The 71464-nt window shown below is 35.4% G+C and overlaps 5 protein-coding genes, 1 long non-coding RNA gene and 3 pseudogenes across 14 annotated transcripts in view; 3 read left to right on the forward strand and 6 right to left on the reverse strand.

Moving 5' to 3' along the window:
• Positions 1-8419: 8419 nt before the first annotated feature.
• Positions 8420-10051, reverse strand: LOC114389930 (TMV resistance protein N-like). The gene is made up of 3 exons (XM_028350630.1): positions 9954-10051; positions 9386-9472; positions 8420-9146 (listed from the first exon to the last, which is right to left on the reverse strand). Exons 1-3 carry the CDS (start codon positions 10049-10051, stop codon positions 8420-8422), a joined length of 912 nt encoding a protein of 303 aa, XP_028206431.1.
• A 2077-nt stretch (positions 10052-12128) lies between these two features.
• LOC114389395 lies at positions 12129-13012 on the forward strand. Of its 2 annotated transcripts, none has more exons than XM_028350065.1 (2): positions 12129-12654; positions 12841-12908. In XM_028350065.1, exons 1-2 carry the CDS (start codon positions 12345-12347, stop codon positions 12849-12851), a joined length of 321 nt encoding a protein of 106 aa, XP_028205866.1. In that variant the 5' UTR covers positions 12129-12344; the 3' UTR covers positions 12852-12908. The 2 variants fall into 2 exon arrangements, with proteins under 2 accessions (XP_028205866.1, XP_028205865.1); XM_028350064.1 differs by having other exon boundaries at positions 12178-12650; positions 12841-13012.
• Positions 13013-13283: 271 nt separating this feature from the next.
• LOC114389397 lies at positions 13284-14787 on the forward strand. The gene is made up of 2 exons (XR_003661764.1): positions 13284-13555; positions 14307-14787. It is a non-coding gene; the product is annotated as an uncharacterized LOC114389397 (long non-coding RNA).
• Positions 14788-16125: 1338 nt separating this feature from the next.
• On the reverse strand, positions 16126-21403 carry LOC114389396 (annotated as a pseudogene).
• A 1600-nt stretch (positions 21404-23003) lies between these two features.
• Positions 23004-28423, reverse strand: LOC114389931 (annotated as a pseudogene).
• On the reverse strand, positions 28261-30904 carry LOC114388895 (protein N-lysine methyltransferase METTL21A-like). Of its 2 annotated transcripts, none has more exons than XM_028349429.1 (5): positions 30537-30904; positions 29845-29987; positions 29153-29337; positions 28789-28902; positions 28261-28708 (listed from the first exon to the last, which is right to left on the reverse strand). In XM_028349429.1, the coding sequence occupies exons 1-5, from the start codon at positions 30780-30782 to the stop codon at positions 28581-28583; spliced, it is 816 nt and encodes a 271-aa protein (XP_028205230.1). In that variant the 5' UTR covers positions 30783-30904; the 3' UTR covers positions 28261-28580. The 2 variants fall into 2 exon arrangements, with proteins under 2 accessions (XP_028205230.1, XP_028205231.1); XM_028349430.1 differs by having other exon boundaries at positions 29845-30015; positions 30537-30767.
• Positions 30905-34333: 3429 nt separating this feature from the next.
• On the forward strand, positions 34334-40591 carry LOC114390623 (TSL-kinase interacting protein 1-like). Of its 3 annotated transcripts, none has more exons than XM_028351425.1 (14): positions 34334-34558; positions 34882-35055; positions 35167-35252; positions 35340-35387; positions 35556-35665; positions 36178-36262; positions 36350-36629; positions 36798-36932; positions 37030-37181; positions 37276-37514; positions 38365-38725; positions 39036-39440; positions 39519-39653; positions 39951-40591. In XM_028351425.1, exons 2-14 carry the CDS (start codon positions 34926-34928, stop codon positions 40179-40181), a joined length of 2397 nt encoding a protein of 798 aa, XP_028207226.1. In that variant the 5' UTR covers positions 34334-34558; positions 34882-34925; the 3' UTR covers positions 40182-40591. The 3 variants fall into 3 exon arrangements, with proteins under 3 accessions (XP_028207226.1, XP_028207225.1, XP_028207227.1); XM_028351424.1 differs by having other exon boundaries at positions 34898-35055; XM_028351426.1 differs by lacking the exon at positions 34882-35055 and having other exon boundaries at positions 35099-35252.
• A 9832-nt stretch (positions 40592-50423) lies between these two features.
• LOC114390430 lies at positions 50424-56190 on the reverse strand (annotated as a pseudogene).
• Positions 56191-58148: 1958 nt separating this feature from the next.
• LOC114390428 (calcium-dependent protein kinase 16-like) overlaps positions 58149-71464 on the reverse strand; it is a 14405-nt gene continuing 1089 nt past the window's right edge. Inside the window, exons 5-14 of one of the 5 annotated variants that reach the window (XR_003661904.1) lie at positions 70845-70956; positions 70663-70741; positions 70332-70501; positions 66312-66438; positions 65617-65732; positions 65244-65351; positions 59785-59847; positions 59403-59573; positions 58754-59169; positions 58149-58445 (exon numbers count right to left, since the gene is read on the reverse strand). Coding sequence is in view for 3 of the 5 variants with exons in the window: in XM_028351168.1 (XP_028206969.1) it covers positions 59008-59169; positions 59403-59573; positions 59785-59847; positions 65244-65351; positions 65617-65732; positions 66312-66438; positions 70332-70501; positions 70663-70741; positions 70845-70956 (1108 nt within the window). In the remaining 2 variants the exon portion in view is untranslated. Of the gene's footprint in view, positions 59170-59402; positions 59574-59784; positions 59848-65243; positions 65352-65616; positions 65733-66311; positions 66439-70331; positions 70502-70662; positions 70742-70844; positions 70957-71464 lie in introns of all 5 variants that reach the window. The other 4 variants (XR_003661903.1, XM_028351168.1, XM_028351170.1 and 1 more) reach the window with 4 other exon arrangements.

Here is a 71464-nt window from a genome sequence, read left to right on the forward strand (position 1 = left end):
TTATAATTGTAAGGGTAGAGGGTGTCACACAAATGATAGATTAGGCCAACTCAAATGAAATTTAACTCGTCATTGTGATGGTTAGCATATTAGATTTTAATTTAAAATTAATTCACAGGAAGTTGTCCAAAAAAATATGTAAGTTACATATAAAAAATTGAGGCAAGTGATCTAGACTTCCTAAATAACATGCCACACTTTCATTAAAATAGAAGTTAACAGCTTAAAAAAATCAGTCATATATATAGAAAATAATAAAAGAAAAGAACTCACAATAGATTGACTTGACTGAGTGGAGTATGAATTATATGATATAGCTGACGATGAACTTATTCGCAATATATATTTACAGAAATTTTTTGAAGGCATGGACAACATGAGTTTTTCAGAACATCCTGAGCTACAACAAGACTAGCAAGATGGTCAAGTTAATCTGCAATACAGTTGGTTTTGTAGTTTGAAAATTTTGAAGCTGAATGAATGTGAAATTCAACCATGTGCAATTCCATCTAATATTCTTCCTTATTTAAAGAGCTTAAAAGAACTGGAAGTAGGAGATTGCAAAAATGTAGAGGTAATTTTTGAGATGGATGTCACAGAGGATGCTGGAACAACACTCCAATTGCAGAAATTGTCTTTAGAAATGCTACCAAAACTTATGCAGGCGTGGAAAGGGAATGGTAGAGGAACTCATAGCTTTCAAAATCTGCAAGAAGTGTTTGTTGAAGACTGTCAAAGGCTGCAAAATGTGTTTCCCGCTGCCGTGGCCAAAAATCTTAAGAAGCTTCACTCAATTTCTATTAGCTCTTGTCAGAGGTTGTTAGAAATTGTTAGAAAGGAAGAAGACGCAGAAGCAGAAGCAGCAGCAGAGTTTGTGTTCCCTTGCATCTTTCTGACCTACCAGAACTCATTTGCTTTTACCCTGAACCATTCACTCTGGGATGCCCTGTGTTAGATCAATTACATGTGCTAGATTGCCCAAAGTTGGAGTTATTTGGAAGTGCTAACAGAAAACCTGTTTTCTCGGATCTAAAGGTATGTAACATGCAATTTGCACTCTCAATTTATTTATTTCACTTTTCACCTTGTAATTCTAATTCATAGCTCTTATAATATAAGTTAAATTTGTTATTTAGCTATTGATCTTCTGTTAATGTTATAAGATAAACTTAAATAAAATATTTTTTTTATAGAAGTACTAAAAACATACTTTTTAACATATTTTTTTTTCAATTCTTCCAACTTATACTACTCTAGGATGGATGTCCTCAAACTTTTTATAGTCAAATTTGGTTCCCTTGTCGAAGAAAGAAAACACATCATGAAGACACACTCCTTAATTTCTTGGAAAGGCAATCATAACTTACATGTTGTAAATTAATTATTTGTGAAATAAGTAAAATTGGAGAGCAGAATATTGGAAGGCTTAACAAAAATGATTATGGGAGAATTATGTGTAAAGAAACTATATAGTGGATGAGACTGAGTGTGTAAAAAAAAAAAACACTCTTCCTTTAATTAGAAACAAATTAAATTATTACATATAAGGATTAAACCAAAAAGTGACTTACGGGAGAAATTAAAATAAAATCAGGGGGTCTCGGGTAAAACTTTTTGATCTAAAAATTTGATGAAACGTTCATCATACATCTTGGGTTCAACTACTGATACTGTCTTAGGGTCAAATTGCAGCGATTTGTATGCATGCTCAATTTTCTTTCTCTGATTATAGTTATGCAATATATCAATTACCCCCATGTAGAGGACAACATCATATACCTCAAAAAGCTCTACTTCTTTTGCCTCCACCTCCTCCTCAACCTTCCGTGTAGCTTGAGGTGGCATGTTTACTCCAAGCTGCACTCGCAACCTGAGTCACAACATCATCGATCGAGCACTCACACGGTCACACGTAATAAGACTAAAATCCAAAAGATCAGGCATTTATAAAAAAAACATCTTATATAAGAATGAGAGGATTAAATTTAGACAGTCATACATGGAGGGTTAAGGATTAAGAATTAAGGTTTAATGTAAAAAAATCACTTAAGGAACCAACCTCTCTCATACACAAACTAGGGATCCAACTCCTGACCACATACTTAAGTTCAGTGGCAAGGCTATCTGAGTGCCAACCATGTCATACTATCTTGGTTGTCATAACATCTTGTTATTGATACTGATACCTCGCTAATTAGATGGAATATATTAAATATGGGGATCTGAATTACATATTATGATGGATGAAAATCCATGTAAAGGTGTAGGTTTAAGATTCTCTTGACAAATGCAAACAACCATAACATGCAGTCTACTCACTACTGCACAAGAGAAACCAGTTTGAAAGAATCATAGAATCTAACCTTGCAGTACCAGGCAGTAGAAAATCAACTTCATTATCACCCATGGAGTATGCCCTCAATGTATTCCCTCTAATGTGGGGTCCAGGTGCCGTGTTGACTATACTTGGATCGTGGGAAACTAATAGTAAGCCTTTATGAAGAATCAAGAGCTCCCCTTCTTTGAATGCATAGTGAAAGCAAAGCACGATAAAAAATACTTAATAGTGAGTCGTTTATTAAAAAGCAAGAAACTGAGGTCCAAATGTAGAAAGAAAAGAATGAGAATCAATTTATAGTGAGCTTTCTACAGTAAAAGATACAAGATTACCTATAACTGAGTACTCACAAGCAGAGATATCAGACAAGGTAAGAAATAAATTACACACTGCAGATGCTTAGCACATAAACAAGCACCTTAGTAGTCATTAATTCATTGATAAATATTTGGGAACATGGAGAAGTAGTTATTTCTTCTTTTCATTTTGTAATTTCCTTAGTATGCTCCACAAATGGTAAAGAGGATATTAGCAATAACAACAATGTTCCATTCCCTAAGGTCAATTTTATACTGCTGGGGGTATCCTAAACCTTTTATTGATCAATAAGCTAAAAAGTATAAAAGATATTGAATTCTAACTTATTGAGAACAAACTCAGCAATAAATATGAAAAATTAAGATAATATTTTGCAAATTTAAAGCAAAAATTAAGTATGCACAACAATTGTCATTATCACAATGGGTTTGTCTCATTTCCAATAGAGACATGCAGCAAGCCAAACACCACCGCCACTAATCGCCAAACGTCCTCCAGATCACGATTATGATTATGTCAAACATCAAGAAGGAGTAGTCGCCAACGAGTCAAAGGAAAGCTTATTTTTGTGTTACACCCTGGCGAATCAAGGTGGCCATAGAGGGGGAATTCCGACAAAGGAGTTGGATCTTGGGAGTTAAAGATTAGGTTAGGTTCGATGCGCAATGGAGGGGTGTTGCTCCCTAGTACAAGGCCCAAGAGTGTGTCAATGTATGTTGCACTTCTTGTGTTCCTCATGCCAGTGATCTTGATTGTTGTAACAATAATAATCTTTTCCTTTCTAATTAACCGCACAATCAAGATTAGGATTGTTATATACTTTAATAACTTCAACCAAGCATTTTCTGGTAGTTAACAATTTCCAAAAAAATAAACACCCATAAAATGAAATTAAATAATAATAAAATTTACACCATGGCATCCTTTAAAGCCATCTTTTTGACAGCAAAAACCAAAATCATTAACGAACAAAAAAGTTAGGAATTAAGATTGGTCAGTTCTTTGTTTAAAGATTAAAAGTAAAAAATATAATAATGAAAACTAAAAAATATAGTTAAAATAATTAATCTGTAAATGAAAAATGGAATGATTTTAAAATTAATGAAAAAAAACTATAATTATAAATATCCTAAAATACATTATCGTTATATATATATATATATATATATATATATATATATATATATATATATATATATATAATCAATAAAATAAAATTAAAATTTATAAAAAAATATCAAATCCTATATTTTATAATTTGATTTTTGACCAAATTGATTATTCATGTTTACTTTAAAATTTGCGCGATCAATCAAGCATGGATTACAACCGATGTATTTGGTAATGCATTCATTGTCATTAGACGTAGATCCGTGAAATAATGTATTGTATTGTTAAATTATAATTTGCAAGGTTCAATGTAATGTAACTTTTTAACTTAAGGTTAGATAAAAGTAATTTAAATGTAACTTGTTTTATGTGTACATGTTTTATTGTAAAAGTAGGTTGATCATGTAATTATTATATTAGACATCAAGTTTGAATAGAAATTAAAGTATAATATTATAATTTATTTTATTATTTTTTAATTAAAACATATTCTAGGAAAATGATTCATAGATCATTTAGTAATTAAATCTTCATGAATCTGCCCTTGGGGAGGCTAGGGGAAAGTTATATAAAAACTTGTATTTTATCTCTTTTTTTAATTCCAAAAATGGATACTTAAATTCATAATATATTATTACATCTTATTAAAAATTGCATGAACCCTAATTTGTAATTGGCAAACATCAAGGTATTCCATTTGATACAACTTCAACCACCATTTAGACACTCAGACGGAAAAACAACCAGTTTTACAATGTAAAATAGGATGAAAATGTTATAATACAACCTGAGATAAGAAGAAAAAAGTTACAGACTTTATTTGCTATGTAGCGTGGACCAAAAAGTTGGACAATATACACAACTGCTTAGCTTTAAACTTGTAGTGTCAAATAGATGGTAGACGCAAAGTTGATGGTGAAACTTATTTAACGTTAGCTCTTCCATTGCAGCATTCAGCCATTAAGCTATTTTATAAGCCCTTCCAAACACTTTTGTTACTTACATTATAATATAAGCTCATATAAGTTGTTCATAGGCTAAAATAAGACGCAAATATTTTTTTATTAAAATTTACAAACGTACGTTTAATTCACATATGCTAATGTTCATAAAATAAAATAAAAATTAAAATACAATGTTAAATAAATATGCAACAAGTAAATTACATAAATATAATTCAATTGTTTATATAGTAGAACTTGTAAGGACAAATCTAAAACTAAACAAAAAAGTAAGAAATAAATATTATATTGAGGTACTTATTTATTTAACATTTATTTATCTGTATTCTTTAATAAAAGGTTGGCAAAAGGAGGGACAAGCAGAAAAAATTGACGCAGCCTGCTGTTTCATGGATAAACCGAATTCGGCAAAGGAATCAGCAGCAGCAGTAGCACCATCCGTTACCCAAAAGAAGTATAACTGATTTGTAGCAGAGGTTAGAGCTTTCAACTCTTGACAGAGTGGGAAACAATGCAGCACCGATGTAGATGTACATGTAGATGTAGGGCATCCATCTAACACAAACTCAATAGCTATCTCAGAGCCCGATTGCACTAAAATTTTACCAAAATCATGCTGCCTTGCAATCTTGGGACTTATTGGAATGCTATCATGCCTTAGAATATCACGATATAAATCCCAAATATCATACATCCTTGCAGTCTTCATACCATGATAAATACCCCAAATTTCAGCCTCATCAATTGACCAACATTCCACAAGCTTAACCGAAAACCCAAGCACGAATCTACCAAGGTTGTCACTGAATATACCTCCGCATGCAGCAGTACCTGAAGAGGGATCATAGGCACCACTCACATTTAGCCTCAACAACCAATCCTTACTATTTTCGGGCTTCCACTTCAAGAGATTCCTCGTCATCAAATTGTGAGAAGCATGGGCTCTCATATATTCTTTATAACGCTTAAAGACAATATCAATGGTTTTACTAGGACCTATTGAATTGGCCCAAGCATTATGACCGAACATACTGTCTCTGAAAAAGATAAATTTGTTTCCAGCCACGCTGTCACATCACTATTAAAAAACTTTAGTGCTAATTTCTTAGGTAACACACTTCTCCAAAATGCAGCCACCTCTGGACAATCACGAAGAGCATGCAGACATGTCTCCTCCAAAAAGTTGCATCGCCGACAAACGGAGTCCATTGAAATTTGCCTATATCACATCTGGGCATTAGTAATTAAAGCTCCATCTGCAGCATTCCCCAGAAGATTTTTAATTCTTTCAGGGCCAACCCACCTCGATAAACTGCAAAACAACCTACTATATCTTCTGTTCAGTCACACCACTTCTAGCAACCCTCTCATGCTCACTTTATATTTATAAGATTGCTGTTTTTTACTTTATAACAATTTAATACTATAATTTTCATATATAAGATAATTATGAAATTTGCTTGTCCACATACCTAGGCTTTTTAATGAGTGGTTGTGATTCAAAACTGTTGAGTTCGTGCTTTAATTTTCCCTTGCCATTGGGATCATCATATCGAATATCATCCTGTCTGAATACATGGATTCCGGTTGCTTTAAAGAGTGAGGTCTCTATCAGACCTGCGTATGTAATTTCCACATGGTTCCATTCCTTTTCTAAAGCCACTTCAGATAGATCATCAAGCTCAAAAGCTGATTTTAGGTCAAATAGATATGTATAATCCAATTTCACCTTTTTTGCTATGACGTAATCAAAATCATAATGAAGTTTGCCATTGATGAACACCTTGGGCATGTGACAAACAATTTCATCTTGGAATTCCACACGTGCTAGAAGAAGACAAATAACATTGTCAGGGAATTCATTACGAAACCAGAAAGAACTTGAAGGTCCCCTGCTTCGGTGATTGAACCACTCTGGAATACTTCCTCTTGGAAAACAAAACATAGTTTGTCCAGCCTCATGCAATTCCTGTTAGTCATAATTCATAAAGAAGTCATAAGTTTATTAACATCAAGTGTGCAATATATTATCAAATCATATACGTTAAAAACAAGACAATACCTGATTTGACAACATGCTTGAACTCGAGGAAGACAAGGATATACATTCTCTTGCCGTGAAATCTTTTAAGTTTGGTGAAACCCCTTTAATTTCCCGAAGATGCAAGCAACCACTCACATCAAGTCTTGTTAAAAATTGCAATTCTTTGATGCATTCAGGAAGGAATGTGAAATTATTGTCCCTTAGGCTTAAAGTTTTCACATGATCAAGCTGCATGAAACCTGTTGAAAAAAAATCATCATACAGGTTGCAACCATCGACACTGAAGTCATATACATTTGAACATACTATTGAGCCCACTTTTTCTTCACGCTCTTCTGAGTTTACCCATTGCAACTTTCAGCGTACAATAAAGACAGTTTAGGCATCATGACAATGCTACTTGGTAACCAAACAATTCCACAATAACACAGGTATAAACTTTCGAGTCCAACAAGATTTTGAAATGAAACTGGCAATTCTTTTATGCGAAGGTTAATCAAGTCAAGCTTCAATAAGTTTTTCATCTCTCCTAATATTTCTGGAAAATTCTCAAGACTGGAACAATATGAAAGTTTAAGTCTTTCAAGCGAGGTCAAGTTGAGAGGTGGAAATGTGGTAAGCTTGCTGCAACGTTTAGCACTCAATATTTTAAGTTTACTTAGAAAACCAATTGAGTGGTGAACTGTAATTAAATTCCCACACCGATCAAATGAAAGTTCTTCCAAATTTGGGAGATCAGATACGTCAGGTATCTCTGTTAAAAATTCACACTCTTCAAAATTCAAAACCTTTAGATTCCAGAACTTCTGCAAAAGAAAAAATAAAGGAAAAAAGAAATAAGAACTAAATGAATAAATTTGAAGTGAATTTATTAATTAACAAGATGAACAAAATATACTCCTTAAACTTGCCTTCATTGAGCCATGTAGCACTGAATTAATTAACAAGATGAACAAAATATACTCCTTAAAGATATTTGGGCCAGAGAGAGTGGATCCGTTTCACTCTCGCAACTAAGCTTGCATGCTTTCCGCTTGTATGGATCCGTTTCACTCTCGCAACTCTGGAGGCACTCGTGGTGACTCGGCGGCTTCACCTGTAATGAGACAGAAACTGATGCTAGAAAAACAATTCCCAGCAACAGCAACGGCAACAAAGGAAACCGCGCTATCATTGTAGCAGCAATTGCTTAAAATATTGTTAAGCTACGTACTCGAATAATGTTGCGCTCGCTCTTGTGTGATGATGAAAACACGGTGTGAGATTAGAGCTATATATATATATATATATATATATATATATATATATATATATATATATATATATATATATATATAGTTACAGAAGAGAAAAAGCGACTTTGGTTAACTTGCATGAAAATTTGGCCACAGGATGGGCATGCAGAGTGACGTGTGTTGAATTGTTGAACAAAATTGGGGTGGTTGAAAAGAATACGGGTCTTATTTTAGTTATTTATTTAGGGTTGGTTCGCATTGGACTCGTGGGATGAGGTTATGAGCGATTTGAGCGGCAAGGTGGACACATTGGTGAATACGTGTTGTTGTGCATGGCATTTGGGGTCCAGTCCTTTTAGTTTTAGATATATACGTACGGATGCGGCGATCTTGAACAGTTTTTTTTTTTTTATCAAATGAATTTGGGCCAGAGCCTGGGCAATTGCCCAGGATAGCCGGGCCTTGAAACCGCCCATGCCATGTCCTGACTCAAGTCATGCATGTTAACTACACCATCCCACCAACTAACCTCTATGAGAGATTTTTCAACCAACACCCCAATATGATGTTTCATGCCGTCATCATAACGATCACGAATTATATGTTCAACCTCTGTCAATCTCCATCCTTTGAAGCAACAAGTAATGTCAAGAAAAAAAAATTTCTCTTCTTCTTCCAAAGCATCAAAGCTTACTTTAAGTATATCTAGAATTTTCTTCTTGGGAATTCTTTTATATTGTTTGATGGCAGATTCCCATCCTTCTATACTTTTTCCATTCAAGTGGGAACCTATTACTTCCAACGCCAATGGAAGACCAAAAGCATAAGTCACTGCATCATGCAAGACCTCCACATAAGTTGGATAAGCTTTTTCCTTCTTAAAAGCTTTCCATGTAAGCAACTGAAGAGCATCGTCCACATCCAATTTCTTCACCTCATAAGTTTTATTAACTTCATGAGATGTTAGCAATTGTTTGTCCCGAGTTGTGATGATGATTTTGCTACCGGGACCAAACCAATCAGGTCTTGCAGCAATTGCTTGTAATTGCTCGTGTGTGTCAACGTCATCTAGAATCAAGAGATCAAGCTTATGGGAGATGTTATCTGTGATTTCTCTAATGATCTCACGCTCATATTCTCTGACATTAAAACGAAACTAAATGCATTAAATTCATGTACAAGTTTTTCTTTACAAATATCAACTAATTTAGTGTCATTTACTTGTCGGCACACAAAAGTGACTAGGCACATACAAAAAATTTGCTTAATCAACGTTCAGTGCTGATTACCTTTTCATACTTGATATTCAATGAAAACAAAAGTCAAACAAGCATGAAACAGTAAACGGAATTGAAAGCAACAAGGAGAGGTGTATTACCCTCGTTTGTAATGCCAACCAGAGAAATCAGCTGTCTGACGCAAAGCCAACCTCCATTTCTGTAGCTTCTCAATATCATCTTTGAATCTTCCACATGTGTGCATTGCAAATGCTTCTTCATAACTCCATTTTCAATGAGGCACGTGTGATGAATCTATATCATAAAGCACTGCCAAAATCTCCATCTTCTGCTGTGTATAACACTCATGGATTTGGACAAATTCATTCAAACAATATGTTGAGGAGGCATAATTTTTGGAGAAAATAAGGCTTAAATATGTTTTTACATCTGATCCCTAATAAAAATTTTCTTCAAATCAAGTTTCTAATATTTTAAAAGTTATTTCAAATTGGGTTCCTAATGTTTTAAAAGTTATGTTCGAGATTCCTACCATTAGTCAGATCTGTTAATTACTCGTGTGACTGTTATTTCCAACGTATTTATGTGAATTTATTTTTTTTTAAAGTAATACCACATCGTTTGGATTTAGGTTAAAAGAAAAAAAAGCTAACTTCAAATCGAAAGAATCAAGCTTCTCTCATTTCATTTCTCACTTCCAGTGGTCACTCATTAACTCGACCACTATGCTTCTTCTTCTTCTTCTCCCTCTCCCAACTTCGCATTCCACCATTGCCCCCAACTCCACATTCCTCCCCCGTCCCCATTCTCCCCTCTTCCCCTCGAAAACCCTAACCCCCAAAAAACCCATACTCAAACCCCTAAACGCAAAAGTGCAAAACAAATTTGTTATTCTATTTCCTTCTTCATCATTTCTGTTGTGCCCTCTAAAATTGTTCATATATTTCCTCCTTTGAAGGTTGGTGGCAGTGCGTCGAGGTTGGTGACAGTGGTGATGCGGTTGCGATGTCAATGGGGCCGATTAGGTGGCATGGCAATAGTTTGTGGTGGTTCAAGGAGGCGACAATGGTGTTTGGGTTGGGATGTTTGGTAGAACCGTGGTTGTGGAGGTGAGGTAGTTAGGTTGGGATGATTTTCCAGCAGAAAGAGAAAGAGAAAGGAGATGGGCGTGTGACATTTTCTCTCTCTCACACACACACTCTTTCTTTTTCTTTCTCTTGCATACACCTGGACAGTGGTGATCAAATCACCAAACTCTGGTCCCATCGAACAACCGAGATTGAAATAGAAGGAGACTGCAGGACCTCCATCCCGAAGAGTGAGTCCTCTGCCGCCGCTCGCATTGAGAAGCAGAGGGAGGTCGTGCTCATAGAGCTCCTCCACACCACGCCCCACCGGACCCCGACCTCTCTGCCTCGCGCTCAAATCCCTATGGAGGAAAATGGACGTAGTGGTGTCGCTGCAGTTCGTAGTGTTGAAGCAGAAGGAGTCAGCATCGCTGTGGGCGGAGATAGCGGCAGCGATGAAGGAGGCAATAAACCTGACACGGCTAGTGGTAGAAGCAGTGGAGGAGTTCCTGAAGAGCAAGGTGGTGGAGTTCTGTACCTGTTGATGGTTGTAGTTATTGCGCAAAACGACGTCGTTAATGCTTTTTAAATTTTTTTTAACAAAATTACAGTTATACAAATATTACACCTTACATGCCTAGATGTTTGGTTAATGGTTAAGCATATAACAGATTCTGATGATAAAAATCTTAGACAAAATTTTTCAAATATTAAAAATTGATGTAAAAATTTATTAGAGACCAAATAACAAAAACGACGAATATATATCCAGGATCATATTTAAGTCAGAAAATAATAATGGAGAAGTGTGATCTTTTCACCTTTTCAGAGAGCATCATCATCAAAGAAGGTAAAGATTCCCCTTCGACTCAAAGCACTATAGAGATGATGAGTGAAACCAAAACGGGTATCTTCACCAGGAAAACTAAAAAATACACCGTAAGTGTATGTGTTGCTAAAAGGAGAAGAATATGCCACCAGTTGTCCCATGACAGTCGATAAACAAATGATGGATAAGGTTATGTGAAGAAGATGGAGGATTTGACAAACTAGTTATAAAGAGAAGGGTGCATAGCTATAGCTATTAGCTTGACCAGTTCATGCCATTCACACCATATTATTTCTATTGCTTGACAAGTCGTCTTGGTGAAATACAGAAAGAAAATCTTGAAGCCGTGGAAATGATATACCTACTTAATCATACTGTTCCATCTCCAAACATTACAATTTTTCTTCACTATAAGAAATGGGAAATTGGAGGAAATAGGTTTGCAATTAAAGAACAAAAGTCGATTCCTTGGAAGCAAAACAGAATGGGGGAGGAACAGAGGGTTGCACAAGTGGAATTGGCGAAGCAGAGGTGCAAGTGCGTCATTGATGCCATTAACAGTTTACCTTGTTCCACCAACATCACTGTCTCGTGCAGGCGAACCCTCCTCAAGTTGGCACGTGCCGAGCTCGCTTTCCTCTCTTACCCCTCTTCTTCTTCCGTGCCCCTCAGGTCACTCTTGTTCAAATTTGTGACATGTTTGTGTTTATAATCATGTTTTTGATTGGTGGGTATTCCTGTTATGTGTCACTCTTTTGAGTTGTCAGATAAGGTTAACTATGACCTACTTAATGTATTTGGATCCTCTGATGATGTTGAGTAACATGATATAATCATAGTTATATTGGAGACAGAAAGACAGTTTTTTTTTCTTATTGAGGATGAACTTATCATGATTAATTATAGGACCCGATAATTATATTTAATAAAAATTGTGTTTTTCTCCTTTTAAAGTGAACTGTGAACATATTATGTTACTTAACAACATGAGGCGATCCAAATTCCAATTTTGAACTTAGATTGCGGTCAAGGTTTCCGGTCTTAAAAAATCTTAGCATTGAAAAGTGGACAAATGTGGCGGATGTAGCCACACTTGTGATTGTGATGTGTATCAGAGACCCCAAAAACCTTGAACATTGCAGCAGCAATTAGGCCTTGATTTTAAAATTTTGGCCCTTGCTAAGATCATCCGTTTAGAATGTCATGCATTCAGTAGATGAGGCCGAAACTCAAGCACAGCCTACAGAAGAGAATATCAGAACAAACTTGGGGGTTATCTTCTGTTCCATTCTTATGGGAATGAAACTAAGTTCAATGGAGAATAAAGCTTGTGAATCTTCTAATCCTGGGAATCTTTTAGGTGAGACTGATCTGGTGAATTTTGATACAACAGCTTTGATAGCTCTTGTATCAGGAATTAGTAATGGTGGAACAGAGAAACTTTTGGCCACTCCAGAGAGTGGAATGAGGCAGCGGTTTAAGGGAAACTACGATGTTGTGATTGGTCAAGTAAGTAAGTTCTCTTATTTGGACTTTTGCCTCTTGTTTTGTGTGTCTAACCTTTTGCATGCATACACTCATTTGGTGGTAAAACATTTGATGAACAAGAACAACAATAATTTTATGTAGTTTTCATAAATTATTCTGATTGTTATCAGCATCAACCAAACTGATTAAAGCTTTCCTCTATTTTTCGTAGATAACGTCTGAAATTCAAAACCCAATCCATATGGAATTTGATAGGATCCTACGTGGGAAGACTGGCCTAATTTGTGAGAGTGTTCTTATGGAATTTAAGGAGTTAGTATCAATGTGTGGAGGGCCCAATGAGAAACTGAGAGCTGACAGGTTAATAAATTGCCTCAGGTGAGTTAAATCTATGTTTATCTGCCAAAAAAATAGAAAGAACGAAAGAAAAATCACAAAAGAAAATTATTTTGATATTGCTAGTTTGTTAACTATGCTAAATAATCAGTTTTAGGAAATTAATTGGAGAATGTTTCAATAAACTCATGCAGTTGCATTTCATGATTTCTTTTACCTAATCTTGTATTTTTATAGTTCACTCTTGAATCAAGTGTCTTTGTTGATGCTATTTTTTGTTGTGCTGACAATGCCTAAAGTACTATTTGCAACATTTTGCACTGACAAGCTGGAGTATCATCACAGGGTTGTTCCTGATACTCCCTCAGAACGCTTGATGGGCCTCCCATCAACTAGGAAGCTGGCATTGAAAAACAAGGTTGTCTTTGGCACTGGTGACCATTGGCATGCCCCAACTTTAACGGCAAATATGGCATTTGTTAGAGCTGTTTCACAGACGCGTTTCTACTATCGAACATAGACCAAGGGCTTTAACTGGTGATTAAGCTACATACATGCATGAAAACAAGTTTTGAGGCATTCAAAATCAGGTACTAGAATCTATTTTCTATTAAACGTGCTTGTAATAGATCTGCTACCGAACGAATACGTTTATTTTTCAAATGATTTATATCGTCAAGTATACCCATTCCAAATTTCATTCCAATCAAATGATCCGCAGCTGTCAATATATCTCGTTTGCCACATCTAGTCATAAAAAATTTATTGCATAAACAAATAAGCAAATCTGCTTGGTGGCTGTTGAGTGTCTGCTTTGTTGAATAAAGGTGAATGGTAGTAATTTGTAAAAGATGAATATTATTCCCGGTAGTCAATAGAGTAACTGCATGTTTCTGATTATGTACAAGGGTCCTTGTATTAGATGATGTTTCTCTCTTTCTGATTAGTATTTATTAAAGTATTATACTCCAATGCTAGATGGAAATATTAAATTGTTAACTTGTTAATGGTTATATTACCATACATAGAAGTTTGTGTCATCAATGAGCTACTTCACTTGAGTGTCACTGTGTTCGGTTTGCATATTCTGAACTTTTTCATAATTCATAATCTGGCCACTATGATATTTATTGGAATGATGATCTGATAATGTATGCTATGTGGAAGGTTCAAATCATATGGGCTACAACTTTTTTTATTTGTTGCTTCAATCATCATATCTTTTTACCTTAGTTTTAGCAGTGTCAGTGTCAATGTAACTTGCTAGATGGACTCTTCATATATAATCCAGGATGCAACCAAGTTTAATAGAATTCCTCCTCTCAAATCACTTATCCTCAGGCTGTCAATTAAATAATTGGGCTGAGTGTTCAACACATGGCGCTTGCAAATGCAGCCTTCTTGGGGGTGTTGAGTGTATTGCTAGCATAACATGTAGTAATGCAGGATGGTAATGCACCTGAACTACCCTTTTCTGATCTTGAGAGCTACCATTGGTAATCTTTGGCGGCAGTGGTGCTTCCACCTCTACAGCGTGTATCCGAAGTCTCTGATGATCTGCCATGAATACAGTAAGAGAGTGCTCTTACTATCTCATCTTTTGTGATGGCTACACCCTGTGTTTTTGTTCAAGTGACAATAATGTAATGTCCCTGCTCCAAGTACAGATTCTTTAATTGACTTGTTAAGTGTGGAAATAATTTTATGGGAGGTGGACTGAGTGATCTCACAAAAGATACTTTGGTGAGGTTACCTTCCTCATTTATGAAAACATGATATTAATATTGATGAGAGCTCCTTTTTATTTTGTTGAGGCTCGGAAGATTGTGTTTCACTAGGGAAGCCTTAACTTTATGAATGGCATATGTGCACTTGTTAAAGTTCATTCTTTTCTACTTTTATAGGGAGGTACCAAAATTGCTTATTTAGGTGTTTCAGCATTCTTTTAGAGAACTTACTTATCTTAAAAAAAATTAATTAAAAATGCACTTTTTTTTATTAAAAAAACAAACAAACAAACAAATTGAACCCAACTCTCGTAAGCAGATTGACTGATCCATAAAGCAAACTCAGAAATTGGAATTCAAGACGAGTTACATTTATAATACGTGCACAAGTTCAAGATGTGTGAATATTTGTAAGTAATACAGAAGGGAAATGCTTGCTCATTGACACTAGTGTTCAAGGCGGGTAATGTAACGTAGCAGTGTTCTCAAGTTCAGCCAAAGAGTTCTGTAACTAATTAATAGGAAAAAGAAACAAGAGTAACGTAGTATTTATTATAAACTGAATTATTGTAGGATGGAAGGAAAATAAACGGTGGCAACCAAAAAGCACTAAAAATATTTTTGAACCTTAAATCAAATGGCTTACAAAGGAAGGACAAAGACTCTTGGAGGAGATTGCTAACTTTGCTCATCATTTATTGTTTCACCTCGACTATCTAATTCTTCAAAGTTATAATCATCATCAGATAATCTCATCTTAACAGCATCTTTCTTATCAATGATCTTGTGTTTATTAAATTTCAGTGAATCAGTTTCTGGTTTTTTCACTTATGTGCATATATGATATCAGCACTGGATTGGGTACCTTCTTTGGTTGTCTACCTGTTTTTTGCTTGATCTCATAGTATCCTTGCCTTCCCTATCTCTTGCCATTTTCTCCTCTGCATTTCATTCATAAATTGTGTGGTCTGTCATTGCCATTCTCTCCTCTGCATTTCTCATAGTATCCTTGTTTATTTCTTAGGCTTCTAACCCTTAATATTTGTATACTGTCATTGCCTCCATTATTGGACTCACCTATATTTTTACCCTACTAGGTTGGTAGTAAGTCCATCACAACATAGAATTACAAAGTTAATCATAACACGGAAAAATAAATGTCACAGATTCATTATCCACATCACTAGTTAATATCAAAACCCAAGCTTGTCAAATTTTGAAATTCGGAATCTCGGCATACTATAAGAGAAGTTAGACGAAACAATTGCCTTCATTACTAATACCCGTTTTCCTACTTCTTCAAACAATTTCACAGCCTATTGGGATTATTATTAAGCTAGATACACTTTCAAATTATGAAATCATAATAATTTACTAACATACTACATAAAGCAAAATTTATGATAGTAGTTTCTTACTACTAGTAATTCACGGTTAATGACATTCATTCAGTTTCTCTAACATTAATTTACCTTTGACAATAATTGTGCCCCTTCTATACTTCGAATCCATTAAATTTAATCCAACTTCACAGTATCATACAATTTCCACTGCCCAGCACAGTGGATGTGATCATAAAACTATACATTGTTGCTGTTGCACAAATACTGTCTATGAAAGTTCCATATCCACAAACCTGCCCTCTTTTAGCAACTGGTGGTTTGAGATTCCAAACTTTCTAGATCATCGTCTGATTTTCTCTTGCTATAAAAGGATCAGTAAATCGAACATCCTCCATGGCATATTCCTGTTTAAATATATGGATTCCCATTTTAACAGGGTGGATATAGGTATCTATACAACGTGGACATGTAACATTCACATGGTTCCATCCATTTTCGAAAGGCATCTCATACGGACTATTTCTGGATTTTATCTCTTGTAGATCACAAAGATATGCATGGTGCATTCCTGTCCGGAAATGGCAACTATAAGGGGAACATTGGTTGCCATTGATGAACACCATGGGACGAAAAAATTTGTCTTGAATAGGTGCAACAATAAGACAAAGAACCATGTCAGGGAACTTATTACGAAATCAGAAAGAAATTGAAGGTCCCCTGCTTTGCTGATCGAACCACTCAGGAATCCTATCTCTTGGCAAACAAAACACAGTGTTTCCAGCTTCATGCAGTTCCTGTTAGCCATAAAGAATTCATGAGTTTACCAAAGTTAAGTACACTATATATTATCAAATAAAATACATTTCAAACAAGATAAAACCTGATTTAGGAACTTGCTTATACTTGAGGAAGTCAATGATTTACAGTTTATTGCAAAGAAATGCTTTAAGTTTGGTGGAATCCCTCTAAATTCCCGAAGATGCTTGCAGTAACATACATCAAGTATCCTTAAAAATTGACATTCTTTGATGCATTCAGGAAGGATTGTGAAATTATTCTCGGATAGACATAATTTCTTCATATGTGCAAACCAAGTAAAATCTATTGAAAAAAATTCATCACAGAGGTTGCAACTTGAGACAGTAAGCCTTTCTACCTTTGAAGATACTGTTGACCCCGTTTTTTCTTCACCCTCTTCCTGTTTTAGCCATTACCATTTCTAATAATAAGCGTTTTGAGGTTTTTCATCTTCTTGAAAGCCTTTGTATTTAATTCTACTATTTCTTCTTTGCCAAAGCTGGGGAAGTCTAGACATATGATTTCAATTTGACTAGTTCCCTGTTAATCCAAAAGCCACGAATCAACCACAACCACAATGCAAGTGAACGCATATTTACAGAAATTTACATATTATGAAGAAAAACAACAAATATGATTTGAACATATGATAGTCAGGAAACATAAACCAAGATATGAAATCAAATCATTCATTAGTGCCACTCACCTTGTTGTCTTCCAAAACTTGAATTATATCTTCCAGTAACCACAGTCTACTGCGCTTCTCTGGCTCTTTCGGTGATTCTTGCCTGACAATTTCTTTACCCATGTCCTCAATCAAGTCATGCATTGTAACTCTAGGTAATCTGCCATACCAACTAAACTTTTTTATAAGAGATTTTTCAACCAACACTCCAATATGATATTTCATGCAATCACCATAATGAGTGCGAAGTATATCTATAACCTCTGTCAAAGCATATCTATTGAAGCAACAGGCAATGTCAAGGAAAACATTCTTTTGTTCTTCCTCCAAAGCATCAAAGCTTACTTTAAGTATCTCTAGGATTTGAATGCTAGGAATTCTTTTATATTGTTTGATAGCAGATTTCCATTCTTCTATGCTTTTCCCAAACAAGTTGGAACCTATCACTTCCAAGGCTAATGGAAGGCCAGAAGCATAAATTACTACATCATTCAAGACCTCCTTATAACTTGGATCAACCTTTTCTGTTTTAAAAGATTTCCATGTAAGCAATTGAAGAGCATTGTTCTCATTCAATAGTTTCACTTCATATGTTCTTTTAACCCCATGAGATGCTAGCAGTTGTTTGTCCCGAGTGGTGATGATGACTCTACTGCCTGGACCAAACCAACAAGGTCGTCCAACAATAGCCTGTAATTGTTCATGCTTGTCAACATCATCTAGAATCAAGAGAACCTTCTTCCGCTGAAGCCTATGTTGTATAATTGAAGCTCCTTGTTCAACACTTGCTAGGTTGATTTCCTTCTCTCCAAGTATTTCCCAAAGAAAGGATGATCTAGAGGTATTGTAACTCCTGTTTGTTTGATTTTTCTCTCAAATCTTACTGTTTGTTTGATTTTTCTCTCAAATCTTTAAGAAAACATGAACCATCAAAATGACAAGCAATCAAATTGTAAACGGCTATAGCAAGTGTTGTTTTTCCAATCCCGCCAATTCCATGGATCCCTATCATGTAGACACCATCATCAGATTCAACATCCAAAAGCTTTGTTACTTCTAGTAATCTTGACTCTAGTCCAACCGGGTAATCCGCAACAGGCAAAGGAGCATGATTAATCTTGATGGAGACCAACTCAACAATCCTCCCAATAAACTCGTATTCATACCCTTCTCTGTTTCAAACATAAAAGTCTTACATTATGTTTGGATGGGTACTTTTAATAAAATAATATATTTTAAATGAGACATTGAATATCTATCATACCTTCGCATAGCGAAGTGCCTCTGGACAATGGAGTACGTAGTTTTATTGAATATCTATCATTTTAAATTTAGTGTTTGGATAATAATTTAAAGGGAAATTGAATATATGACATTTTAACAAGAAATTTTAATCAACAAAAAATGAATAATTTCAAATTCTCTTAAAAATTAAAGAATTTCAATTCCTCCACAAGAGAGTCATTCCTCCCACTCTCAGTCTTTCTTCTTTACAAACACTGCTCACTCCTCTTGAGTCACACGCTCTCGCTCTCTTGGGATTTCGAGAACCTTGCTCTCTCCGGGTGGTGACAATTCTCACATGGGGTCTTTTTACCTAGAGTTTTTCACAAAACTCACAGAAACAGATAAGAATCGTGCAAACAAGTAATTGAAAAACGAATGAATAAGGAGAGGAACAGACTCGTCTTGGAAGTTTCGGCCATGGAGGTGTGAGAAGAGAAGGAAGTAGTGAGAGAGAGAGAGGCGTGTGGAGTATTGTTCTTTGAGAAGATGTTAGAGTAAGAACCCTAAAGCTGACTTCGAGGGCAGCAAACCTCCAGCAAGAAGAAGAAGACACAGAGGTAAGAAAAGGGAAATATCATTTTCTCATTCATGCCCCTTGCTTGTTATTTACATGGATATATATAGCATTCCTCTTAACAAATCTGTGCTATTCTGCTCAAGGAATATTACATCATAACAGAATTTGTTATGCACGAATCAAGCAAGATTTTCCTAATTACTGTATTGCCCATACTGCCCTCTGCTTCAAACAAAATCACGAAGGTATGATGGCCCTGCTATCCTTCTCTTGGACCTTTCTTTTTACACCTCTGGTTTGCTGATTGTTACCATTGCCTTCTCTGTTCCAGCTTCCTTGTTGCCTATTTCTGGTATCCTATCAGAAGAGGAGAAGGAAGGACGTGAAGGAGAGTAAGGCAGAGTCAAAGAAGAGGTGAGGTTCCTTTTAAACAAGTGTTGGCTCAGAGTAACACCATCTAGGAGGACTGCGCCATTTGTTCCTTTATTAATTACTTATCCCCGGTTCATCTGTTTAACATATACATTTATTTTATATGTAATTAATCAAATCAAAGGTGAAATATTTTGCATTAAAATATTTTGTATTAAATTATTGTGATATTAGATAATTGAATTTTTTTTAACAAAAAATTAGATTGAACAAGAAATTATATATCATTCATATTTAATTTTACAGTATTGTTTAATCCAAGTTTTTGTGTGTGTTAATACAAAAATATTATGTAAGACTCAAAATTGTTTAACATTAAAATTATTTTGATTATTTAATTATTAAATATTGTTTAGTATTAAATTTATTTTGAATATTTTACTAATTAAAAATGACTAATATTTATTTTTATTCAATATTAAAATTTTAATTTTTAAATAAATATTTAAAAATAAAAATTTAAATTCAAGAAATTAAATTGTTACATCCAAACAAAATATTTATAAAATAAAAAATATTTAAATCAAAACAGTTAAAATGTTGTGTATTTAAATTTTCTAAAAAAAATTAAATCCTCCATCTAAACTAAAAAATTTTACATCCTCCATCCAAACATGGGTTAAAGAAGTCAAAATAGCCCTATCCAGGTTTGATACCAAAGTTGTAACAAGCATTTCTTTTCTCTTTAAATTTTACAATCAAATCATTAGACAATCGACACCTAACCCAACAAAAATTATGAAGTAAAAGATTGGTAAGGTGTGGTACCCGTGTTTGAAATGAAAGCCAGACAAGTTAGCTACTTGATGCAGAGCCTTCTTCCAATACTCCAACTTCTCCATGTTGTGGTTGAACCTTTCCTCATGCTTAGCCAATGCTTCTCCATAACTACCTTCCTGGTGTCTGACATCAGAAGGATCCACCTTATAAAAAACTGGCACAACCAACAGATTTTTGCTCTTAAAGCACTCAAGAATGTGAGCAAGTTCATCTAAGCAAAACCAGGAAGAAGCTTAATTTATAGAGAGCACAGTGATGGCAATCCTGGAATCTTGAATTGCCTTCAGAAGTGCTGGTGTTATTTCCTCTCCACTCTGAAGCTCCTCATCATCAATGAAAGTGTAGATTCCCCTGTCATCAAGAGCTTTGTAAAGATTTCCGGTAAAACCATGACGTGTGTCTGCGCCTCTGAAGCTGAGGAAAACATCATAGTTGAAGGAAGAGGAACATGATCCCAAAGCCATGTGAACTGAGAAGAAAGTCTACTATGATTGTGGATGGAATGTTGCGTCTCCAAAACTTGGATGAAGGTTCATATGTTTATTTTTTCTGGCCTGCATAAAATAAAACAATTAAAAAATTAAGACTATGATCATTAGTGTTAGAAGATGAAGTGTGTGAGTTAATATGCATTAAGAGACTTTATTTTTGTGTAACCACTAAGTATTTGAAGGGTTATTGACATTAAGCACGTTTTTTGTGTTAATTGAAGAGTCATTTAATGGCTATAGATTGCTCTCAAGTCTCCTCTCTATTTTTCTAACACCCTCCAAGTGGAATGTATTTGCGTTTTGGATCCACTGACAATTTTGTTAAGTAAATTACATTGCAACAGTGGATGATATGCTGTGTATCTTCTTCAGTTTAATATATATAAAGCAAAGCACTTTCATTTTTGAGTTTTTGAAATTAAACGAATTAGATTTGTTGTTTTTATCACTAGCATATCCAGAAAACCTTCCACGAAGTTTCATAAAATAATTAATCTCCTTGATATTAGTTGTGCTTCTAACATGATTTTTTTTATCATGATTTTATAATTTTGAATAAACTTTAATCAATGATAAAATGTGTCTAAAAAGTATGTTATTTGCACTTTTCATATCCATTTTTATACTATAAAATAAAATTATCAATTTAGAAAACACTCCTTTCTTTCCATCGGTTAGACATTTTCAACACTCTTTTTCTTTTCTATCTGAAAGATGCATTTCACATTCTATTTTTGTAATGAGCAAAAAAAAAAAAACGTATCTCTCAACCATTTCAAATTAAATTTCTTTGTTTTTCAAATGTATACTTTGATTATCTTAATTAACTAATTTTTTATTTTTTATTTAAATTATTTATTCAATTTATTTATGTATTAAAAAATATTATTATTATCAATTTTAATTATATAAAAATAAATATTTATTACGTGTTATGCAAGAATATAAAATATTAGTTTATTTTATTAAACTAGTATCAGCAAGTTTAATAATAATACTTTTTGAATTAAACCAATGGGTTTATTGTATTCGCATCAGCATACATACAGCTAACAACTCAAGCTTGGCATAGCACAAATGTGACGAGAGATTGTTGCCTTCAATCATTAATTATGCCAATTTTTCTGAAGGAATAGAGTGAATTGCTCGGTATCTAGAAATCGATGGGCACAGCTACAACGTCAGATTCTTTAGCATATATATGAGACTTTTTATATATAGTTGAGCGAATACAAAAAATACAACAACAACAACAACAACGCCTTATCCCACTAGGTGGGGTCGGCTACATGGATCAACTTCCGCCATAATGTTCTATCAAGTACCATACTTCTATCCAAACCATTAATTTCGAGATCCTTTTTTATAACCTCTCTTATAGTCTTTTTGGGTCTTCCTCTGCCTCGAATTGTTTGTCTTCTCTCCATCTGGTCTACTCTCCTCACTACAGAGTCTACCGGTCTTCTCTCTACATGCCCAAACCACCTAAGTCTATTTTCCACCATCTTCTCTACAATAGGCGCTACTCCAACCCTCTCTCTAATAGCTTCGTTTCTAATTTTATCCTGTCGAGTCTTACCACACATCCACCGCAACATCCTCATCTCCGCTACACCTACTTTATTCTCATGTTGGCTCTTGACCGCCCAACATTCTGTTCCGTACAAAATCGCCGGTCTTACCGCAGTCCGATAAAACTTTCCCTTTAGCTTGATCGGTACCTTTGCATCACATAACACCCCCGATGCTTTTCTCCATTTCATCCATCCTGCTTGAATGCGATGATTCACATCCCCGTCAATTTCCCCATCATCCTGTATTACAGACCCAAGATATTTAAATCGTGTGACTTGAGGGATAATATGGTCTCCTATTTTCACCTCTGAGTTAGAAACCCTCCTTCTTTTGTTGAACTTACATTCCATATACTCCGATTTGCTTCTGCTTAGGCGAAAGCCATGTGTTTCTAGAGCTCGTCTCCAAGTTTCCAACCTCTCATTCAGCTCCTCCCTCGACTCTCCAAGGAGGATTATGTCATCTGCAAAAAATAGCATAGCATATTATTATTAGCATAATCAATATTGTCCTTTAAAAGATGCAACTCTCACCAATGTTCAATGATAACTTGGCAAAGTAGTTTCTATATTCTCCCGGCCATTGATTTCTTCAATAACTTTCTCTTTTTTACAAAAAAAAAAAACCCATGAAGGCGCAGGAATTATCTTGGCATGTGGATAACACATCTCTGACACTTTCCTTCCTTCATGAGATTGAAAGCTTTGTTAATGTCATCAAATGGCAAATTGTGTGTTATGTAGTCATCAATCTGGATTTCCTGCATATTAATCATAATATTAGTACATATTTTTTTGCTAAAATAGCTGCTTGAAAGAAAAAAAGCATATCAAGCAAGAAAATAGCTCTGATAAGCATTTGAAGTTGCATTCTCAATTCCTCCCTCCCTCCCCCCTTCAAAAATATCTCTTTCACAGACATTTGGTACACTTTATAATGAAAAACAAGATTAGGTCACAAATACCAGCTATATATAGACAAGTAGTACATCACAAATAAACGATAATGATAACATGAAATTGTCCTCCGCTTCATCATAAATAAACGATACAAGTGCAGCAGATGGAAGTAAGAAAAAAAGGGCATACAGCAGGTAAATCAACATACACTTTGACATTCATAGTCAAAAACATATACAAGTAGAATGAGAGAGAGAGACAGAGAGAATTTTTTCAGGGTAATGCTGCTATAAGAACTTTACCTTTGCAAAAACTCATTTTTGAACCATAGATTTACCTTTGTATCTCTGGTGTCAGTTCAAATTTCAAAACATTAAGCATATTTTCTGCACAAATCAACATGAAATCTAATGGTTCTTCACATTTGTTGTCTTCTCTCCTTAAGAGTTTGTTCATGTAACATTACTAAATTTCTATCTTCTCTGTAGAGTTATTCTAATCACTGGTCAATGAACTTAATTATCTATGCAAGAAAATTACCTTTTTCAAATAGTCATAGAGAACCATTTATGCAGAAGGTAGACATTGCCGTGTTTCAGCTTAGAGTGAAAACGTATAAAGTAGTCAGGTTCAGATGAGAGGAATCCGGGTATACTGTTTCGGTTACCTTGTTGAGATACTTCTTTACTAATGAAGGCAGATCAGATTTTGGTTTCCATCCCCAAAATAGAGATCCTTTCAATGTTCTTCCCATTAGGAGTAGTCCATAACGAGCTGACATCTCAAGCTTCACCTTTGGCACACCAAGTGTTACAGTCAAACCCCATCCCTATGCAACCAAGGAAAGATAGAATGAATTCAAGTATAATGAATAAAAGCTTTTAAATGTCAATTGCCAAAACAAAAATTTTGGGTTTATAGAGTATTACATCACAGCATGACTACAATGCAGTGGTTATCATATCAGTGTCACCTACACATTCGAACGAGAAATCTGCCCTTCCATCAGTAATGCACTTAATAACCTGGAAATTTTCAACACATAAATGGTTGTTATGACTTCCAAACTTTTTCTTTGTGTGCATACTTATAGTTTTTGTGCCGAAGTAAAATTATATTCAACCAAAATCAAATTCACAATAAATAAATTTGTATGGATCAAACATATGTAATATTTGATCTAGCGGGATACTTTTGATAGCCATCAATTACAGTTACATACAATTTTCTCCACAAAATAAAGTATGAAAAGTTAAATCAGATGTTTTGTAATGAGAAGATCAAGCCGCCTGAGCAATAGGTTCTTTATAGGAATTCGGGAAACAACTTCAGTAACCCCAAAAGCTTTAGTTGTGGCAACAAACAACAATAAGTAAATAAAGGGAAATATTAAATATAAATTTCAGAGTAACTTGAGGAATTGAATATAGTACCATTTTCACACTTCTGTGGATTATTGTCCACACCAATTATTCGAGATGCACCTCTTAGTTTGGAAGCTTGAGCAACCTAATTGATCAAAGGAAAATTAATTACAATTTGGAAAATATTGTTGCTTATCTGTTGAGAAGTTAAGATCGATACAATTGAATTATCAATGTACTTACAGATAGGCCAACAGTTCCAAGACCAAAAATCACCACAGTTGATCCTGTTGACACGTCAGCAACATTCCATGCTGCGCCCAGACCTAATGTTTTAAAAAAATGAGTCCCATAATCAACAAAAAAATAATAATTTATCAATGACATTAACAACACTTATTGGGATCTATGGCTCTGACAGTGTCTAGTAGCAAAAGTTCATAGTATATTATTTGTGAGGTATAAGAAAGAGGAGGAAAATAAGTCCAGCATTTGTATTTTGCCTACAAATTCATCCAATGCCACTTGGAACTAACAATTCCTTCAATTTCATCCAATCTTTACCTATGCCAGTTACAATGCCTCTGGCATCATCAAATCCAATAATAAGACGTTTTACACTATCTTGTGTTTCCTTACCAATCATTTGTGGAGCTGCTTTGGTTAATAATCCGAAAATCCAGTACTGCGTTTTGGATCATTACACATTGAGTTATAATCAAATTAGTTTCAAGTTTTTCTGGAAGTCCAGAAGCAGTAACAAGTCATCAATAGACAACGCTAAACATGCAATTAAAAATAATTTTTTCGACACTTATATGCCCAATGTGGCAAGCAAATAATGTGTTTAGGGCATATAAGTCATTCATTAACAAACTACAAGATATTAAAGCAAATAATGCAAAACAAAAATATATGAGGACATTTTGCAGGGTAAACCTATGTGGCAAGCATCTATGAGGCAGGTGATGGAACTCTTATATGCCCTAAAATCAATTTAAACTGTAAAAAACAGTGACCTTTGACAATCAATCAGTCTCAAATACGCAACAGGTTTTGTCAAAATGCAAAACAACAAAAAAGAAAGTCATTATCTTTCTAAGTTTTAACTAATTTAAGAGAAAATCAGACCAATTCACTTGATGACCTCCAGCTGAGAGGATCACCTGTGATGATTTTACAATTATATATATTGCCTTTGTTTATTTTCCAAGGCCATACTGTTCCTTTGACATTCAAACTGATGAACACACAGACAGAAGTCATGCCTCCTCTAACCATTTATAGGAAATAACAAGAAAAAAGAATCAGACAGCTTAATGGCTATTAACCTGTTACTATTTCAAGTAATTTAAGTACACGGTTTTAAGTTTACAATGTTGATTACTGAAACTCCATTAATCTATTCCCTAATTTTAGAACTAATAATAAACAGCTGAAACATTTACTTGCAGCAACCCCACAGCTCAGAAGACATATTTTCTCAAGAGGTGCAAGGGGACTGAGTTTCACTGCACATCCAGAATGGACTACTGTGTATTCACTGAAACTTGAAACAGCACAATAATCATAAACAGGTTCCCCTTTTACTGAGAAGCGCGTCTTCTGGTCACTATGCATTAAACCCATCCTTTCCAATCCCAAAACGACAAGTGTTGCTTTTTCCAGATGTGCACTGCCTGCATGATATGCATTCTCCAATGAATACTGTTAGCACATGGTCCCCCTCTTTGAATTCAGTCACTCCTTGTCCCACACTCTCAACAATGCTGCAAAAATATACCAAATATTAAATATCTACTGAGAAGACTACACCTTTTTGCAATGATTTAGCTAAAGTAATGTCCTTGATGCAACAATGTATCACATTCCCATGCATAGTGTAATACTTCACTCTCAGCTGATCGTTGTCACTCTAACTCAACTTGGCATATCAGTATTTGATCAAATTCTCATACTACCCAATTGGGTAACTCTTAAAAATACAAAATTTCTTCTTATGAAATTCAACAAAAATAACCTAAGGAACACTAGTGACTCAATGTTGTCTTAATCCAAACGTAGAAATAAGAGTAGATTACCCTGATGCTTCATGGCCAAATATTCGAGGAAATATGGCCTGCAAAAAAGCACCTGGCGTTAAACGCTTAACTACATCCATTCATAAATTTTTAACAGAAATCATGACAAAGAAATATTCATTAGTAGACTAATCGATCACACCACCAGCCATCGGTAGCTTTTAAAAAAGAACAGGAGGCATACTCTTGAGAACGCAACATTTAATTCAAGATTTATCAGTAAAACAATAATCAATCACATTAAACATCAAATGTTGATAGGCATGCATTGGCTAATATGTTATTGAATTACATCTCATGAGTTGAATTTTAATAAATTCTGTCAAATCAAAAATTACTTCAAGTATGACTTTTAAATACACGATTCAATGATGATGTAAAAGATCCTTACAATGTCAATTTATTCCAATTCAATTTGAAGTTTCACACTCCAAAAGAACCATGCGAAGTTTTATGAAACAAATTTTCCATTAAAGGCAAGATAACAACCAGACTTACATGAGATTCCCAAGCGGAGAGATCACTGCGACAGAGAGAAGTGGAGACAACCTTAATCCTAATCTCCATTGGTTGAGGAGGACTCACTTCCACTTCCTCTATCACCAATGCTTCCCCAGCTCCCCATGCCACTGCAGCTGTTCCATGTTCCACATACCATTAACAAAAGCCACACGAATTAATATCCCATGTTGATCATAAAACAATGCACAGACAGAGATATCAAAACAAGAAAATGAAAAAGGAAAAGGGTGGCTGACTTTACCTTTGCAGGTAATGACTTGAGGTGTTGACATGTTGGTGAGTGAAGAACTATTACAAAGTGGGAAAGAAAAAGGGTGGAAGAGAACTTGAAATAGCAGTTGGTGGTGGTAGGTAGTCTGTCTAAGACACGGAGTTAGTTGGTATATTGTAGTAGGATTTAGAATGTTGTAGTAATTATGTGGCTACTGTCAATTTTCAAGTTTTATTCAAACTAATGAAATTTAAGAAAATATTTAATAATTTTATTTAAAAACAAGAACAAATTATAAAAATGTTCGTTTTTGAAAAAGTTGGTATTTCAAAATTGTTTGGATGTATGTGAGAGTCTAATTATGACCAAGGAAAGGCGGAAACTTTCTTTTACTGTGCCTTCAAGACATCTATTAAAAAATATACTAGTTGCCTAACAATTAATAGTATAATTGTTAATAATTCTTCAAAATAAAATAAAGATATTGTCAGGAAAATTTAGCAATAATAAATAAATAAAAAGTTTGCGAAATTTATTCAACTTCAATGAAGTTTTACCATATTATGGCATATGAGCATATCCCTTGGTGTTAACATTTTTCTATTATCAAATACAAAAAAAGAGGCAGTAAGTGCATTATTTAAATATTGGTTTTAACACAGCTTAGCTAAGTCTTGGTGTACAGAGTTCCAATTCGCAGCTAAATCTTCAGCATTCCGTCCCATTAAAATGTCACAATATGGCATTGTTTGGAACTCATCAAACCAAACCAAACTCACAAGGACAGAAAATAACAAAATACTTGAGGGCTAACAAAGAAAATATGGTTAAATTCTTGATTCACAATATGGACATCATGTTCCTAGCGTTAAAGAAGACAACTAAACATCATATTCTCAACAATCATTTCTTCACTAGAACATAAATAACAACACGATTGCTGCAATAATCAGGGTGCCAGAGCGTTTGTTCCACGCGGCCAATAGTGAAATTATCCATTGCAGCTTCTAAGAAGTACTCAAGAATGGCATCTGAAATCAGAAAACACTACTGAGCAGTATGCTATAAATTGTGCTCCCAAAAGAAAAGAAAAAGGAATGGTATTCTTTACCATTTCGGAGTTCTCCAGCCAAAAATATTGTTGTATTAGGTCCAGAGAGCTGCATAAGTGTTTCTAGAAGATCCACAACTGCCCCCTCACTGTACACTACATCAGATCCTATCACTGAAAACAAGAAGTCAAGTATTGAATCGATAAGGAATGCTAGCAAAATATCACATGAGATGCAGGTAATTCAAATATTTGACAAGGCATGCAAGTCAAAGGAAGAAAAAGATAAAATTAACTACAAAGCTATGATTAGAATGATGACAATAATCACAATTCACAGCAAAACGTCAAAAGTTTCTGATGCCAGTAATTGAATGTTGTTTGCTCCTTGTCACTTGAAGGAGTTGAGGGAGAATTATCATACCAAAATCGGGTTTGGGGTCAATGAGTTCTGGGTCAGGATCTTCTCCCCATGTGAGCTCAGTTGCTGTTACAGAACCCCGTAGAGAAACATGTTTCATGTTGGTCTCAATATTCTTTCTCAGTAGCCTCAGCCTATCTGGCAGATCAGTGACAATGACCTCACTACCCAAAAGGGTTGCAATGCAACTAAGGAAGAAAAAAATAAGAAAGGTGTATCATAGAATGAGTAAGAACAAACTTAAAAATAATTCCTCGTCATTTTTTAGAAAACTTAGAGATAGTTTGGATAAAATTTTGAACAACCAAAAAGAAAATAAGAAGAATTAAGGAGGTAAAATGAATCAAACTTCTCCCATAAGATAAAATCAACTTATACACAACTAATGGAGTAGAAAGATGAGAGTTCATAGCAAAATTTAGGTGGAAAAGTAGATTTTAACCTGTGGGAGGAGAAATTTGATTGTTATTAACTTCTTAATTCATTATATTTTCTTCTCCAAAAAGGACCTATTGAGAAGCTTATTCAAACGGTCTCTTGTTCGTAAAAAAAGACAATGCAAAAGCTCAAAGCTCTATTTTCCTAGTTCAGTAAATCCTTGTGGAAAAAGACAAAAGCTAATCAAGAAACTATGGACAAACTGTAGCCATTTAGCATGAACAGGTCAAATAGGATGAGATTGCAATTGAACTTACCCAACCAATCCACAACCAGAACCCAATTCAACAATCTTCTTTCCCTGAAGGACAAGCATCCCTGAGTCAACAGCATGCTCTAGAAACTTTCCCAGTACAACTCCACTGTCCCACATCACTGCTCCAGTTACTCCAGGCGTTCCCTTGAAACAAAAGTCCAAAATCTCAAAACTGTTTAAAACTAAAAACCAATCATTAGAAAAGGCACAAGCCAAAGCAGAAGCCATCTGAGCACTAATGTGAATTATCCATGTCAACAGAACCATTACACATAAGTAATAAAAAAAAACAAGCACGAATCACATGCCTCTATCCCTCAACCACCAAAACATGCCCAAACAAATTAGTCACTAATTTAAGTTAGTTTATTCTGTTAGTTAAGTTCCGCTCCTAAAAAACAAGTGTACAGCATCCAAGACACTCCAGACACTATATATATATTAATGATTACTCAAAAATAAGTTAAATGGTTCATTTTCTCAAATTCAGATCTTCGATAACACATGTCATCAACAGGGGCTATAGCAAGCTAATAACTTTAAGCAAAAACAATCAGCATCATGGTATTTTATGAAATGGGTAATCACGTTCGGGCAAAAAACAAAACCGGGTGATCAAGTTAGAACCCAAAACAAGATCAAAATCAAAGCTTTAATCAATAACCTTTAACCAGAGCATTGAGAGAGATATACCAGTGAGGAAGGGGATTGAAGAATGGAGAGAGAGTGGCCACAAGAGTCGAGGGAGAGTTGCAAGGAAGCTTGAGAGACGAAGGCATTGGGTTTGGAAAGTGTGGGCTGCTGAATACCCCACAGCAGCATGGTCTCCTCCGCAGCGGATTCCTCCCCACCAACCACCAACCGAACCTCACCACCGTAAGAACCCAACTTCACCATTGGCGCCACTGCTTCCTCTTCCTCTTCGTTGTTGTTGGCCATGGTGTCCTCGCTCTCTCTGTTTCGGATTGAATTGGGTTTTAATTTGTGGCCTTTTTAGGTATGGGCGTTGAAAGGAGGAGGGCTTTTGCTTCCTGCACCCCATAAAAAAGTGAAAAATCATGTACCCCATCGAAAGTAGGCCAACCGAGCTCCAAGGCACCTCATGCATCCCCTCTGTCAGAGATAAAGGCAAGTTTTGGGAAACGTCAGCTTTGCTTTGCAGAGCTTTCTATGTTGCTTGCCATTTGTTTATTTAGTATGTTTTATCTGTTCTTGGTTAATGTATGTTTCATCTTAGATAAATGGTAACTTCTGTGTAACCACCTACGATACACATCCAGAGATTTCAGGATAACCATTACAGCAGTTAATTGTACATAAATTAGCGCTTGACCTAAGGAGACGGAGATTACACTTTCACATTTGAGTCAGAACCTTAGACGTGATCTAATTATAGGGACACACCCAAATGGACAAGATTAGCCTAACCTCATTAGACACCCAATCACTTGTCGACCCTAGCTATTTTTTCTAAGAATAATATAGATATATATATATATATATATATATATATATATATATGAGTCCCAAATTTAAAGAGATCAATTTCTCCGTACCATATTTTGTTTCATTACTAGTGGTATTTATGCAATTTTGTTGAAACTATATGCTTTAATTTGGGATATATAGATAAACCTATGTCTATTATAGTATGTGATAAGAGTTAGAGACTATGTTGTTATATCCTTAATATTTGCTAAGTATAGGTCTGGTGTACTTCTGTTGCATGTAACTAAATCTTTCACTTAAGTGTGTAGATATTGTTTATAATTGTAGCACTTGAGTTTATGATTTGAGTGAGTAATTGAAAATTTGCAAATGATCACATTCTCTATTTTAAAATTAGGGTTTTTTTATCTCACTTAGAATTATATTGTTTACGTGATTCTTTTGAGGGTTAATATATTTTTAGGATTAACATGTGGTTAGCTATGAAACCCTTTTATAAAACTCTGCAATTGATAGATGAATTGTGTATTTGGTTTCATATTCTCGTTTCTAACCACTCCTCTCTAATACTTAATTCTTTGAGAGAAGAAATAATATGTTCTATTTACATTGAGTATTATCTTATAGAACTATGATCCTACTATCATTAGAATATTTTAATACTAGTGAACTCCAATGAGAATCATAATCTTATTTTGGATTAGTGGGAGTATATAATCTTGTGTTATGTATCGAGATTTATCAATATTGTATTGTCATATACTCTTGTGTATATTTAATGATCATATGACATACTCCAAAAGGCCTTTGTTATTTATTCTTTTCCTATTGAGTTGAGATACATAAAATCCTTTGTATCTTAGTAAGCATCTTTAACATATGTCAATGCCATTTTGTTAAGAATTGCCCAATAGTCTTTTGAAAACCAATTATCTTGTGCATCTCTTTTACCCAAAACTTCACATTTTATTTGGTCGAAATTTATAATTATATTGTAAATATATCGAGTATTATTCTCTACATTGGTGCTTGTTATCATAGTATTCCTATCGATTACAATTTTGCGTCATTGAGATACTTATAAATTTTATGTTTGGAACAATAATCTAAGTTTGTGCTCATGATTAACATTTTGTGGTCGTACTAATTTAGAGTATCGTTTTATTTAATCTAGGTGTCTATGTCACCCAAGTAGGAAGCTAATGGATTTCACGTTTGCATAGTTAGTTATTTTGTGAAACTCAAATTAATTGAGTGTCAATTATTGTAAGGACATTTATTGCTTTAGCCCATATTTGATCATTTTTGTTATTGGACTATCATGAACACTTAGATGCTTGTGAATTATGTTCCGGCCTTTATAACTTTTTTAGACTTAAAATGATATGATGTTGAAAGAAAACATTTGAAGATTCAATGACCAAAGAATTAACTATTGAGCTTTGAGAATTTTGTTAATCATTTGTGTTTGGTTAAGTCTTTTGGTGTTTTGGGTTAGTGGGAGTCGAAAAACTTTTTCATGATATTATATATATATATATATAGTCTTGGTAACATATCTTGTAGCATTTTAGATGCTTGGATCATTGTTATATAGCGTATTTTGACTATTAGACTATATTATTTCATACATTATTTTTGTGTGAGAGATATGTATATATGATGCAATAGATATGTATCCTTATCAAATATTATTTTCTAGCGTTAAATATTTTAGATTTCTTATATTATTGACATATGATTAAGATTGTCGTTCTAGCTTTGATGATTATTTTCATTGGTTAATACTATCTAGGAGAGAGAATGTTAAAATATTTATTATGGATTAATATTAATCAATAATTATTATATTATCTTTTATCATCAATCAACAATTTGAGATAAGATAAATATCATATGTAATTATAGATATTTTAGATGAGATTATAGATAAAAGTGACCTTGTGATGGGTTGAGTCAATTATTGAGTAAATAACTCATTGAGAGGTCCCTTATCAATTGGGAGAGGATTATAAATTTGTTATTTCATTAAACAAATTGACATTTTGAGTGTCTTTCTCTTAGTAAGATTCTCTTAAACAATCTTCTACAATGTGACAAAAATCCTCTCAAGAATAATTAAAGATTTCATCGTCATGGCAACTCATGGTATAATTTAGGTATGTTTTTTACACCCTTTTAGATTTTATTGTTATACTTATATATTATAATTTGTATTTATGAGATCATTTGTGTTATCTACCATTAGAGAATAATATGAACATATATTATCTATAATTGATTATATACTTTTTTGATTAGTTGATTGATTGATTATTTACTTATCTATAATTGATTGTATATTTTGATTAAACTCATTGAAGTAAAGGTAAAAATACTTTGGCGAGTTCAAGGTGAAATTAGTTTTGTGAAGGTTAAATTAAAACTTTTTTTGGATAGTTGAGAAAAAACATTTTAAAAGTAGTTATAATTCTTTAATTTTTAAAAATAATTTTACAAATATATTAGATATCCATTTATATAAAAAAATATTAATAGATGGATTGGATTGATTTTATAAAATAAATTATGAATGAATTGAATAGTTTTAATAAATATAAATAAATTAGTAGATAATTTCCATTCTAATCCAAATCAAAATATATTAAATTTATCAATTTCTCCCCAAGTTGGATTGACCTAATTAGAGCGAACAAATTCAACATGATGCAACCCAAATATTTTTTATTGGGTAGGGTGTAAATTTTTCTCAACCCTGATCCATCTCTAACCGTGTTTACTTTTATAGTAAGTAAGTATTAAATAACTTATAGTTTTTTTTTGCTGACTTTTAATTTAGAATTATTTAATACCTACTAATGCTTATTAAAAAAACTTAAATATTAAATACTTTTATAGTAAATAAATATTAAATAATTTGGAGTAGTACTTTTTTTTTCGGTGAGCTATTTAATGCTTATTAAAAAAAACATAAATATTTCAAAATTCTTATTAAAGGACCCAAGTGTAATACAAAAGGAATAAAGGACTATTGCTAATTTTAAAAAAATAAAAATTGTAAAGACTGGAAACGAAGCGTTTAGATTTAGAAGAACAGAAGATGCAGCTTCGTCGATCTTGCTTCTTCTTTCATCATTTTGCATCGCGTTAGGGTTTGCAGATTTTCAATTCCCCTTCTTTACGCTACCTTTCTCGCATAGAATCTCGCAATTCCTCCGTTGTTCCGTTTCCGCAACTCATCAATTCGAAAGTTATTGCTTCACAAGGTAAAAAAAAATTCGTTCCCTGAGCTACAATTTGATGGTGTTCCTTGTCTTACATCCTCGATTCCTCTTCATCAGTTTCATCGAAATTCGAATAAAACAATTTCCATGCATTATTTAAATGTTTTCGAATATTATCTGTGTGGAAAACTAATTGGAGTGTGAATTAATTTTTCTGTGCCTGTAACCTACATTGTGCGTTGTAGCATGTACCTGTATTAAACAATTGTGATCCCTGTTCTTCATAACTTATGATCCTGTGTTGCAGCTGAGGCATGATTTTTAGTACTCTAATAATTGTAATTCTCAATGAAACTGAACCTTAGGTGAATTTGAATTTAGGAGGTAGAGCATGTAATAAAGGAAAAAAATGGAGGTCGAGGTGCCAATCTCGCTTGATTTGAATAATCAACTTCAGCCAGAGACTGTAGTTTCAGTTCAAAATGGGGATCCTGGTGTTTCCTCTTCTGTTGCAAATGGTGTTAACCCGCAGCAGCCAGGTCAGTTTTCGAGCTTCATTCCTAATTTTTATTTGGTGTGCAGTTAGGCTTTGACACGTGTCATCGTTGGGATGAGAAGTCAAAGGTTTAATTGCTTGATGTCGTATATAGCTACAAAAAAACCGACCAGGCAGTGGGCTGCATGGACTCGACAAGAGGAGGAAAGTTTCTTCACCGCGTTACGACAAGTTGGGAAGGTACATTTATCTTTGGTGTTGTTACCTTTCTGTGTTTGTTTCTTATGGTATCATAATGATTTCTGATCGAAATATTCTTGAATGTAGAATTTTGAGAAAATCACTTCCCGTGTACAAAGTAAAAACAAGGATCAGGTATCCACTAAAACTTCACGTGGCTTTTTAACCCTTTGCATTTTCCCATTCATCCACCACCCCCCCCCCCCCAAAAAAAAAATGATTATGTTTTAGTTTTATTGCAAATAATATCATGTCTTGTTTTAGTTTTCTTACGCACTTTTTTGTGTGGGGGCTGACTTGCAGGTCAGGCATTATTACTACCGACTTGTGAGACGGATGAACAAACTTCTTGGTCCAGGATTATGTTTGGATGCCAAAAACTCTAAAGATACTAATGCTGCAATGCTTCGCTGGTAACAATTTATTCAGAGTGGTTGTTAAAATGGGTTTATATACATGTAGATGCGCACTTGACTGCATGTGTGTAAGATGTAGACTATCTTTTTGTTCACCAAGTTAAAAAATGTTATTTCTATGATGGTGCATTGGTTAACTGAAATTTAGTCTATTTTATTGTATACACGTAAGGAAAATCATGGAAAGAACAGGTTGATGATGGGAGGAAAACATGTAGACCATAAGCGTAATCATCTTTGGTAGTAAGAAAACATTAAGGGCTGAAATTCCTAACTAATATTCTTAAAGTACACAACATCCCCTGTTTAAATACCGTTTTTTAATTTGAGGATAGACTGGACTGTTTAGTGACTTGGTAAATGACATTCGATTTTGAGACTGAGATTGACAGTGGATTTTATAATTTTATCATATTATAGTAATTTCTTGAATAAGAATAGGGGTATATTATGGGAGTTTTTTGCATTGAAAGTTTCTCACTAGTTTCTCACTTTTACCTGAGACACAGGTGGTCTTTATTAGAAAAGTATAGCTGCAAAGCCTCAAAGCTTCACCTGAAGCCCCGGAGATTTAAAATTTTTTTAGAAGCCTTGGTTAGTAAAGGCTATTTACAGTTATTTGGGATTTTTTTTAATATCTTCTGTATGTGCTGGAGCTGATCTACATTTTTTGTCGCAAAGGAGCACCAATTATTGAAGGATCGGAAGAAGAATGTGAGGAAGCGACCCTTACAGGGGGGGAATTGTCTTCCTGCTGCACCTACCGCAGTCTCAAATCAAAGTAGAGCATCAGGAAATGATGCCCGTGCAGTTAAACTGGTACTTGTTGACAATCAAAATATTTTAAAATTGGGACCTTCTAAACCATCAACGAAGCGCACTGTAAACATGGGTGTTAACCATAGTAACACCAAGGGAGATTCAAATACCATGAAACCAACAAGGCAACGAAAGAAATCTGGTGATCTTTTTCAATTCCCTTCAAGATCTCATTTACCAGTTTTCTGCTTTGAACTAGTTTTTCCTTCATGATAATTGGATAATATATATTTAAAATTTAAAGTAAATTTGCATTAGTCAATTTTTTTTCTTACTTTACAGTAATAACTAGGTTCTCTTTATTTCTCAGGTACGATTTCAACGGCTGCTTATAAAAAATGGGAGAAGGCTGCAATTGCTGGTGTTTCTTTAGTTGCAGATGCTGCTGAGCATTTGGAGCGAGCTGCAACTGTTAAAGAAATTGAACAAGACCAGGAGAATCCAGGTAGCTACCACACTTGGAGTTTTATCCTATCCTTGCTTCCACGAGGGCTTTCTTGGATCTTCTGTAACTTCAATCAATTTTTCTATGTTCGTTCCAGGAGAAAGATGTTCTGATCCCGCTGATTATGTCCTGGCCTCTTTAGCCAAATGTCCACAAAAGCAATTTGTTGATAACAATGTGAACAATAGTATGAAACTTAAGCTCCAGTTATTTCCAATTGATGAACCTACTCGAAGAGCATTGGAAATGGTGAGTATAAAAGAAAACCAACAAGAATCTTACTTTAGCAATGTAAAAGTGCTTTTGGAAACTATCATATCTTTTTCTTTTTTTCCCCTCTTAGGATAAGCATAATCCACACCTGGAGCTTACACTTAGTACTCGAAAGAAGATATCATCAATTTTAGAACATCTAAACCGTAAATGGGGTAATTCAAGCATAGCAGCTGGAGAAGTAATGCTTTTTCCTTATGGTATTCAAAGGGAAAATTTAGTTAATTATCCGAGATGGACCCAGGAATCTACTCTTAGTGCAGCTGATATATATGCAATGATTGGAAGTCCACCCATCTTCCGTTTAAGGTACCTCTTTTATCTTGCCATCTTGGTTTATTGTTATATTTGAAGTAACTAGACAGTGGCATGTAAGAAAACTATTCAATTGTGATGCTCTTAATAATTGCTTAGATAAAAGAACCTGTGAAAATTCATTCACTTCATCGCTGATTAATTGGTTAATTTATAATCATGCTTTCTGTGAAATGTTGAATTGATGAGGGAAAAGTAAACAAAATGATTTTGATACTGAGTTATAAAAAACAGCAAAATGTTTCAGGGATTCTATACACACAAGAAATGCTTTAAATGGAAAGCCATCTGGGCTACTTTACCTTCTTTATTGTTATATTTGAAGTAATTAGACAGTGACATGTAAGAAAACTATTTAATTGCGATGTTCTTAATAATTGCTTATATAAAAGAACATGAGAAAATTAATTCACTTCGTCACTGGTTAATTTGTTAATTCATAAACATGCTTTCTGTGAAATGTTGAATTGATTAGGGAAAAGTAAACAAAATGGTTTTGGGATACTGAGTTATATAAACCAGCAAAATGTTTCAGGGATTCTATACATACAAGAAATGCTTTAAATGGAAAGCCATGTGGGCCGCTTTACCTTCTTTATTGAAGATATTTTTAAGTATGAGTGTTTGTCCTTAATTGCCGGTTATACGAAGTAGTAAATTAACTCTGATGGAATTTGGAGAACATACTCAAGAAAAGTAAACAGCATGAGGGCTTGTGTATGTAGAGTGAGGTGGTCTATTTAATTAAGAGACAAGGGATAGATTAGGAATAATAAATATGGAGTAGAATTTCATTTTTACTATATGTACTTTGTAATGATCATATTTGCTGATCTTTGTGAAGGTATGGTTGGTTCTCCAATACTGAGTTTGGGTTATTAAATATGCAAGTGCCTGAAGCATCTGGCTCCATGCTCAGACAATACAAAAGTAGTGTGGACAATGCTAAGGATCCGATTGTGAATTCAGTTTCATTTCCTACACCATTGACTAATACTCTTTCCATGGAGCTCTCTGAAGATTGCAGAACATCCATGAACAGAAACCATACTCTTATGACTGCTTCAACTGATTTGTCTAATGCTAGAGGAAACAATGTTTACCTGAATACAAGCACTGTGGAATCTCGTGATCCTACAGCCAATACACCATGGCATGGAAAAGATGTTAGGGATGGAGCTGTGACTACACAGTTGGAAGACATGGTAATTGCCATCCTCTCTATTTTTGTTGCTTTTATTAGCCCTATAGTGTTACTTTAGGCTTTCATCTAGTGTCATAGGATCTTTAAGTGTTACCTTATTGTACTTTGTTAGTTCATGATATAAATTTTCTCGTTCTTGGGATCTTGGGCATATCTTCCCTCCTTTTTTAGATTGTTATGTTCCAAATTCCAATTACGTACTACATGGTTTGAGTGGTATACATTAACCAGACTTTTTTATTTGGATAGTTAAGTTGCATCTTGTATCATTATCAGCATCCATAACTTTTAAGTTCTATGTATGTATTCAGGATGAGTTGAAATTAAGCAGTGGAGCAGGACTGTCAGCTGGAGAGTGGGCTGACAGCCTTACCAACATTAGTGTGGGGGACCTACTTTCAGGAGTGTCCCAGGATCTTGATAACTGCATCAATCCTCCTATTGCAGAGAGTTGTTATGATGTTCAGCAAATTCCTTTTAGTAGTGATTCTTTTGATGCTGCTATTGCTGCTCACATATCTAGACACCAAGACAGGATGGGACGATCCTCTCTGGCATCCCATATGTCTTCCATCTGGGATGCTGAAGAAACTTGTGATGCCTTTTTATTTAAAAAAGATCCTATTCTTCAAGAATATCGTCCTTGTTTATCTCCAGTTGCTTCTTTAGAGTCTGAGAAAAAGGTTACTAAAAGAAGCTTTGACAAATTGGATGAGGTAGTATATCTTAATTGTAATCACTAGGCATTGCTTGTGAAGTGAAGCAAGGTTTAATTTTCAGAGTATTTATTGCAGCTGTCACCTGAAAGAGAGAGGCTTGTGGATGATTGTGCTCAAACAGACCCTATGCCTATGGACAGTTCCGAGTCTGATGCAGATGTCCAGGAGCATTTAGGAAAGGATTTTAGTGCGCTGGCAGATATGTATTGGGTATTTTTTTTTCTATACTCCAATTTTTCCCATCAGAATCCATGGCTTCTTTATAGCTGTTTAGGTTCACTTACGGCGAACACAATTAGTAGGATGCTTATTACAAGAAGCCATTACAAACATGTTTACATTCTGTCACTCTGAACTATCCAACAAAATAATAAATCCGAGCTTCAAAAACATTTTGAACTGTTGAATTCATAAGATTGATCTATTATTTTTTATTATGTAATATATATACACACACAATGCATCTGACTTGATTTCCTACTGTCTTTCAATTCTATCATGTTGCAGCCTGATTCCTTGGGACCTTTGGATTTGGAAATACCATCATCAACTAAATACCATAGCGAAGATCTAATTTTTAGTGATAGTCTTAGTGGACTGAATCGCTTGATAGCCAGCAGCCTGGATGCATTCCAGAATTGCTCCTTTTTTGGGTTTGACAAGAAGGAAGCACCATCAACAGTTGAGGCTCGAGAATCTGCCACTCTTTCAGATTTTAAAATTGGAAGTGGCATCTGAGACTCGTCATGATTGGATCTTGGTAATGGTTTTCCATTTCTGGCACGAACACAATTGGAGTTTGTTAAGATTTAACATTTTTTCTTATACTGACTGGAGGTGTGCATGCTAAAGAATTGGATTGAGCCACTTCCAACTCTTCCTGTATATGTTTCTCTAATCTGCGTCTCTTTCCTTTTGTACAAAAAAAAAATGATCATGGAAGGATCAGTCTCCTGTAGAAATATTCCTTTTTTAGGTGAACATATATCTTTTTTATTCTCTGCTTCTGGATGTTGTATTTTAAGAAGACCGTCTTGCAACTCCGTGGCATGGACTTGTTTTCTAAGCTAATGGACTCCTCCCCTCTCTTTCTATTATGCAAGCTAAATATCTAATGGACAAAAACTCAGTTATATGATTATCTTTTATCATATTCTTTCTTTTAAAGTGATAACTTGTAGGAGAGATAACTTGGTCCAGATAACCAATGTTTTTATCGGAAGCTGAATCATTTAGATAATACTCGAGTTTGATTGTTGATGGAAACAATTTTGTGAGGTTTTCCTTATTTTCCGGTTAAATTATGGATTAGGGAGGATCTTTTTCCTTTGATGAATGAGGTTTAAGAAGAAAAAAAAAGTAATACAAAAGCAGTCAATTCTCTTTTGGATGAAATGACCTAACGGGATGCTGCATGTTTGGTTCATATAAAAGCAGTCAATTCCCTATTGGAACACAAATATTTTTATACATATGCAATTTTAGTGCAGTATTTTGACTTTTACCACTAATATGCAAATGTTTTACTAGGATTTATGGAGTCTTAACCTTTTTTTCAGAGGAATGAAGTGTAACCTGACCAAACACATTTCTAATCCTAATTGCTAGTTAGAAATTAATACGCTTCAATGTAAATTTTCTATTCACATGTCATAGAATATTTATCCATATATAATTACATTTTAACATGATATTGCCCGATTATATAAATATTAATATATATTTTTATGTGAAGAATGAAATAGAAAAGAAAAAAGAAGAGGGATATTAAAAGGAAATAAATTGGAAAGGATGTTATTTTGATGAATAAAACTAGGAAGAAAAATACAAAAAAAAAAACTTCATTTGTTTGGATGAATGAAAAGAATAGTAAAAGTATTAAAATAATTTCAAAAAATCAAAAGAATAGTAAAGGTATTTTCATTTTTTATATTACTAAAATTATTTTATTTTTAGAAAAATATTTTTAATAGAAGTCGAATTAATTATGATAATAATTTGTCATAATTTATTTTGATTACAATTAAAAAGGATAAATTGTCATTAATTTAAATTTTAATTAAAAGTAATTTAATAGCAATTAATTCGTCATTAAGATAATTTATATCATAATTAATTCTATTACTATTAAAAAGTTAATTTGTATTGTAATCAGATGATTTAAAGGAGAAAAAAAAAGTATAATAAAAAAAGTGATTCATCTGAGTTTTATTTACAAATCACTTGTCAATCTAAAAGTAAAAACAAAAAATGTTTATATGACTTTTTTTTTATATGGAAATCAGGTAAAAAAACCAGTTATAAATCAATGAAGACCCACATGGGAACTGTACGCTAATTACATCCACCAAAAGCGGCAAGGAAATAAAATCTGGAACACTATAAAAAAAACCCTAACGCTATTATTCAGTTAAACCAAACTTCGACAAAACATCCGCCACTTGATTGGCTTCGCGGAGCATTTGCTTCCAAGCATATGTACCACCTTTGAGGGTAAAGGATATTATCCGTTGGATCGGCGGGGAACAAATATGCGTTGCAGGACATCCTTTGGTAACTAGCAGGTCGATAGTTGTTGGGAATCATATTAGAGTTAGTTAAAGTAGTAGTAAAAGTAGTTATTTCAGTTAGTTTGTTAAAAGTGAGTTAATTTCAAGCTAGATAGTGGTATGATTATGTTTACTCTAGAAGTCAATTCTATTCCTAATGATCTATTTTGCTCTAGAAGTTAATTCTATTTCTAATGGTCTATTTATATCTACTCTACTAAGTTGTAGTTGGATCATTGACTCTCATATTAGATGAGAGAATAGAAAATGAATTCATTAAAAAATTAGTAAATGATTACACAATGATTGCTATATATATATATATCAACTTGGAACTAACTAACTTCTATCAAACTCTAACTTAACTACTTTTACCATTACTTTAACTTAGTCTAATAAATCAGACTCAAACGGAAGTTAGTAAAGCCTTTTTCCAAGGCTGTCTGAGTGTATACCAAGGAAAATGGCCAACAGTTCAGACATAGTAATTGAGCATCGACCAAGATTAAACCCATTAGGTGAAGCATATCTTTAGGTGCCTCCCTACATTTTGGGCACGCATTGTCAACAGACATACCTCTTTGGCATCTTTGGACATTTGTTAGCAAGGCATTCTTTGCAACTTTCCACAAGTGAACTCCATTTTCTTCTGGATCTTGCCACTTCCAAATGTTGGAGAACAAAATATTCTTCGACACAAATCTGTCCAGAGACACACAACATAGCTAAAGCATCATCATCTGAAATATCTGGCGGGACTAAGGCCTTGATCACAAAACAAACACATCTGGAGGCAAAACCTGAGCTAGTTTAGCATAATTCCAATCGCCATATGTCCCCATAAACTCCCGACTTTAGTTTGCAATTCATTGTCATCCGGAGTGATTAGTGCTTTGTCAATAAGCTTCCCTTATGAGGGACATCAAACATCCAATTCCAACCAGAACTAGGTTGATTTACCATTCGCCACACCTTCCAAAAAAGGTGTTGATCCACCTTATCCCAACTATTACATATTACCTTCCAAAAGCCTCTTCTTTAGAACCGGAACTGTACTTAGCTCGAACAGTAGATGCCCATAACATGTTTTTCCTAGTGCAAAGTCGTCAACCCATTTTCATCATGAAAGCCCTGTCGCCAATCCATTTTCATCGGTGATCAAGTGTAAATTGTGAAGATTCTTCTTAGATGCATGTTAGGAGTGATCAACCTAGCTTTTAGTGGTTTGGATTGTTTGGAAGCATGTTCATATCCTACATTTGAATTGAAATTGTGCAAAGATTTGGTTTTAGCAATGAAATCATGTTCTTGCATTGTAGAGATTCATTGTTTAAGTTCTGAGTTTTAGGTTAAATCACCTAAGGAATTAGGGATTGGACTTAGAACTCAAAGATTAATCACTTAAGGAATTAGGAATAATCATTTAAGTTGAATCTTAGTTGTATTGAACCGAGAGATTGATTAAGATCGAGTTACATATGTAGAATCCTATAGATTTCATCTCATCAACGTTTTTCCACTTTTGAATTTGATTTCTCTCCAAAAATTCTTTCAAAAAATTAGAAACAGTTTATTTTCGCTATAGCGAATCCTTGTTTTGCTAGAGTGAAATCCTTTCTTAAAAAAAAATAAAATTTTGAGACATTCGCCACAATGAATTGACACCTCGTTGCATTGAATGCTTCTATAAATCTTTCTGTTTTAGATAACTTTATTGTTGATTTCCTAGATGTTGCATTAAGTCTCTATGGATACGATAACTCAATACTCATTGTTTCTTACAACAAATAGACTATGTTCACTTGCTTATCTCGAGAGTACAACAAACATATTGTTAAAGAAATATATTCTTGACTTCTAAAAGTTAATTTTCTTATCAGAACTATCTCAAAACAACCTAAGCATTGAGTTAATTATCTCCACTTGATGATTGTTGGCTTCTGCAAACAATAGTAGATCATCAGGAAACACTAAGTATTTGTCGCAACCTACCCTCCGGCGGGGTGCGAAAAGGCCTCTCGAATGGACCAAAGGTGCGTCTTCCAATGAAGGAAAACACGAGGAGTCGCCACCAACGTTTATTTGAAGAAAACGCTAGAAAAAAAAAGATGATGGTTTGCGTATTTTGAAAATGAGGGTTCGAGAGTTGTTTGCGCATGAGAAAGGTATTAGCACCCCACACGCTCGTCACAAGGGACGACAACCTCTAATCGAGTGTGCAAGACATGACTTCAAAATTATGTATTTTCTCTTCTTATGTTTTTTTTATGTATTTCACCTTTTTATCTTTTTGGGGTCAACACGTATCCTTGAGTGTGATGAGGAAATCATATATATTTAGTTTTTAAAGTCTGAAATTTTGTTGGTTAAATTATTTTTATCTTTTTTGAAAGATTGATTTTAATTGAACAAAAGTCGTTTAAGGCGTTGGACCTCGAAACGATCTTTTGATTTTTGAAAAGAGAAGAGAGTCATTAAGGCATTGGACCTTTGAACGATCTATTGATTTTTTTGAAAGGAGAGAACCATTAAGGCGTTGAACCTTTGAATGATCTCTTGATTTTTTTGATGAAATAAAGAAGTTTATGAGTTGGTTTTATTTGGTTTTGGCTCATTAATCTTCAATCCTTTTTTAGAGATAACTTGCAGCGTTAATGACTGGTTAAAACTTATTTTACATTGATGAAAAAAGTTTACGACACAAACGATCGGTTGAAACTTATTTAAAAAGTGATTAACTGAGATTACAACACAAACAATCGATTGAAATTCATTTAAACAATGATTAAGTGAGATTGCAACACAAATGATTGGTTGAATTTTATTTTAGCGGTGATTAAATGAGATTACGGTATGAACGATCGGTTGAAACTCGCTTTAAACAAAGAAAAAAATCACTGATGATCGAAGAAGGAGATGAAGATGCACAAACAATAAAGGGGACCCCTATGGGTCCATAAATCAAATTTAAATCCTTAAAGCAAGCACTAACCATACGAAAAATGAAGAACAAACGATGAACGAACGAAGAATGATCGAGGAACGAACGACGAACGGTGTAGGAATCGACCACGAATGCGATTCGAAAGCGTTTCAGCCTTGTTTTCTCTTCTTTCTTCTTCTTTTCTCTTATTTCTTCTTCTTTCTAGACCTCTGGACTTCAAGGAATTCAGGGACCCTTTCCTTTAGCCTTCCCACACTTATTTATAGCAAAACATGCCACTTGGGATGAAGGTAGCTTGCCCAGGCAAGTTGATAACTTCATCCTGAAGTAACTTGCTCGCCCAGGTGAGCTGAGCTCTCCTAGGCAAGCTGATTACTTCATCATGAAGTTATCTAGGTGGCTCAGGGGTTGAAAATTTCCCCGAAAGTGACCCCTTTTCCCTCCTTTTGATTTTATTTTCCACATTTCCTTCCGAAACGTCAAAAAACCTTACAGAATGTGTGCAATTGGTGTTAATCAGCTCAATTCGGCTGACAAGAATCCAAATGTTTGCAAGTGATCGTCCCCAGATGAAATTAGGGTATGATAGTATCAAATAGGGGTGTTATCTCTTGAAATGTTGATGAGCTTCCACAACTTTTAATTGACCGCCTCATTTATCATATAGAAGAGTCTTTCAATGCATAAGACAAATAGTAGCGGCGGGATGAGATCCCTTTGCCGAATCCCTTTTTGAGGTAAGAAACTTTCCAATGTCTCTCAATTCCACAACATCTACATTTTTGAGGTTGAGATACAATACTAGACAAATTCCACAAATCTGTCCAAATAGCCTACATCTTGGAGAGTTTCTTTAACAAATTCCCATTGGAGGCGATCATAAGTATTTTCTAAGTCAATCTTTATTGCCATCCAATCCTTAGCTCATTTTTTACCTCTCATAGAGTGAAAAATCTCTTGATCTACGACAATGTTATTTGCGTCACGCCTGTTCGAAATAAAGTTGCACAGACACGGATGAATTGACTTTTTCATTACCAATTGAAGTTTATCGACCAATATTTTGGTACCAATCTTGTAAGAAACATTGCATAAACTTATTAGGTGAAAATTCTTGAGCCAAACAACATTATCTAATTTGGGGATAAGTGTAATTAGCGTAGCATTTAATTCATCCACACAACTTGGCTGCTCAAAAATAGAGAAAACAAGATTGCATATATTTTGTTGCACAAACTTCCACTATGTTTGATAGAAAATGGCTTGTAAGCCATCTAGGCCTGGAACCCACCCATATGCTTAATGATGCCATGTATTTCCTCTATTGAAATCATCTTTCTTAAGGGTGTCCACTTTAAAAGTTTCCAACTTAAAGAAAGCACTAGAAAGGCATAGAGGGACATATGGGGTATCCATAAAGAATAAATTTTTGTAATATCCTATGACAATGTTCTAGCTTATCATATTGGGAGATCCACATGCCATCCTTATCTTGCAACATATCAACCCTATTTCTCTTTCATCGAAAAGCTACAATGCCATGGAAGTAACATGAATTCCTATCACCAAAGGTGATTCATTTATATTGAGACTTTTGGTAGAGAAGGACTTCCTCACAACTAACACCTGTTGGTATTCAATCCATAAATCCTTATGATTTTAAGCCAACAAAGGGGTGTAATGTGCAACCAATTAAGCCTTCATTTGTTGTAACTTCTTCAACATATATTTCTTCATATGGAAGATGTTTCCAAAGACGTGCTTATTCCAATACCTCAAATAAGAAGTAAAGCGTTGGATACCTTGAGACCACGACATACTCTTACCCCAAAGACTTACTCATAAGATGATCAAAATCACGGAAGAAGAGGAATGGGGAAATAAATTAAAAGTTCTTATGTTTCTTTTTCGCTGCACAGGCTTACTAAAGTGAACTAAGAGAAGCTTGTGATATGATTTAAAAGCAAGGAGATGAGAAGAAAAATAGTAGCATTAGGGTAAAAGGTATGCCAATGCATATTCATGAGGAGCATATCTAACTACTTAACAATTCCATCTCTATTCCTAGTATTAGGACTACCTAGGGACCCTGCATCCACCAATTCACAAGCATCAACAACATCCTAAAAGCCCTTAATACTTTTGCTAGCCCCATAAGACAATTCCTTATCACATTAATAGCATTGAGATCTTCCATTATTGCCCATGACTCATGAATATCACTTGCTAGCTCCACTAAAGAACTCCACAATTCTTGGCAACGAGCATAGTGTGGGCTCCTAAAGATAGTAGTATGCATCCAAGGAGGACTATTCTTCCTCTGCACGCTCATAAGAATGAATTGGTGATCATGAGCCCTGACATTGACTCTCCATTCATCATCCATCCAAAGAATCCAAATTCCTCCAGATTGTCCAACTATGTATTGAATAAAGACATTATCAAAATCACATTGATTACTAATTCGACGAGCCACATCCTACTAGTATGAGTCTCCATGAGATAGAGAAAAAAGGACTTAATAGTCATGCTTCAAATCTTAAACGAGTTTAGTAAAACCCCTTCTAGTAGTCCCCCTGCAATTCTAACACAATAAAGTCATTGAAAAATATTTAGACGGGTGGACCCATCATGGCCCTTACCATCCTGAGGCACAACAGAAACTGCCTCTGCTTCCATGGCGCTAACGTCCATTGGCTCTACATGTCCTCCACCATCGTTGAAACATGCATGTCATCATTTTTGGCAGGTTCAACGAGTGCACCTTGTAGGCTCATCATCCTCAGGATCTCTTCCTTCAAAATGGTGATTGTAGTTCTCTTGACATCAGCCAAAGGCTATTCTTGAAGAGTAACACCCTCTATAGCAGCAATGGCCTTACCAATTTTACCTCCAATGGGTCCTAGATCATTGGTATTTCCTATATTTAGGGGGGACAAAAGTGAGTTTCCCTTTGGCATTTTGATTCTTCGTAGGAAACTTATGATTGGAATTTGTTGCATAATTTTTTTTGTTAGCCCATGTTTTTATGGCTTTTAGGGGATTTTTTTCTACTTCCCACACTACAAGCCTTGATCCCCGATGACCCACTAACCTCAGAGCTACTTTTATTACCCGTAAAGATGACCCTATCTTTAAAGACACCTTTCTCTTTCCTAAATAGGATACTATCACATTTTTCTGGAGAACTTTAAATCTAGACCCCATACAGCCCCCACTTGTGTCCTTGATTTTAGGGTCATTCCCTTTTTGGAAGGGTTAGACCCTTTCTTAGTACCCTTTTTTAATCCCCTTCCTCTATGATTACATGGATGATTCCCTTTTCTAACAAGCATCTAGGGGCTAAACTGAGAAATGGTCTTTTTATTCATTTTGTTTCCTCCTGTATTGGATTGCTGGCCCATTAATGTCACCCTTGTGTCAACCCTATTCTGTAGAGGGATGAGATTGGTTATGTCATCATTGATTTTTATTTCCTGATGAACACAATCGTTGTCCTCAAATTATCCATTCTCCCCCTACACCGTTGGGGGTTCCACCTTCTTTTCTGAGCAAAACACCTCTCGATGGCCATATTTCCCACAACACAAGCAAATTGCAAGAAGTCCTTTGTATTCCAAAGGGAGCTCTTTACCTCTATCAATGATCTTGGGCACAAAGAGTTTATCCAGATCCAATTCGACAAAAAAATATGTGAATTGTCCCCAAGAGTGAATGGAAGTCACCTTATTGATCTTCAACATAGTGACAAGAGTGTTCCCAACCCAACGCAAAAACTTTGTTGTATAGTTCCATGGTTAAGTGCAACATCTTGATCCATGCTGCAACCTTTCTTTTGATATCAAGATTCGAATATAACCCAATTCTCCACCTCTGAACTAAGCATTAATGGTCCACTATCATCTAAAGACCCAAAAAAAGTGTATGTTTATAGTCATCAACATGTTTAATTGAATTATAAAAAAGTCATTTGGGAGATTAATGATTTTGATCCTTCCTTTCACAACCCACTCACGATTTAGGAGATTTTCAATAATCTTAAAGTTAACCTTCTTTCCTATCACCTTGACCAAAAACACCCATTTCCATGGCATACACTACTTAACAAACTCCTCAACTATGACTTGGATCTTTGGAAACTTCCCCTTATCCTCTTCTGTAATAATAGATCCAACAACACTTGCCCCATTTACTAGGTCCCTCAACCACCTAGCATCTTCTTCCACCCCTAAACAATTAAAACCCTTATTTTTCACCCTCCGAGGTCAAAAGTTTCTCTTTATAGGGAGGTTTTGAAAAATAATCTCCTTCGACAGATTTCCAAAAAGAGTCACCCATTTGGCAATCTCCATTAGCTTTGTGTTTCCCTTTTTCCTGTTTCTGAGCAACAAATCTACCTCTTGCTTTGAAACCTCCTCCAAAACCCTAGGAGAGCTTTCTAGAGACATACATACAACTCTTTAGTTACATGTGCATCAAAATTTTCTATGGCATTTAGGAAAATAGAAAAATAAGTAGAGGACAAGAGTTTCTTTTTGTTTGTAATTTTAAAAAGGAATGGGAAGAGTATTGATGATAGTAAAAATACCAATCCCCTTATCAAAGTTTGTAAATGTAGGATTTTGTATTGGCATTAATATTTTGAAAATACAAACTTCACTCAATGATCAAATTTTTTGGTATAACCAGGAGGTGTAATCCTCCCCCCACCAGATCAATCTATTTTTGGGGTAAAGTGATACATCCAATTGTTACTCCGTACCCAAATCGAAGATCAAACTTCAAACCTTGGTTAAGAAATAGGCTTAACTATTTTTGTTAATTAATTTATATGTTTTATCTTTTAAAAGTTGTGTGTGTGTGGGTACACACAATTTTACCCAATAATCCTTGATTTTTAATCAGTAAACAAGATTGGGATTAACCAAATAAAAAAAAAAGCCCAATCCTATCATAAAATCATGCTAAAGACCGAGTAAATATCATTGGTAGCAACAAAAACTAAAATTAAACCAACATAAAAGGTAGTGTGTGGCACAGTAATAATGTGACTATTTTCTTCATATGTGGCATTTACCACCTATGTCACTTCATATGGCTATTTTCACCTTAAGGTATTTAAGCTCTTAGCCAAAGAAAATATGGGGACAAGGGAACTTAAGTTCACCCTAAGCACAACCCTGATGGAACACATCTCAAACCAAACATAAGGCAGGGACATGATGTTATCCAATTCGTGAGTCTACCCTTTAATTATTCTTCTCTATGGAGAAACATGTCTACTATTTTACGTACAAAAATGTTAACACACTTTTTAACAAAATTTTCTACTTTCTACTATTGGTCAAAATTTGTTAAAAAAACATAAAATTATGTAGATTCAACTTATTTAATAAACCTCACTCGTGATTTTATAGTTCTCGTTCAATTTTGATCAATAAAAGAGTGTGTTGCTAGCACTCTTCTTTTACATATGATAACAGCTGATTGCGCCAAACTAAAAATTCACAATTGTAGCAGGAAGCTACAAGGATTATTTGATAAAAAGGTGGACAGACAAGGGAATTAGTAATGCAAAACTGGTATTTCAGCTCCATATTGTTATTATGAAAGAAACTTGGATGAGAAGGACAAATGAATCATTCTTTGATTATAACATCATTCTCCCATTATTTATTCTTGGACTTTGAAGAAGCCCATTTAAAGTAACCGCAGTTTGCTTCAAGATTAGATGCAGGGCCCTGAAAGTGGAAAAACACGTTAATCTTCTGGATAGGGAGGTGATGCACAAATTTTGAAATGACAAAGGAAGACAAGATGTAAAACAGAATACGATCCAACCTATCAGAACTGGTGGCTATAACCATAATATAACTCAAGCAGACGCATGACAAGCTCTAGGATAGCTTATTAAAACCCAAGAAGAGTGCTAGCAATACACTCCTTTAAACATGTTTTTTCTAATTGGTTAGAATTGATTGATAAAACCATAAAATCAGGAATGAGAATCATTAAATATGATGTGAGATCCACAAAATTATCATTTTAAATAAATTTTTGTCAATCAAAAGAGTGTGTCAGAGAATGTTTCTAGTATTTCTCAAAATGCAATCCCTCCCTTAAAACATGTTGCTTATTACTTTTCTTCTGCGTTATAATAGATGGTGCAAGTTTGCTAGTTCTTACAAGACAATCCTTATTTTGGTCCTCAAAAGAAAGACTATCAATTTAGCACCTACAACTAAATTGCCATATAGTGGTAGTTTACAAATCAGATTTATCAACCCTTAATGAACATTCATAAACTTCCGAGTTTGACAACCTTATAAAACTAGAGATCAACATTACTCTAGTTTTAATAAGCGATTGAATTTCTTTGATGGACAGATGGATCGAGTCCTCACAAAACTATAGTGTGTGTTTGATTTAAAGCAAATAAATAGGGTAAATAGAAATAAAAGAGATAATTTGAAAAAAAAAAAGTAGAAATAAAATGATATGTTATGTTGTTTGGTTTAAGAGAAATATGTGGCAAATAATTTTTTCTTTCTTTCTAAAATCCAAAGAAAATCGATTTTACTGCAATTGGGAAGAGAGAAATTTGTAATTTTACTCTCTCCAAAAGCGCACGAACCAAACGCACCCACCCCATTTCCGTCTTCGGTAACTTCCTCTCTTTGGAACCAAACACAGCCATGGTGTAGTGCAGAAGAATAATTTTAAAAAGTTACCTAGAAGCACAAGGCCTTTAAAAAGGTAGAACCACAATGCCCAAAACCACTCAATGGAAACAGATTACCTCAGCGTGGGCACAAACATAGAATCTGCGGCCAAAATTAGGTCCTTGTTTCTTCACCACCCGAGCAATACAAGGTTCCTTATAGCCCTTGCAAATAGGTATACTGTTCTGCATCAACTGTTGTATTCGTTGCCACTCTAGTGAAGCCACATTACTCATTTCTTCTTTTGTGGAACTACCATTTGGTCCAGCTAAATCCTGATCACATGTATCAGTATCCAACCCATATTTCTTGGGACTGCTACTATGAGCAAATACTGTTGGAGTTTCCTGTAAACGAGGGCTTGGTTGAGAGGGTTCTGCCTGATTATTTGAGTAATCAGTACATGAGTCATTGACTACTTTTACAGAACTACCATTGTCAAGATTTGCACTTTTCTGGAAAAATGACCGAAGTGAGAGCTGGGACCATTGACTACTTTTAGCTTTTTGTTGGATTTGTTACATTGCCTGGTTGTTGATGTTTCATTTTCACTTCCTGATTTAGAAACAGACTCCTGAGAGGAACCTCCAGAAAGTTTGTTGGTTTCAAAATGCTACTACCTTCAATCCTGGCTTGGAGGAAAATGGCATTCATTTGGACTTGTGGATGAACCAGCTCTGTTCACTGGTTCTTTTCTCTCACAAGTACTATCCATTGCAATGTCTTCTTGTGCCATCTCAAATGATTTCATTTTTTTAGAAACTTGTCTTTTCATCAACACTGACACTGCAAGAAAAGGTTTAGAAACAAATACACATTAACAATGACATCATATGAACAGAGAATCTCATCCAAAGAAGAAACAATGTTTTGCAGCTACAGTTTGCTGTATGCCATGAACCATGGGAACATATCTAGCAGATAAGGGAGGAGTACTGTGCAGAGAGACATCAGGAATTTCATGTAAAGACATAAAAACTGGAGCATGATCAGATCCTTCCAGTTTAACGCTACGCCCTCCCTTCCACCTATGGGCACTGAGCTGATCAGGAATTCAGTTAGAACTTATATACTTAACCCCAAGGAAGACATGCAGCATTTAACCATTAGACACAGTAGTGGTGAAGAACCACACTAGGAGTGGAAAAGCAACAATTTCTGAAAGTAGGGAGACGATTTTTGCCAATTTCCTGTGCAATGCAAAATGATATAATCCAAAACATAGAGCATGTTACAGTATCACCGAGTATCTAAAATTTACATCTAAAAATAAAAAATTAACCGTTTAGTTTCAAAGACAAAATGGCTTAGGATTTCACATGTTTGTATCTTACCTCAGTGTGCTTTCTGGTTTACACCGTTTATACTGTGTCAGAATATCACATTCCTTGACAAGGCATCTTATAAAACTATGGCATTGCAGGTCCAATTCATGTTAGCATGAACCAGCAAACAGAATATGATCAATTCTACTTCCGAAGTTAAATACTTCAGCACCTGTATTTTGTGACCAACTGGTGTAGGCTTCCCTTCTGCATACAATCTCAAAATAGACAAATACGATTTATCAAGATTAATACTGATCATATTGAAGGTGTGACCACAAAATATGGAAAACACAACGTAAAATTAGAAGAGACAGGAAGAAGGGAAAATATGGATGATGCATATATTACTAGCCAGTAGTCACATGCACAGAGAAATGAGTCTGGCATACAAAGAATAAGATTTAAAATTAAATATAAAGTTCATTATATTCAAACAAAACATTTTTATAATCTGAATTTCGAAAATTGAAAAGGTGACTTCAATTTGAAAGCAACATAATCCTATATAAACAATAAAGATAAAAGATATATTATACATGAAAAAAAAACATAAAACAGATGACAAGATAAAAAAGATAAAAAGATTTATAAAGAAGATAGAATAAAAACATTCTCCAATCTCCATTTTCAGACAAGGCAATGTTCATCAGGTATCAAAATCAGGAATTAAATCTCCAATTGGAAACTACACATCAATATCTGATATTTAACAAAACTGGTAACTCCAAGATCCATACCTATCAGGATGTTTTGCTCTGAAGACATCAGAAAATTGGCCCCAATTTTCAATTAACATTGATTTGAACCATTAAACCTACACATAAATTCAGGAAAAAAGTTAGGATAATTATCAGCATATCAGATTAGACATTAAAAATACCTCATAGAATTCTGGCAGTAAGCTCACTCGTTTTTTTCAAAATCAGGTCCTATATCACATCGATCAATTGCAAATGGCGCAATATTGAGATCAACAACAACAAATATTCTCCTTCCTTGATGCAAGAGGGACCCCCATCTTTTCTATTAAAGAGACTATCAACATCAATCAAACAGAAAACAAAAGAAAAATGAAAATTTTGAGTTCTATACAAAAACAGTCAGAAAAAAACAAGCACTGCACATAGACTACGATATTCATGTCCCATTTTTAAAAAGTATAGTTTCCTTTTTAGACAGGGTAATGTTCATTGAATCATACAAATTTACAGGTAACACAAAAGAAATAGTAACAAATACTAATTTTGAAAACTAGCTCTAGAGTTTCTTAAACTCTACGTATTCAGATGGGCAAGCAGTATTCAGGTCCCATTTTCTTAGCAATGATACAATTGGATGAACCAATTCAAACATAATCAACATTAACAAGTTTGGAGAATCTCAAACTGTAGCTCCAAATTATCAACTCGTCTTATAATTAGTATAATTATCCAATAACACATAATTGAAGCATAAAATACTACCAAAGTCCACATAAAAACAAAATCCACCGTTTGAAATATGGAAAAAATTCTGCAAAGCAATGACTTTTCGATTTAGTCATATCATTCACTGATTCCATTGACAAATAAACATTTCAAATACCTGTAATATCCTGTAAAAAATTTGCTTAAACTGATTCCATTTCACCAAAGTGAGTGTGATCTGTGATTATGCATCGCCCCTCACTATCAAGACTTAGAAGCTCATCTTTTGTAAATTCCTAAAGATCTCCCATCAAGAATGGCAATTTATTGTTGCTAGTTTGAAAGTTTCCCAAAAGACCAGTAAACCCTTCCTTTTCTGCCAGCTGCAACACCACTTCATTACTCAAAAATGCAGACTTCACACGACAAAATATAATAACACCTGGACACTCAACACAATTTATTGCCTAAGAAGTATAGTTGAGACACTCTCTAACACATTTTGTAAACACTTTTTTTATTATTGACTAAATTTATTAGAAAAGTTTATAAAGTTTCACTTTTGTCCCTTAAAGTGATTCTGTTTAGACCAAGTTGATTCTTCCATTAGTTTATCACACTAATTTAATCAGTGACACGTTACGTGCAGCGGCTTGTTGCTGACTTCGAGGGTCAGCACCTCCAGAAACAAAGAGGAAGAAGGAGAAGATAAACTGGATTCGAGGCCAGTACCTCCAGAAACAAAGAAAGGCAGGAAACAGAAGCTTTGATATTTCACACCTTTGCTTGAATTACAATTGCCTTATTTATACTAGTTTTCCTACTAACAGCTTTTGTCATCTTGTGCCAAGGAATATCCTGAGGCAATCATTGGTGCTCAAATATGGTTATGCTGTCTCCTCATTACCAACAATTCCTCCCTAGCAATACCAGTATCCAAGCCACGTCAGCTTCCTCTCAACAAAGCTTCTCTATACGTAGTCACTAAGGTAAGAGGGCCTTGTGATGGTCCTCTTCTCCTTTGCTGCTATCTGCACCCCTTTGTCCTGTGTCTGCACCTTTGTTTCTTTCTCCTTGAATATGTCTTCTGCTGCTATCTTTCATTCCCTATCACACGTGGTAAACTTACGGGGATGCCTGAAGGAAGAACCAATTTGGTCTAACAAGTGAAACTTTTTAAACTCAGAGACCAAAGTTAAACTAAAAATTAAAATGAGGAAACAATTTTTTTAAAAACTTTTCCAAAGGTCAGTTAATTTGTTAATGGGAAAGATTCAAATCCCCCACTTCTCTTTCTCATTTTTTTCTCTTCACCATCAAGGCAACCTTATGACTCCGAGAAGACAAAAAAAAAATGTTAGGCTTTTAGCCTATGATATTGATAAACAACATTTGACATCTAAAACACAAACAATACCGTGTATTTGTTTACATTCCATTTAGATGATGAAAGAGAGGGGTTACCGGAATAGCCAGTTCGACCCTTCTGGGAGGTGCGGGTGCAGGAAAAGAACGATTCGTATCCGCCGGCCATGACCAAATCCGCTGTGACTTCCTGCCTCCGCAGTTTCGTCTCCTGAAGGAAGCAGCATTTGTGAATAGAATGAGAGAAATTTGAGAATAAAAAAAACGATGAATTGGGAAGCACCTGAAAACAAACGATGTCGGCGTCGAATGAATTTAGCAGATTCCGGAGAGACCCGAACTGCGCTATGCGCTGCCTCAGAGCGTTCACGTTGTAACTCACTATCTTCATTCTCTCACGCATTCTTCGCTCCTTGTAACTTGGAACCCTCCTCTCGTCTCCTTCAAGTTCAACGTGTTCTTGTCATAGCTTATAATTAAGTATTCCCGCTCCAGTTGAAACAAATTGCAGAAGCAGTTTAATTACAAATAGGCTAAAAGAAATTTTGGTCCAGTAAAATTTACAAAGTTTTGCCGGGGTAATAAAATCATAATTGTAGGTTCGGAAACAACTAATCTTTTAAAATTGTGGAGAATGAAATTTAAACTTTGTCAATTTCACGAAAAAAAATATATTTTAATCTTTATATTTCCTTTTTTAGGATAGATAGTTGGATACTATGTTCTCTTTGGTAGTCCATAAGTAAAAGGGAATTTTTATAAATTAAAGTGATTTTAATATAAATATAAATAATAATCTTATTTCTTGATCTGTAGTATTTAAAAAGGATGGAGTGAGTATTAATTTTTTTATAATGACTGAGGAAAGAAAATAAATTATAATTAGTTAGTATAATAATTCCATAATTTAAATTAAAATAATTGAAGAAATTAAAACAAGGATTATGTTTAATTGTAAATATTTTTTTAATCTTTGTTATCATGTTTTAGTCAAGAAATATATTTTTAAAAAATGGCTATATATTAACTACATTATTAGCAAAGTAAAGCTTGTAAAATAAATATCAATAAAACCATACAAAATATGTCGTTTGTGAAAATTTATGGAACTCTAGAAATGGTTTATAAAAAAACGACCAAAAAAAAACATTTAAAAACATCTTGAAAAATCAAACACAACAATTCTGAAATTATTAAGCCACCGCTTACATTTCCGTTGGGTTTCATTTTTGGAGAAGAAAAGGAGAAGGAAATAGAGCAAAATCACTATCGAGTAGTTATCCTCATTTACAACATTTTTTAGTGTCTTCCTGAAACAAAGAAATTTCAAAGGAATCGATACAGTATTTTCAACTCTACATATTGTGTTGCAGCACAGGTACGGGGAAGCTCATTTGCTTGTTTGGATACTTCTATTTTGGGCTAAAAATTGGCTGTGTTGGGATCGTTATTGTGTGGAAAATTAAGAGTTTGATTCATTCTTAAGCAACAAATATTGTATGGGATGTTGCTTGTTTTTTTATAAAATGCCTCTATCATGCAGACAATTATACGTGTGGAAATAAATTACGAGAAATGCTGTTTGTAAGATAAAATGTATAATAAATTATGGCTTCAGATTGTCTTTGGTGACATTTTTATTTCATGATATCTTAGCTATTAAAATTATTTTTAAAAAATAAAAATACTATAAATTCACTTGCAAACGACTCAATTGGTCAACTGGAATCTACACTCACGACACTCAAACCATAATCTTCTTCAGGCTCCTTTTATTTTATTTTTAATATTTCTAGTTAAAATCAAATTTTGGTACATGAAGAGAACAAAAGGAAAAAGAAAAAGAAGCACAGGACTACGAATGAGTATCATTTCACAATATGTTGCAATTTCTAAAGCAAAATTATCAATGTTACAGATGCTCTCCTGACAACATAAAATAATCGGCCTTTAATAATAAAGGCATCATATAAACTCTTGTAGTGCTAGTGCAGTCACATTATCTTGACTAGTTAAAAATGAACACAAGCAGTGGCGGACCCAAGATCCTAGATCAGTGAGGCCAAATTATAAAAAATAAAATCAATGGATTCAACTATATGTATATGATATAAAATACAAAAATATAAGATTTTATTTATAATTTTTAATTTAAAAGAAAATTTATTAGTGAATTTTAAAAAATGAAGGGGTGCAAGTGCACACCCTCACCATAGTGTAGGTCCGCCACTGAACACAAGTATGCAAAGACTCGTCATGCTGGTTTATGGGATCTATTAATTATACTAAAAAACTAATAATGTCTTTATCTTTCTAATATGACGATCCTGTTATTCAATTTCGTGAGAAAATTCAAGTTCGTGACTAACATAGTTACCTTAATGCATATACTTTTCAGAAATCAATTTCCCATAATAAGAAAGCCTTGATGTACTGTATACGAGGCTAGAACAGAATATGATTCAACAAACGATGCATGAAAAATGCATCATTCGTCCTAGCCACTTCTCGCTTCAATTGCTATTACAAATAAAAACCTGTCATATCATTCATAATAATAGAAACACAGCAAGAGCACATACCCACAAGTGACCTCCAATGCAAGTCATCAGAGACATCAACCACTCCCTTAAGTCATCAATCCACAATCACATTGTTGCCCCCCCACTAATTCTTCAGAGAAGAGAACTATATATAAATAAATATAAACATAAATACATTTCAGACTCAAACTAGTACACCAAATTTATGCAATCATTTCATTAGTATCTACTAAGAACAGCAGGATGTAATCGCTTTTTCTGCAGAGGAATAAAATAAGAATGAGATGGAAATATAGTGAGAACAGAATTTGATCCACGTATTTCATTTCATGTTTATTTATATTTTTTTTTTCATTTTTGGCTAGAAGATTTTATTTGTAGTTACACATTACTTGCATGCCACAACCAAGAAAACTCCGACACATAAATGATACTGCTGAAACTGCAATATACCTGAAGCCAGTCCATGAATCGTCTACATAAACTCTACCAAACACTTCTTGATGTAGTCCTCGTGACATTGTGGACATAATCCCCGCGCAGGGGATTACCACAGTCCAAAACTGGAGTTTTGAGTATCATAGATTGTCAATCTGCATGATAGAAGATAGTCTTAAGAGACTCAGCACAATCACACAATAAGTTACTTAGAGGAACTCCACCACTCGTTTCTCCAAACTTATCTCAGCCTCTGAAGCACCTCTAATCTAGAACCTCTGCCGCCGATGAACAGATGGGCTTGAAACATTTTGAGAACCCATGCTTGCAGTTCTAAGAAGTCTCCGAAACTCTGGTAGGCTTATTTTTCCATCTTTGTCAATATCAGCTTCCTCTAGCAAAGGATCAACGGAGCCTCTCAAGCATGTATGCTGAAAAGCCAAAAAGGAATATTAGCTGCAGCAACTATGTATGTAAATTATTTTTAACTTTTATTTTTACAGATATGCACGGCTCAAACTAAGCAGATCTTCTAACTGTTCCCCTAAATGGTAAACTTATACGGATGCTAATATAGGTAAGTAAACTACAAGAGAACAATTTCTAATCTTTTAGAGAATTTTTCATAATGTGTTTAGAGCTTGACAAATGATGTGAGACCAACCATTCTAAGTTCTTCCGGAGTAATATAGCCATCTTTATCTAGGTCAAATTTCTCAAAAGCAGCCTGTGACAGTTGCTGCCACTTGTCAGAGTCTTCCTCCAATTGATGCACGTGTAATGTAGCCGCTACAAACTCCCGGAAATCCACTAGACCATCAGTGTTGTTGTCTATCTGCAAATAAATACTCAAGATTATTTTTGCAAGCCAAATAGTAGAACAAAGCAACATTAGTGGAAAAGAGTGATTTTGGGAGGCCACATAAATTGTCGTAGAAGTGAAAGTAATATTAATCACCAAATTTCATGCCTAACAAATTTTAGACATGCTGAGAAGCAGCAAACAAAACAATGTGTGTTTCTTGTAAAAGATCAAACATACTAACCGCTTGCAATATCTCTAGTACACGTGATTCTTTCAATTTCCAAGGAAGATCTTTGGCAAGAGCCTGCACAAAATCTTCCCTTTAGACTAAAGTAGGGAAAAGATATTTAAGGGAATAATTTGCTCGCAAACAAGTGATAGGACTCAATCTGATATCCAGAAGTAAATAAACAGTAAAATAACAATTTTAAGATGAAAATGGGAGATATTATTGATGTAAATCAAGTTAGAGTTCAAATGGGATCTAACTTGTGAATTACAATGGATGAACAATGGAAATGAAAATTGCAGAAAACAGGCTAAGCATTTCGAGCTGCTTAGAAAACTCCCATGCAGTTTCTAACTGAATCCATACATGCCCCCACTACTGATTATTCCCTCAGCATATAACGTTACAGCCCTCCTTTCTCTCTCTGCCACCTGTCCCATCACACATTCCCCACTAAGTTAGTTACTCCTCTAGTGGGATGATCCCCTACACTTCCCTTACCATGTTTCCTCGTGTATACTATCTGTTGCTTATCAATTCCCCCGCCTTCAAAACTCTTCTTGCCCTCAAGAAGAAATCCAGGAAATTCTGATCTGAGCTTTTCCACTGGCTCCCAGGAATTTTCAAAGTCTGGAAGGTCTTTCCATTTCACCAAGACTTCCACTACTCCCTGTTCATTCTTCCTTGTGTCTACAGCTTCCTCTGGCTCAGGCTCTAATTGCCAGTTTTCATTCATGCAAGCTGGTAAGGGCTGAGGCTCAACATTAGGTGCTAGAGCTTTCTTCAACAATGAAGCATGAAACACTGGATGGACTCTGCTGTCAGCTGGCAACTTCAATTTATATGCTACTTCACCTATCTTTTGCTCTACTTCATAAGGGCCATAGTATCTTGGGCTCAATTTTTGATTGAACCTGTTTGCTAGTTTCTTCAACTTGTAAGGTTGAATTTTTAGATATACCATGTCACCAATCTGATAAACAACCTCCCTTCTGTGCTTATTAGCTTGAGTTCTCATAACATCTTGTGCCCTCAATAGTTGTTCCTGCATTTCCTTTAACATCGCATTCCTCTCAGCTGTGAGTTTGTTAACCTCTTCCACTGCAGATAGACTGACATCACCCTTGACTAGCATAGGTGGCTCTCTCCCGTATAGTGCCTCAAATGGAGTAGTTTTGAGTGAAGCATGGTAGTTGGTATTGTACCAATATTCTGCCCAGGCTAACCACTTAGGCCACTGCTTTGGTTGCCTTCCAGTTAAACACCTCAAGTAAGTTTCCACGCACCTATTCACCACCTCCGTTTGTCCATCAGACTGAGGGTGATATGCACTACTATACTTCAATTTAGTGCCTGCCTGCTTAAACAATTCTGACCAGAAATTACTAAGAAAGACCTTGTCCCGGTCAGAAACTATGGAAGTAGGAAATCCATGTAATCTGACTATTTCTTTAATGAATAAACTAGCTATATCCTTAGCTGTGTAAGGGTGACTAACAGGTAAAAAATGAGCATATTTAGTTAACCTGTCCACCACCACCATAATGGTATCAGTACCTTGCACCTTAGGTAGCCCACCTATGAAATCCATTGAGATGTCAGCCCATATTTGTTTAGGGATTGGCAGGGGTTGGAGTAACCCTCCAGGTTTCAATGTCTGGTACTTATTCTGCTGACACACCTCACAGGCCTGTACATACTCCTTGATCTGCTTTCTCATGCCTTCCCAATAGACTAATCCAGAAATTTTTTTTATAAGTTCTGAGGTACCCAGAATGACCTCCCACAGCAGTAGCATGGAATTCATGTAACAACCAAGCAATTCTGGGTGAATTCTTGGGAATCACTACTCTTCCTTCATGATACAACCTCCCTCCCTTCAACTGGTACCCTGGGTGACTGAGAGGATCACCAACTAAGGCTTGCACCAGAACCTTCAGCTTCTCATCATTCTGCACTTCATCTTCCAGACCCTCCCATACTTCACATTGCACAGTGGTGATAGTGGCATAAGTCATTTGTCTTGACAATGCATCAGCTGCATTGTTCTCCTTTCCGGGTTTGTACTTAACTTCAAAATCATACCCTATTAATTTAGCAATCCACTTTTGTTGATCTTCCCCCATGACTCTTTGCTCAGTGAGAAATTTCAAGCTTTTCTGGTCTGTATGCACTTGAAAATGTCTCCCTAACAAATATGGCCTCCATTTCTGAATGGCTATGACAATTGCCATTAATTCTCTCTCATAAACAGATTTACCTTGAGCCCTGTCAGATAAGGTTTGGCTCATGTATGCCACTGGTCTTCCTTCTTGCATAAGTACTGCACCTATACCCTTCCCTGAAGCATCAGTTTCTATCACAAACTCCTTGTCAAAATCTGGCATAGCTAGCACAGGAACAGTAGTCATTGCTTGTTTCAATTGGTCAAATGCTTGTTGAGCTTCATCATTCCACAAGAAACTATCCTTCTTCAGTAACTGGGTGAGTGGCCACGCTATTTTACTGTAATTCTTTACAAATTTCCTGTAGTACCCAGTCAATCCTAAGAATCCTCTCAAGCCCTTGAGTTCCTTAGGATGTGGCCATTTGAGCATGTCTTCTATCTTCTTGGGGTCGGCTGACACCCCCTTATCAGATATCAGATGGCCAAGATATTCCACTTCCTTCTGGGCAAAGGAACACTTCTTCTTGTTAGCATATAACTGATTCCTTCTCAACACTTGCAGTATTTCCCTCAAATGCAACTTGTGTTCTTCTTCACTCTTGCTGTAAATAAGGATGTCATCAAAAAATACCAACACAAACCTCCTCAGATATGGTCTCAACACTTCATTCATTAGAGCCTGGAATGTTGAAGGAGCATTAGTTAAGCCAAATGGCATAACTAAGTACTCATAATGGCCCTCATGGGTCCTGAAGGCAGTTTTAGCAATATCTTCCTCCTTCATTCTAATTTGATGATAGCCAGATTTCAAATCAAGTTTGGAAAAAATAACTGAGCCCCCTAATTCATCTAATAATTCATCAATTACTGGTATAGGGAATTTGTTGGGAATTGTCACCTTGTTGAGAGCTCTGTAGTCAGTGCAGAATCTCCATCCTCCATCCTTCTTTTTAACCAATAAAACTGGACTTGAATAAGGACTGGTACTGTGCCTTATTATTCCAGCTTGCATCATTTCCTTCACAATCTTCTCAATCTCATTTTTCTGATAATAGGGATATCTATAAGGCCTGATATTAGGAATGACAGCCCCAGGTTTGAGCATTATAGGATGATCATGCTCTCTGATGGGTGGTAAACCTGTTGGCATGTCAAAAACTGCTGCAAATTCTCCCAGTATCTGCTGCCACTGATTGAACCCTTCTGCTTCCCTTACTTCTTCCAACTCTGCCTCCATAAACTGTATGTAAAAGCCTACCCCTGCATCAGCTAGAGCCTTCATCATAGCCTTCCAAGATGATTGCCTATTACACATAGTTGGGTCACCTTGAATGCTATACTTCTTCCCTTCAGCCTCCCACCTTAGGCACAAATTTCCAAAATTAGCTTCAATATTGCCTAAGCTAGCCAACCAATCCATTCCTAACACCATCTCTGACCCTCCTAACTCCATCAAAAAGAAATGTTGTTTGAATTCCACACCTTGAATTTGGAACTGCAGGTCTTCACATACCCCCTGATTTCTTACCTTTTCACCATTGCCTACTTCAATGACATAACTAGGTGTCTCTGTCAGTTCTAATCCCAATTCCTCCACTAACTTTGAAGCTATAAAATTACTGGTAGCTCCAGAGTCAATCAAGGTAAGTACCTGCCTCTCCTTAATGGTCACCCAGACTTTAAATGATTTATTAGAAGTGAAACCTTCCTTGCTTTGTAATGACAATTGCAAGGTTTTCAACTCCCCAACAACATCTGTTTCACTGTCTACCTTCTCTATCTCCTCTTCCATCTCTTCTTCCTCACTACCTCCTTCACACAGCCTCAAGCTCATATGTTTGAACTTGCAGATGTGCTCTCTATTCCACTTGTCCCCACATTTAAAACACAGTCCCTTCTTACTTCTCTCCTCTAACTCTGCAGGATTCAGTCTCCTACCTCTCACACCTTCCACCCCTTTTCCTTCCACCTTCTCACTTACTCCACTTACTTTAGGTATTTCCCTTCTGTCCTTACCAAAATCACCAGGATTTCGAAACTTGGACCCTCCACCTTTATCCTTCCATTCTGTTCTATCTCTCCCAGTAATTCCCCTCCTCCTCAGAGCTTCATTTTTTTCTTCTAGTAACAATGCACGATCCATCATGTCAGCAAGATCATGATAGTCATACAACTTCATTTCTGCCTGCAACTCCTCCTTCAATCCATTGAGGAAAATGCTATCAAGCATTCCCCTCTCCTCCCTTCTCAATGGGGCTACCAACATCTCAAATTTTTCTCTATACTCCATGACGGTGCTATCTTGTTTCAGACTCAATAAAGGTCCTAAGGGATTGTGGAGTATTCCCGGTTGAAACCTTCGAATCACTGCCTCCTTAAACTCTTCCCAACTCCTCAATGGTGTTTGATCCTCCCACCATTGGAACCAATTCAACGCTCTGTCCTCCATCGCAATCATCACTGCATCCACCTTATCATGTTCACGTACTTCATTCAGCCTGAAGTACCGTTCAACACGAACTAACCACCCGTAAGCATCATCACCCTTAAAAACAGGGATCTCCAACTTCCTTCTCCCGCCAAAATACCTCCGTTCGTTACCACCACCGTGCCGTCGTGGTCGGAAACGTGATCCATGTGATAACGTGCTACTATCACTCCCGTCGTCGTCATTGTTACGTGGATCTCCCCGACCTAGAGGTCTTCCCTGTCTCCGGCGAGGTCTCTCGTTCTGTTCCAGCAGCAGTTGACGGATCTCTGCCACCGTCGCTTCCACGTTCCCCAATCGCTCTTCCATCGTATCGATTCTGTTCTCCATGATGTGTCTCGTAACCACCATCCACCGTTTAGATCGAAACCGAGGCTCTTGATACCAAATTGATAGGACTCAATCTGATATCCAGAAGTAAATAAACAGTAAAATAACAATTTTAAGATGAAAATGGGAGATATTATTGATGTAAATCAAGTTAGAGTTCAAATGGGATCTAACTTGTGAATTACAATGGATGAACAATGGAAATGAAAATTGCAGAAAACAGGCTAAGCATTTCGAGCTGCTTAGAAAACTCCCATGCAGTTTCTAACTGAATCCATACATGCCCCCACTACTGATTATTCCCTCAGCATATAACGTTACAGCCCTCCTTTCTCTCTCTGCCACCTGTCCCATCACACATTCCCCACTAAGTTAGTTACTCCTCTAGTGGGATGATCCCCTACACTTCCCTTACCATGTTTCCTCGTGTATACTATCTGTTGCTTATCAACAAGTTAGTCACAAAGCCAGTAAATTAAATGCTACCTGTCTCATCTCTTCCAGGCTAATCGAACCATTTTTGTCTACATCTATAGCATCAAATTGATCTTTTATATCAGCCAACTCTTCTTCATTAAGTGTGCTAGCCAATGCCTGCAGGGTAATTGTTGACATTATATGTTTGATATGTTCATAAAACTTGTATTGTAGCAATAACCTTAATTACACTAAGATGAAGAAATATGGTAACTAATCCCAAGAGATAAAGAAGAAATAGGGAAATTAATTCTAAAGGATAATATAAGGATATGGCAAGATATTTCCATATATTCCAACAGTAATCAATTATAAAAAAAGCTGGACATCAAACAGGTTCCATGCCTTCTGACCTGAAAAGGCTAGAATTAATTTCTCTTACCCTCAGTGCAAATTGTTTGAATCGACTATATTTCACAAACTGCCGCATGTTGCTCAGGACAGATATATCAATAGGAATCTCCAATGCTTCTCCTCCTTCTCTAACCCATGGATGTGCTGAAATATTAGGTTTAATCAAAACATTCAACATAATGCAACACAATTACACATAAAAGCACTTTTAGTTACATATAAAAGAAGACAATAAGTGTAACTTAAATTATTACAAATAATTGAGTAATTACTTGCCATTAAAAGACAAATTGATCTCAGCAAGAAAAGGTTAAAAGCAAAATTTTAAATGTAGTCACATGATAGAACTGAAAAATGAGGCTATAGCAATGTCTCTGACTTCAATATTTGGAATCATTAAAACTTTATATAATTGCATAAATACAAAGTTAAAAAATATTCTTAGTTCTAACAACAAATTTAGCATTTAAACTGGGATGTATGTCGAATTCAATAAATTCAATGCCTAAAATTTAGGTGCCATATAGCACAAGCCTAAATTTGATTCGATGACAACAACCTTAAATTATTTTATTATAATTACTATTATTTATTAATATTATTATCAACATCATCATCGTTATTATTATCATCATCATTACTATTTTTATTAACAGTCAAATATCACTTAAAGGCTCAAATAACATAAACGGTTTTTTCAATGTAAGAAAACATGATACATACATAAAGCTTGAGCAGCAGTTAATCTCGCCCGAGGATCCTTTACTAGTAATTTTTTCACAAAATCTTTTGCAGCATTACTAATAGTTGGCCATGGTTTCCGACGAAAATCGGGCTTCTTACGTAAGACCTGCATATATCAGATCAGATCATTAATTATACACAACAACAAAAAACATTACAAATTCCTTAGTAAAAACCAGTGTTGTTAAATGGCGGCCATGGCGGCGCCATGGCGGTTTTCCATGGCGGGTTTGCGAAAAAACGCCACCGAATAGCGGTGGCGTGGCGGGTTTGGGATGGCGGCGCCATGGCGGCCGCCATAGCCATGGCGGTCGTGGCGGGATGGCGGAAATGGCGGGAATCTTCGGCTTTTGTCCGCGGTAGGAGTTGGGCCGACCCGACCCAACCCTACCCGGTTATTCATTAAATTAAAAACCCTCCACAGCTTGCGTTCAGAACACCTAGCCGTCCCTCCAACAGCTTCCATTCCCTCCCGAACCTGCCTGCGTCCCTCCCGAACCCCGCCGCTCCCAGCCGCCGCCGCGACACCACCCCCTCCCCGCCGCACCCAGCCGCCGCCGCGACGAGGCCCGCAACGCACGAACGGCGCCGACGACCTCCGACGACGAGCCCCGACAACGCGCGACACCCCCCATTTTTCTGTCTCGAGAAAGAAGAAGACGAAGAAGAGGAAGGAAGAAGACGCGGGTCAGCTGATCTGTTTCTTTTTTTTTTTTTTTGGGCTTTTTGCTGTTTGACACCCCCCATTTTTCTGTCTACAGCTTTTTTTTTCCTTTTGCTATTTGACACCCCCCATTTTTCTGTCTACAGTTTTTTTTTCCTTTTGCTATTTGACACCCCTTTTTACTGTTAGCAGTCCCTTTTTTTTTTTTTTCCTATTTGACACCATGATTTTTTTTTTCTGTTCAGTCCTCTTTTAAATGACTGAACCATCATCCGATGCTGCTACTGCAAGTGCAACGAGGAAAAATAAGGCAGACCCAGGCTGGAAATATTGCCATTCACTAGTGGAAGGAGATACAAACACCATTGTTTGTAATTTTTGTGGAAAAATCACTAAGGGAGGAATAACCCGAGCCAAACAACACCTGATTGGGAAGTCGGGCAACGTTGCAGCTTGCAAGAAAACTCCCCCAAATGTAATCGAAGAGTTGAAGGAATATATGGCTACAAAAAAAAGTGGGACCACTTACAGTACTTCTGGCAGTGGTAATATGGCAAATATAAGAGATTTTGAATTTGGTGAACCGATTGGATGTGATGGAAGTGAAGAAGATGAGTTTGCGGACTCTTGTAATGCTGCTGCAAGTGCAAAGACAAAGTGTGGGACTAAAAAAGGACCAATGGACAAATTCTGTAAGAATCCAGAAAATGCAATCAATCGGAGAAAAATGGAGATGCTGAGGCAAATGAACATAAGAGAGTCAATGGATAAGAATGAAGTATTGAAGGTGCATCAACATATTGCTCGCTTTTGGTACCAAGCAGGTTTGTCATTCAACCTCATTAAATTGAAAAGCTTTGAGAACATGGTTGCAGCCATTGGTCAATATGGGGCACATTTGCCCATTCCTAGCTATCATGACATCAGAGTTCCACACTTGAAGAAGGAAGTTGAATATACTGAAAATTTGATGAAAGGCCATAGGGAGCAATGGGTCAAGTATGGTTGTACTATTATGTCCGATGCATGGACTGATCGGAAACAAAGATGCATCATTAATTTTTTGATTAACTCTCAAGCTGGTACCATGTTTTTGAAGTCTGTTGATGGCTCTGGTTTTGTGAAGACAGGTGAAAAGCTTTTTGAGTTGCTTGATGCCATTGTGGAGGAAGTTGGAGAAGAGAATGTTGTTCAAGTTGTAACCGATAATGGGAGCAACTATGTTTTAGCGGGTAAGTTGTTGGAGGAGAAAAGGAAACATATTTATTGGACTCCTTGTGCAGCTCATTGTATTGATTTGATGCTTGAAGATATTGGGAAGCTTCCCTTGATAAGGAAGACCATTAGAAGGGCAATTAATCTAGTTGGGTTTATCTATGCCCATTCTAGTACCTTAAGTTTGTTGAGAAATTTTACAAACAAGAGGGAATTGGTGAGACATGCTATTACTAGATTTGCCACTTCTTATCTAACCTTGGAAAGGCTTCACAAAGAGAAAGCCAATATTAGAAAAATGTTTACTTCTGATGAATGGACCTTGAACAAGCTATCTAAGGAGCCTAAGGGAAAAGAAGCTGCAAAGGTAGTGCTCATGCCTTCTTTTTGGAATAGTGTGGTTTACACTCTTAAAGTCATGGCTCCACTTGTGAAAGTGCTTCGTCTTGTGGATGGTGAAAGGAAACCAGCCATGGGCTATATTTATGAAGCAATGGACAAGGCAAAAGAAACAATTATGAAGTCTTTCAACAACAATGAAAGCAAGTACAAAGATGTGTTTGAAATCATTGATAAAAGATGGAATTGTCAGCTTCATAGGCCATTGCATGCAGCTGCCCACTTCTTAAATCCAAAGTTCTTTTATGACAACACTGACTTAGAGTTTGATTTTGAGGTCACCAATGGTTTGTTTGAGTGCATTAAGAAGTTGATTCCACAATTTGATGTGCAACAGAAAATTCTAACCGAGTTGCATCTTTACAAGATTGGTGCTGACCACTTTGGTTCCGACTTTGCAATGGCTCAAAGGAAAACCCATTCTCCTAGTAAGAAACTTTTATCATACTATTTTTTTTATGTATTAGTGTTATAATTCAGAATTCTAAGTTATGCTCTTGGTTGGTAATTGGTATTGCAGCATATTGGTGGCGAATGTTTAGGTCACAAACTCCAAATTTGCAGAAGCTGGCTATTAAGATTTTGAGTTTGACTTGCAGTGCTTCAGGATGTGAAAGAAATTGGAGTGTGTTTGAGCAAGTAATTGTGACAAAACTCTAACTATACTTTTTAATTTTATTTAATTTTGATGATCAAGTTATATTTGGAGTATATTTGAGATTGAAATCAACATTTATTGTTATGTTGTAGATTCATTCCAAAAAAAGAAATAGGCTTGAGCACAAGAGGTTGCATGATTTGGTGTTTGTCAAATACAACCAACAATTGAAGCAAAGATATAATGCAAGAGATGAAATTGATCCAATTTCTCTTAATGATATTGATGTATGCAATGAATGGCTCGTGGGAGAGATGGATCAAGATGATGATAATGATGCTGGAAATGATTTGGTATTTGAAGATGATGATGCTCTAAATTGGGCAACTGTGTATCAGGCTTCGGGGGTTGGAGAGTGTAGGATGTATACTAGGCGGAAAAAGCAAAAAACAAGTGTTGCTGCTGCCCAAACTTCTAAAAAACAGGCAATGGTTGTTGGATCTTCATCAAGGAAGCAAAAAGCAGTCCAAGAAAATGATGAGGATCTAGATGTTGAGGAGAATATTGATGTTGAATCTGAAGAAGAAGAAATCATGGTCAATTTTGAGGCGTCTGATGGGGAAGAGGGAGAGGGAGATGCTCCATTACCATATGATAACAACGAAGATGATTATGTTGGGATTGGAGAAGATGATTAGAGCCTCAACCTTCACTTTGCCCTTTGCATTATGTTTTTATCATTTTCTTATTTTGAACTCTTTAATGAGTTTATTTGGTGTTGGTACTTGATTATTGTATGAACTCATGAAACTTTTTTAGTTTATTTGAATGCAATCCTTTATTTTTTTCAATTTCAATGAGTTTATATATATGTTTTTTTTTTTTTTTGTGTCCGCCATGACATCCGCCATTTTCCGCTACGCTATCCGCCATATTTTTATGGCGGATTTTTGACTTTCCGCCATGAACCGCCATCCGCCATTAACAACATTGGTAAAAACTCAAAATCAAGTGGACAATTAAAGTAAAGGTCATAGACTTATCATGTCATTAAGATACAAGAATGGATAACGAATACCATATAAATTAGAAAATCAGAAAATTACACAATAAAGTACTGTACCTCCTTGAAGATACCATCCTCAGTCTTATCCCAAAATGGGCGTCTTCCGCACAACAATATGTATGTAATAACACCAATACTCCACACATCTGATTGAGGACCAGACTTACGTTTTAACACTTCAGGTGCAACATAGTAAGCACTGCCAACAATATCATGAAACTTTTTTCCTGCATTTTTTTTCAAAGATAGAGAAAAACAAATCTCAAATAAAAATGGCAAGAGCATGCCTGATAACTCAACTGAAGAAATAGGAGAACAAGCCTGAAACAAAAAATGGAAGAAAAGAAAAAGAAAGAAATTGACCACAAAAATCAAGACTTTCCCTCACCAGGTTTTATGAAATCTGACAAACCAAAATCAGTGGCCTTTAAAGGTGAATCTTCTTTGGTTGATTTAAAAAGAAAATTCTGCAAGAATAGGTAAAAATATTAATATATTATGTATAGCATCTAGTAGTATAGATCTCATTTCACACAAATTTGGCAGATATGCAAATGTGCTTGATCATACCTCTGGTTTCATGTCCCGGTGTACCAAACCATGTAAATGACACTCAGCTGCAACCTTGAGCATCTGCCTTACAACCACCGCTGCGTCTCTTTCAGTATAACGACTGTCCTTCCTGATTAAAGCAAATGAAGAGGAAATTAGTTCTGGTACACAAAAACAGCTTTCTGCCAAACACATAAACATATAACCAAAAATCATTGACCCTGGTTCTGCAATTTCAACATAGAAATTCTGACACATAACCATAATGAGTAAACCTCCACTCTAGTCCTTGAACCCTTTAAGTGTTAGTCACTATAGTCCCTGACTTTACAAAACTTTCATTATTGTCCCCAACTTCATAAAATGTTTAATGCATTCCACTACATTTTTTCACTAGTATTAATGACTAAACTGAATAATATTTTGTAACATTAAGGCTTAAGCAAAGTTAGGACTGTAGTAAAAGTTGTATAACGCAAAGGACTAAAGTAACCAACACTTTCAATCTCAGGGACTAACAGCCTGTTAGGATTTCAGTTAGAAACCCTCAAAGGAATTTCCAACTCAAAATCCTTCCTCTCACAGATTTTTCCATTCAACTAAATTGTAATGCGTGCAAACAATAAACCAAACACACA

Source organism: Glycine soja, chromosome 16, assembly GCF_004193775.1.
Source record: "Glycine soja cultivar W05 chromosome 16, ASM419377v2, whole genome shotgun sequence".
Classification (NCBI taxonomy): Eukaryota; Viridiplantae; Streptophyta; class Magnoliopsida; order Fabales; family Fabaceae; genus Glycine; species Glycine soja.

Excerpts from the sequence above, each read along its gene's own strand:
- LOC114389930 (XM_028350630.1), bottom strand. The coding sequence starts at position 10,051 with ATGGGGACGGGGGAGGAATGTGGAGTTGGGGGCAATGGTGGAATGCGA. Across the intron at positions 9,473-9,953 it reads CATAGTGGTCGAGTTAATGA|ATTCAAAGATGATATTGAGA; the intron begins GTGACCACTGGA and ends CACATGTGGAAG. Across the intron at positions 9,147-9,385 it reads GGTTGGCATTACAAACGAGG|AGAATATGAGCGTGAGATCA; the intron begins GTAATACACCTC and ends TTTTAATGTCAG.
- LOC114389395 (XM_028350064.1), top strand. The coding sequence starts at position 12,345 with ATGCATTCAGTAGATGAGGCCGAAACTCAAGCACAGCCTACAGAAGAG. Across the intron at positions 12,651-12,840 it reads ACGATGTTGTGATTGGTCAA|ATAACGTCTGAAATTCAAAA; the intron begins GTAAGTAAGTTC and ends TATTTTTCGTAG.
- LOC114388895 (XM_028349429.1), bottom strand. The coding sequence starts at position 30,782 with ATGGCCAACAACAACGAAGAGGAAGAGGAAGCAGTGGCGCCAATGGTG. Across the intron at positions 29,988-30,536 it reads TTCAATCCCCTTCCTCACTG|GGAACGCCTGGAGTAACTGG; the intron begins GTATATCTCTCT and ends TTTTGTTTCAAG. Across the intron at positions 28,903-29,152 it reads TGACCCCAAACCCGATTTTG|TGATAGGATCTGATGTAGTG; the intron begins GTATGATAATTC and ends TCTTGTTTTCAG.
- LOC114390623 (XM_028351425.1), top strand. The coding sequence starts at position 34,926 with ATGGAGGTCGAGGTGCCAATCTCGCTTGATTTGAATAATCAACTTCAG. Across the intron at positions 35,253-35,339 it reads CGTTACGACAAGTTGGGAAG|AATTTTGAGAAAATCACTTC; the intron begins GTACATTTATCT and ends TCTTGAATGTAG. Across the intron at positions 39,654-39,950 it reads CGCTGGCAGATATGTATTGG|CCTGATTCCTTGGGACCTTT; the intron begins GTATTTTTTTTT and ends ATCATGTTGCAG.